The 71,024-nt window shown below is 39.9% G+C and overlaps 4 protein-coding genes across 5 annotated transcripts; 2 read left to right on the forward strand and 2 right to left on the reverse strand.

Moving 5' to 3' along the window:
- The first annotated feature begins 1,450 nt into the window (after window positions 1-1,450).
- On the forward strand, window positions 1,451-7,625 carry LOC134173957 (opsin-5-like). Its single transcript, XM_062638483.1, has 4 exons — window positions 1,451-1,799; window positions 4,850-5,143; window positions 6,053-6,384; window positions 7,139-7,625. The coding sequence occupies exons 1-4, from the start codon at window positions 1,727-1,729 to the stop codon at window positions 7,481-7,483; spliced, it is 1,044 nt and encodes a 347-aa protein (XP_062494467.1). The 5' UTR covers window positions 1,451-1,726; the 3' UTR covers window positions 7,484-7,625.
- Window positions 7,626-9,374: 1,749 nt separating this feature from the next.
- On the reverse strand, window positions 9,375-29,304 carry MMUT (methylmalonyl-CoA mutase). Its single transcript, XM_062638489.1, has 13 exons — window positions 29,234-29,304; window positions 27,491-27,902; window positions 25,309-25,676; window positions 24,503-24,660; window positions 22,943-23,114; window positions 21,317-21,565; window positions 20,786-20,897; window positions 18,821-18,936; window positions 18,072-18,187; window positions 13,617-13,748; window positions 11,351-11,498; window positions 11,072-11,239; window positions 9,375-9,811 (listed from the first exon to the last, which is right to left on the reverse strand). The coding sequence occupies exons 2-13, from the start codon at window positions 27,867-27,869 to the stop codon at window positions 9,683-9,685; spliced, it is 2,247 nt and encodes a 748-aa protein (XP_062494473.1). The 5' UTR covers window positions 27,870-27,902; window positions 29,234-29,304; the 3' UTR covers window positions 9,375-9,682.
- A 177-nt stretch (window positions 29,305-29,481) lies between these two features.
- On the forward strand, window positions 29,482-36,176 carry CENPQ (centromere protein Q). 2 transcript variants are annotated; one of them, XM_062638505.1, is made up of 9 exons: window positions 29,482-29,510; window positions 31,155-31,281; window positions 32,006-32,063; window positions 32,946-33,060; window positions 33,301-33,369; window positions 34,561-34,690; window positions 34,966-35,085; window positions 35,249-35,326; window positions 35,720-36,176. In XM_062638505.1, exons 1-9 carry the CDS (start codon window positions 29,497-29,499, stop codon window positions 35,846-35,848), a joined length of 840 nt encoding a protein of 279 aa, XP_062494489.1. In that variant the 5' UTR covers window positions 29,482-29,496; the 3' UTR covers window positions 35,849-36,176. The 2 variants fall into 2 exon arrangements, with proteins under 2 accessions (XP_062494489.1, XP_062494490.1); XM_062638506.1 differs by having other exon boundaries at window positions 29,490-29,510; window positions 32,009-32,063.
- An 11,519-nt stretch (window positions 36,177-47,695) lies between these two features.
- Window positions 47,696-62,947, reverse strand: RHAG (Rh associated glycoprotein). Its single transcript, XM_062638499.1, has 10 exons — window positions 62,743-62,947; window positions 55,715-55,898; window positions 54,385-54,535; window positions 54,042-54,189; window positions 53,105-53,271; window positions 52,027-52,164; window positions 51,105-51,226; window positions 50,395-50,480; window positions 49,709-49,782; window positions 47,696-48,000 (listed from the first exon to the last, which is right to left on the reverse strand). Exons 1-10 carry the CDS (start codon window positions 62,876-62,878, stop codon window positions 47,923-47,925), a joined length of 1,284 nt encoding a protein of 427 aa, XP_062494483.1. The 5' UTR covers window positions 62,879-62,947; the 3' UTR covers window positions 47,696-47,922.
- Between the last annotated feature and the right edge of the window lie 8,077 nt (window positions 62,948-71,024).

A 71,024-nucleotide genomic window follows, 5' to 3' on the forward strand; every position in this document is an offset into this window, starting at 1 on the left:
AACCACCACTGCCCCTGCAGTTTTGGGTTGGTTTTATTTTTTAAACTATAGCTGTTAATTGCAAAATACATTAATAACCTTTGGAGCAAGAGCTCCCTTCAGCACCATACTAGAGAGTCAGATACCACTTGGTTTTTCTCCCTCCAATCTTGTGACCTAGGTGTGGAGCAATCCAGCTTCAAGTGGAGAGGAAAGCATCTCTCTGTTATGCCATTTTTCTCGCCCCAAAGTATCTGTAACCTGCAGAATAAATGCTCTTACAGGAAGAACATATACACAAGTCTCTGAAACCAGAGGAAGGAACTAATTTCTCCATTTCATGGAGGATGGATAAGCTTTTAGGGCAAAGGAGGCCTGAGAAGGCTGCAGGTGCTGCTGAGCCCTATCCTATACGTGTTGTGCTGCATGCAGTTGGGTGCTGAATTAAACTCCTCAAAGTCTTCAGTGCAAGGATCCCTGGGGTGTAAATCCAGACAGCTTCAGCACAGGAGCACAGATACACGCAGCAAAGATGAGGTGGTAGCATATCTGTGTGTATGGTCAGTTTTGCTTTCTGGTGAAACTCAAAGCTTTTGAAGTCTCTCAGATTCTTAAGGATTCCAGAATTCAGGATGTTACTGCTATACTTAAGCACATAAATTCCACTTAAAATTGCACATGAGATCCCTATGTGCTCTTGTGGATCTTAAAATTCCCTAAGTCTGAACAGTGTCAAATAGGCCAAGCTGAGAATGATGCTAATGCAGTTTAGCATATCTAGGCACTGGAATTAAATAGTTTAGATAATTTAGAAAGATCAGCTCTTCAATGTGCTGGCTGGGTGCTGCCCAGGCTAAAAGTAAAGTTAATGGCATTGCAACTAGAGAGATGTAAATTGTGTACACTGAAATCAAGACCTGTGTATGTAAATTGATAGATGAGTCTGTAACACATTTGGAGACTGGAGCAAAACTCAGCATTGTTTATAAAGACTGAGAGACCATTATGACAATTGTAGGCTCAGATATTACAAGGAGAAGGTAAGCTTGGATGTGAAGCACTGCTCTGGTTGCTTGCCAGGTAAAAACACTGATATGTCACTGGAGTGAAATCAGAGCTTGGTTTTGCTGGGGTGCTCTGCAGACTGGACTGAACATCCTCTGGTTCTGCTCTGGAGCAGCTCTGAAAGTCAGTGGTGTGACTGACCCTTCTGAATCCCCACAGCAAACAGCTTTCCTCTAAACACTTCAGCATAGAGATCCCCCTCCCCAGCCTCGTACTTCCCAGCCATAAAGCTGAAAACCAAACATCCCATTCCCTGCCTCATCCATCAACCTGAATTAATTCCCCAAGGCTGCCGCTGGTTGAACAACAGATTTTGCTCAGCAGTAGCAGTGTGGGGGGTTTGAATTGTGAAGTTTATTGACTAGCCCAGGAGCAGAGCGCTGTGAGAAGAGGGGTGGGTGGAGAGATGCTCTGCCAGCCAGGCAGGCGGGATCCCTCTTTCAGTGGCTCAGCCTAGCTTTCACTCTGTCTCCCCAGGGAGGGAGCCTTTCTCTCACTCCAAGCTTCACCCCTGCCACACAAGAGGGAGGGAGAGAGGAGAAAGCAGAAGGGTCCCTTCACACTGACAGCACCCAACTGCCTGGCTCACATCTGCAGCAGGCAAACCATGAGGAAGAGTCTCTTTGCCCCTACAGTCACTTCACCTTTGGTTTAAAGCCTTCACCCACTTCCACAAGGAACAATGGAGGAGCAGTACATTTCCAAACTCCACCCGGTAGTGGATTATGGAGCTGGGGTCTTTCTTCTGATCATAGGTGAGTTCTGCCTTCACAGCCTGCTTGCTTGCTTGAAGCCTAGGAACAGACACACTGGAGCTGCCCTGGCTGTGCTGCAGTCAGTCAGAGGAAGCTGGAGGGAAATGATAGCACATCTGTTCCCCTGCTTAGTGCCTTCAGGTTGGTTGGATGTCAGGATTAATCTCTGCTCTCAGATTTGCAATCTTTTGTTTCCATGCTGAAGACTTGCCAGCACAAGTTTGCCTCTGTGGTATCACAAGTATTCAAACTGTCTACTGCTTATCCTAGCATCTCAGCCCCATTAACTGAGAGACGAAGCAGCTCATTTCATGAGGCTGATCAAGGGAGAATAACTTTGGTCTGACCCTTGGCAGGGGGAGAGCTGTCATTATGCTTGAAGAGCAGCTGTGTCTTGGGAGAATAAAATGGTATAAAATGACAAAAGGTTTCCAATTAGCAGTTCTAGTTTTTATAATGGCCTGTTTGCTCTGCGGAAGGCATATTAAAAATTAACTACAAGTGGGGTTACCTACCAGTGTGCTCCAGCATGGTTTTAGCTAAGTGTTTACTTCCTTGTCTGTTTGTTGCATATACCCAGGTGATTTGGTTACTGCTGTTGTAGATTTGGAGAGGAGCAGAACTGGTTTAGGCACACACTCCAACTGAATTTTGCTAAGATAGAATCACAGAATAGTTAGGGTTGGAAAGGACTTTAAGATCATGTAGTTCCAATCCCGATGCAAGTACCTGCATCCCTTCAGCTCATTTGAAAACTATGGTTGAGGTTCATTGAAGAGAGAAAAACATGTATTTTTATGTGCTTTAATAGAGAGACTTTGGGCAATGATGCTGGGCTTTAGCATTCACATCTCACCCCTGTTCCTGCACACTTTTCATTCCACTGCACTGTGCTGTCCCCTCAGTTGAGCTGACAGCAGAGAGCACAACTCAGGGTGAGAAAAATCACTATCTGCAAAACAACGAAGAGTTTATATTTAAATTCAAGTTAGGAAGCCAGCTTCTTTCTCATAGAAATGTAAATATGTAGGTGCAGATAAGGTAATGGGCAGCAACAAAGGACAGGGGGCTGGAGCTCCCCTTGTTGATACTGCTCTTGCCCCACCGTGCTACAGTCTCACAGCTGTCCTGAAGGGCTTTTAGGCACCCAGACTTCAGATATAGCTTGCAGCACTGGATCAAGAGCCTTCTGTGGCACCCAGGATCACTACTTGCATAGGGGATCTCAGGAACATCCCATATACGAAGCAGTGAGCTTAACTGGAAACCATGCTGCATTTATCTGTAGTTTTGCCACCTCACTGGGGGCTGCAGCAGGGCCTATGTGTCCTCTGAAATGTTTTCATTACAAAACCAGGCTAGGGCAGAGGCTTCAGCACTCACCACCAGCATCTCTGCTATTTGATCACTAGCCTATTCTTGAACTGTTCTGTCCCATGCCAGCCAGCAGCCTCACAAGCAATGGGATGGAAAGAAATAGCATGTCAAAGTCAGTGTGTGCCCAGATGTCTATCTCTGATGGTAAGACTAAGAGCTACTTCCTGCCTTATGCGCGGTGATTAGGGCTCTCTCAGAAGAGAGTGAATTAATTTTCCTCCTGAAGCTTGTGGATGTCCCATTTGGCAAGAGAAGGTTCTTCCCACCAAGCTACAGGTTGCTGGCTGTCATCAAGCAGTCCCATGCCAAGCCACTGTGGGCATCCTGTGTGTGCAGACATACAGCTGTTGAGAGCTCAGGGAACACTTCAAGATATCCAGGGATGCCAAGTGAACGTCTGTGATTAGGAGGTGAATGAAGGATATGGGGTCTCAGGTTTGTACCTCTGTTTTTTTCAAGGCTTTCTCTTCACATCTCTGCCTATTCTTGGATTTATGCCAATGTATTCCATTTTGTTGCATGGGCCTTTATTAATTCCTCTGTGAGCACTTTATTATGTGGTGTCTGTGAGCAAATGCAGCTTCCCTGTGTTCACAGCGACAAGGGAACGACAGAATCTTTTTCTGTTTTCCAGTTTCACTTCTGGCTTCTCAGGAAAACCTTTGATCAAAATGAAGCTCCAGCACAATATTCGCCTGAAATAGAAGAAAAAATTAGTAGTTTGCTACTTGTACTTTTCACACTGTTGACCTGAATGCTTTGAAGCCCTATGGCGTGTCTGAATAATGTATATCCAACAGGTCCTTTTACAAAGCAATCTCTGGTCTGTTGCATGCCTCTGGCTAAACCATTTCCGTGATCTGCCTCAGGGCACTCAGCCCATACGATTAGTGTGGGTGTCTAAGCTGCAGCACGTAGTGACAAGCAAGGAGCTGCCAAACCAGCATATGTTGACTGTCGAGGCAGCTCAGAGCCTGGGAGGATTGTCCTGGTGCTCCAGTGGAAGATACATTGTAAAGGGAGAAGGAAGGCTTCGGGAAGTGGAGAGCACCAGTTGGGAGGATGGAACAAGCAGGCAAGACAGTTGGAGCTCTTCAGTAGGAAGGAGAAGTAAATGAGGATATTACCAGGGAAATATGAAGATGGATACGCCTGTTTTACTTCCTAGTGTGTTGTGCAAGATACTGAAAGAGTGGAGTTTGAAGGTGTGAGATATACACATGAGAGGGGAGCCACAGGGGAATAGGTGGGATATAGTGCGTGGAGAGGGGGTGTAACATGGAAGTGAAGATTTACAGTGTGGTGATATGAAGGGGCAAGATATTCATATGAAAAAGTTTCCCTCAGTTGAGTGGATGCTGTGATGAGGATGCTGAGTTGTGTAGCAGCTCTCAGAAATGCCATCCAGGCAGTATTTCCTATCTGCTAGCTAAGAGAATGAGTTTCCTCATCATGAGCTGAAGAACAAGGTGTCATGGCAGGGAACAGCAGATACACACCAGTACTGTGCTGATACTTACAGCAGATAAGCATCAGCACAGTACTGTGCTGACTTGGGAGGCTCTGAATTCTGGCTAATCTCTTAGTCTGCTCTCTTCTGGACGTTAGGCTAACACTTCACAGCTGTGTTAACTATGTGGTATTATTGCCCTGTGCTGATGCTTCTCTTTCAGCCATCCTGACAATCCTTGGAAATTCAGCTGTCCTTGCTACAGCCGCGAAACGCTCTTCCCTCCTGAAGTCACCGGAGCTGCTTACAGTCAACTTGGCAGTAGCAGATATTGGAATGGCCATCAGCATGTACCCGCTGGCCATCGCATCTGCCTGGAACCACGCTTGGCTGGGAGGACATGCATCCTGCATATATTATGCCCTGATGGGTTTCCTTTTTGGTGTCTGCAGCATGATGACCCTCTGTGCCATGGCCGTGATTCGATTCCTTGTTACCAATTCATCCAAATCTAACAGTAAGTAATTAAGCTTCTGATAACCTTGTAGTGGAGCATTTGGGCTGTTACGTTCAGAGAGGTAGTTAGTAGAATATGGCATGGTGTATCAGTTCAGTAACCGTAGGAATAATCCTCAACTTTTAGTCCAGTATCAAATCCTAGGTTCTTAGAAGGATCTGATTAAATTCCTTATGAAGCAATGAGGATTTTCCACTTCTCAGTAATACCAAGTGAAACTACCTGAGAGTTTGGAGAGCCCAAATGTTTTGCTGGAAGCTCTTGGCTTCCTATTTGTGTGCAAGCAGACACACTGACATACTGGAATTTGAGAGGAAGGAGTGTTCTCTGGCATTCCTGGGGTGGGTGCCTGGTGCATTTGGGGTCAACTCATAGGCCTATAGGGATGCTGGGGAGGGACTCTTCATTAGGGACTGTAGTGATAGGACAAGGAGTAACGGGTTAAAACTTAAACAGGAGAAGTTTAAATTGGATATAAGGAGGAAATTCTTTCCTGTTAGGCTGGTGAGGCACTGGAATAGGTTGCCCAGGGAGGTTGTGAATGCTCCATCCCTGGCAATGCTCAAGACCAGGTTGGAGGAGGCCTTGGGTGACATGGTTTAGTGTGAGGTGTCCCTGCCCATGGCAGGGGGGCTGGAACTAGATGATCTTAAGGTCCTTTCCAGCCCTAACTATTCTTGTAAAGCTCCCTGACCTATAAAACTTCAGATCAGCACTGAGGTCTGCACTCAGGTCTCACACAATCCATGGACAGTCTCTGTTACATTCCTCAAGAAGACCAAAGGTTCAGGAACTGCAGCAGCAGCCCAAGCATGTTTGTAGCTGCCACACTTCTCTCCAAGAAGCTACAGCAAAAACCATGTGGCTGAGATGAGTTCCATACATGCTTGCTCTTCCTCTTTCTTGCAGGTAAAAAAATCACCAAGAACACTGTTCGCATCTTGATTACTTTCATCTGGCTCTACTCCTTACTCTGGGCCATTCTGCCCTTGGTAGGCTGGGGCTACTATGGCCCTGAGCCATTTGGCATCTCTTGTACAATAGCCTGGAGCAAGTTCCACAACTCCTCCAATGGCTTTTCGTTCATTTTGAGCATGTTCCTCCTGTGCACAGTCTTGCCTGCACTGACCATCGTTACCTGTTACTTGGGAATTGCCTGGAAGGTTCATAAAGCATACCAAGAGATCCAGAATATTGACAGGATCCCTAATGCAGCTAAACTGGAGAAGAAGCTGACATTGGTGAGTTGTCCCAGTGGTGAGAAGAGCCTACAGTAATCAGGAGCTTGCAGAGAACTGGCTCTGCTTACACATGGCTCATGATAACCCTTCATTTTTTCTGTCTAGTATTGACCAAAGATGGAGATGTGCTTCCAGTGTCATCCACATTGTCATTCCAGTAGCTTGATCATGATATCATAGCTACAGTGCAGCTTATTAAATCTTTAGGCAGTTGCATCCAAGATTTTCATAGACAAGCAGGTTTCCAGTCATGCTGGAAGAGCTGCTGGATTCTTTCATGATGTAGCTGGGCTGAAGGTCTTGTTCTGCATCCTAGGTATTTTTAATCAACTGAGTGGCTATTCTGAGTGAGTGCTACACAGAAATTCTGTACAGAAAGAGGACTTTTTAATATATCATTATTGCAAATAAGCACTTCAGTTGCTAATTTCTTGTGGAAAAGCAGAATTGATCCAAGCTTTCTAGAGGCCAGTCTGTTGATAGGCTACACTGACCAGTTAGGCTGTGTCTCCTGTGACATTGCAGCCAGAGTCAGGGAAGGAGATGAAAACAAGTGCCTTTTAAGAAACCACAGTGTAGATCTGCTAGGTGGGAATAAAAGCATATATGCACTGTCCAATGTTAGCTGTGCTCATGTCACAACATGTGTCATACAGTGTCAGGCATTTGAGCTGTTTCGGGCATGGTTACATCCACGCACCACATGCCTGAGTATCAGTGCCCACTGGGAACTGAATCCCTGTTTTCCTTTCAGATGGCTGTGCTCATCTCAGTTGGGTTCCTGAGCTCGTGGACACCGTATGCAGCAGCCAGCTTCTGGTCCATATTTAACCCCAGCGAATCCCTGCAGCCCGTCATTACACTGCTGCCTTGTCTGTTTGCCAAATCTTCAACAGCGTATAACCCTTTTATTTACTACATCTTCAGCAAAACTTTCCGTTGTGAACTCAAACAGCTGCAGTGCTGCTGTGGCTGGCAAGTTCATTTCTTCAGCACTGACAACTCTGCTGAAAATCCCATGTCAATGTGGAGCGGGAGAGATAACATGTGTCTCTCTGTAGCTGCAAAGGTGGAGAACCAGGGAGCTGCAGCTCGCTGAGATGCAGTGATGGTGTCATAACACAGGTCAAAACTTGGGCTCCCTCAGGAGTCCAAATGAGTAGGAATGCAGCACTGCGTATCTTATGTCAAATCCAGAGGTTTAAGTATATATTTTTAAGCTAAGCAACTCTTAAATATTATCTTTATGCTACACAGCAAAAGAACCTATTTTTTTCAAGAATATCCAATTTAGAGGAAATAGATTTATGTACTAAACATAAAAAAGATATAAGCTAAACTTATTTTCAGGAAAACAGTTTTAATTAAAAGAGAAATTATTATTGTGGGGTTTATTTCTTATACTTTAGACTTTTTAATGCAACCTATCTGCAAACTCTTGGCTCTTTCAGTAAAACAGCCATCAGAGAAAACTGTAGGTTGAACAGTTTGCTGCCAAACAAATACAGCTGAGCATGCAGTTTTCCAGCAATAGACAGAAAAACATACAGGTAGCAAGAAATACTTAATGTCAGGAGATAAAAGTGGCTGATATCAAAATGTCTGACAGGGATTTACAGTCCCTTGCTCAGTCAGAAGTATAATTTCAACTTCTCAAAACACAGTCAAAAAGGAGTTGAGCAGCCTCAGCCTGCAGAAGTTAGGTGCGAATGTGGCAGTCAGTGAAGGAAGCCTTCTGCATGTCACAAATAGCAAAATGAGAAGTGAAGGAATCCCTCAGCAAAAGGAACTGTGCCCTTGTGCTGTTGCTGGCTGAGGTATAACAGGTATAACAGATCTTCTATCATGGGAACTTTTTACACAGGCATGTTTTATAGGACAAGAGGGATTGGTTTTGAACTGAAAGAGGGCAGATCTAGACTAGATAGTGGAAAGAAATTCTTCCCTGTTGAGGGTGGTGAGACACTGGCACAGGCTGCCCAGAGAGATTGTGGATGCCCAGTCCCTGGAAGTATTCAAGGCCAGGTTAGATCAGGCTTTGAGCAACCTGGTCTAGTGGAAGGTGTCCCTGCTTGTGGCAGGGGGGTGGAACTATATGATCTTTAAGGTCCCTTCCAACTCAAACTTTTCTTTAATTCTATGAACAGGAAGTCACTAGACCTCCTTGTTTCTGAGCAGTGTGAGACTATGGGCATGTGCCTCTGTGAACAAACTTAAGTAAAGATCTGTATCAACTGCAATCTTTGAAGCGAGGATACAATGCTCTTAGTTGGATCTGAATTTCCAGCCAACTGCAGAAAATCTCAGTTTGAATGAAGTGTTATGGTGCTGAACATCTCAGAAGTATGCTACAGCCTCTTTCACCATAGAAAAAAGCACTATCCCAGGGCAGCTGTACTCTCATTTTATGATGGGATGCAATGAGCAAGAAGCCAAAACAAAGTGAAGTGGGATAGGGCCATCATGCCAGAGACTGCCCCTCCAAAGATCTGCACAGCCCGTTTGCCTCATATGGTTCCACACAGGACTTTTCACATGTATAAATCAAATTCTTTCTGGAGGGAAGACAAAAATGGTGAGAATTTAGGATCAATTTACCTGAAGAAAGTCCAAGTGCTAAATAGACAGGGACAGCAAGAACAAAAATACAGAACTACAGAAGGGAGAATGAGCACTGAAATGAACTTCATTTGAAAACCAGCGATGTATTGGGGATGGGCAGTGATGTAGACAGAGCAGAGCTGCATGCCCCTACATAGGTTACTGCCAGATAGAGGATTTGTATCTCATTAAACAAACCATGAACTTTGATAAATTATGGTTTATCTACTTGTATGTTTCTAAAGAGATTTAAGTCAGATTAGCCTTAATATCAAAGTGCTGCTGGATTGAATCACATCTCTACTGAACTTCAATGACTTATCTGAAGACTTCTAGGTCTACAATACCTGCCAAAAAATTCAAAAGAAGTCCTCTGCTTGCAAAACAGATCAAGCAAAGAGCTGGAACAGATATTTTATTTATCAGTATATATGGAAAAAAAATGCAACAAACCCAAATGATGAGTTCCCTTCATTCCCAGAAGTCATAGTTGTAGAGGTAAAATTTTCTTGTGAGTACCTGTATAAATAATCCTCAAATAGAACAAGCAGAGAATTAATTAGAACTTTCTTAGAAAGCACAAAACACCAGGGCACAGGGCAGTGGAACCAAAGGTATGTGCTGGCCATTGCTTGCTGATGATTACATTCTGTAAGCGATTAGTACAAGGCTGGTTGTGTTGTGTGACATTTCAGCATTACATAGATTGCAGCCTCTTCTCCAGGCACTTCTCAATATCATCCAAGACTTGGACAGCAGCTTTCGGAATGCGAGTCCCTGGACCAAACACATTGGTAACACCAGCTTCATACAGGAAGTCATAATCCTGTTCAGAAAGAAATTTAAGGGCTTTAGTTAAGAGTGAAACAGAAAATTGATAATTGTTTTAAAAGTTCTGTTCTGTTGTGTATGCTGGGCCTGAGAAAGTGTATGTGACAAGTCCCAGAAAGAGGCAGCACAGCAGAAAGGGAAATGGGAAAAAACTGTTAGCTCAGTGGTACAAAAACACTCCTGGGAAAGATTTGTTCAGAATCAGACTAAAGTCAGATCCTTGGAAAACATTCAAAAGTCAACTGGATGTGACCCTGAATGTCCTAATCTAAATATAATGCTAATTTTGAAAATACTGCTTTACTAAAGGCTTGGGCCAGATGACTGCCAGTCATTTCTTGTAATTTGAGTTAGTCTGATTTTATGATTGTCCTGAAATTTCAAAAAGGCCTGGGAAGCAGTTATGTATTCTCTCTCTATAGGATACATTATTTTTCAACAACAGGTTAGTAGCATCCCATTGAGAGATACTGAACAAAACACAATTTTTCTCCTAGAAAAATACTATGAGTTCTGTTTGTTCAACTTAAAAGTCTGTCACTCCTGAACACTTACCTAAATGGCTAGAAAAAGAAGAAGTCTGGGAAACGGGTGTAACAGGAGATTTATATGCAAAATCAGATTAAATCTCTCTAGACAGAAGATCACCCTAAAGGTGATTCAGGCAGGGAAATTGTGGATGAGCTAAGGCAAAACCATGGATCTGACTACAAGAGAATCCAGAAAACAGTTCAACAGTTTAGGAGAAAGCAGAAGGAATGAGAAAGAGGCAACACTGAGGCCTGATGATGGGGAACATGAAGAGAGGGTAAATGGTGAATGTGATATGTAGCCTATAGGTGATGGGACCTGTCTGGTGTCTTAGTCACTAGCTATGACTCTTCCAAACTGTTACCAGAAGTCATAAAGTCTCTTAGGAGCAAGCGTTTAACCGTAATATGCAAGGTACTCGTAATCAGAAACAACAGAGCATAAAGAACACCTCTCTCAGGCTACTGATTTCAGGACACAATATACCATCCAACGAATGCTGTAAGATAAACCAGAACATGATGTACAGAAAACCCAATCAGCAAGACCCAACAGCACTCTGCAACCACCTTGCAGATCTGTGCAGAACCTGGTGATTGTACACAGTAGCGTTCAGTTCTGTAAATCTTATTTAACACTAACAGAATATAGGAAATAGCTAAGAGCAGTGCAGACAGAAATAAAGTAGACTCTCAGTCCTGATGAAAATGATGTTGACCTGTACCTGAGGTGGGATGACACCTCCACATATGACAAGAATGTCTGGCCGGTCAAGGGCATTGAGTTCTTTGATGAGTTCAGGCACAAGAGTTTTATGACCCGCTGCAAGTGTGCTCACACCAACACAGTGCACATCTGCATCAACTGCCTGCTGGGCCACTTCTCGAGGTGTCTGTATGGAAAGGGGATGACATGAGAAGTAATAGCTTGAGCCTTGCTGCTGAACAAGCATTAGAGGGAAAAATGCTGCATTTGAAAAACACTGGACACTGCTCAGTCATACCTGGAAGAGGGGACCGATGTCCACATCAAAGCCAATGTCTGCAAATCCTGTAGCAATGACTTTAGCTCCTCTGTCATGGCCATCTTGACCCATCTTTGCAACAAGTATACGAGGCCTGCGCCCCTCACGATCCATGAACTTGTTAACTCTGATTGAATATACATATTGTATCTTCGTAAGTCACTGAAAATCATTAGAAGTATTTCCACAAATAAAAAAAGCACTGGCTTCAACTGTAGCATCATTCATATGCATCAGATAAAAAGATCTTCTAAGTCATGCTTTGTCTACATAGTCTGCACACTATGTTAATTTTTATGTTATATGATTACTAATATGATTTCTTGTATTTACTAGCCTCAATAATAAAATGTTCTTTTTTAAAGAAAACCATTCCACCACTTTTCCAGTGGACAAAATTTAATGGTTTTATGGTTTTATTTCAGATTTAATGATCTGAATGACAATTACCTAAAATACAATGCTTAGGTTTTAAGGATAATTACAACCAATTATTTCAAAAGAACTTGTATGGCACACAGGGACATAAAGATGTGTCCTAGACATCATACTGTGCATCATCATTCAACTGGTCACAAGTCTGCCCCAAAAAGGATAACTGTATCCCTCATTCTGTGCACTCATTCCAGCACCTCCCTTCTTCTGGTTAGTAGCAGTTCATATTTCTATTGTATTAAGGTGACTCCATAACCACAGCACATCTTTCATCTTGCTGCTCATTATCCATGTACCGCTACTTTGACTGGGACACTAAAACTACCACATCTCAGAAATGGCAGTTTTTATTGGTTTTGGTTCTTTTTTTATTATTCATAGAATTGTAGAATCACAGAATGGTTTGGATTCGAAAGGACCTTAAGATCATCCAGTTCCAACGTCCCTGCCACGAGCAGGGACGTCTTCCACTATACCAAGTCACCAAAGGGTCTGTCCAACCTGTTCTGAGAGGAGCTGGATGGATTTGATGTGCCTTGAAATCATATGTTGACCTGGCCAGGATGATCACCCTTTGAATCCAGTAGCTTACTCAGGGGAAAAGAATGACTCTAGATAAAGCATTTATTAGCACAGACGTGAAAAGCCTCAGGAGGTGATTCCAGGACAGAAATATGCAGCATTTAAGAAGCAAAAAAGTAAGAACTTGCATAGCTTAAAAAGGAATTATGTCAGCAGAGCCTGAAGAAACTTCTGCTTGAGGATGTACAGGAGTTGGGCCTGCCTTCTCTATTCCTAAAGACTGCTGAGAAGATCGATGAAGTAGGTATCTGAATCATAGAATCCCAGAATGGTTTGGGTTAGAAATAGCCTTAGTTATCATGCAGTGAAAAATCCACCCCCTGTGCCACAGGCGGGGACACCTTCCACTAGACAGGTTGCTCAAATCCCCAACCAACCTGTAAGCTGTAAATGTATAATTAAAAATACTTAAAATAAATATTTAAAATAAAAAATGATGGTGACATTCCCCAGCACAACTTGACTTGAAAAGTCAAGTCAGGCTAAACATCACTATTATGAAGCCATCAAGAAATTCCCTTTCAAGAGAGCCTTTAAGTCTTTAATGTGTAAGCCGCAACACAGCAGGGACTTAGAAACATTGATTCCTATTACACCACCACCCACTACAGCAATTAAGTTTCTTTACCCAAGAGGACAGCAGCAAAGACAGAAGCTAACAAAAGGCACAAATAGGCAACTGTTTTCACACATGCTACCATCTTCTGATGTTTTTCTCCCTTGTGGTATGAGTAAGTAACATGCACAGACTGGAAGTTGTATGTGGACATCCAGACAGATTTTAGCCTTATAATTTTAGGAACAGTAAGAATGAGGTTACAGCAACAACTTATGGGCAGAAGAAAACCAGGTTTTGTAACTATGAGGTACTGGAAATATTTTAGAGATTACTCTTACACAGTCTGTAAAGGAAGCAATTCAGTGTATGGGGATTTCAGGCAATGTTTTTCAGCTTCTTAATCTGTGGCTGCATAGTTTATTTGAACAAAAATCTCAAATTATAACATCACCCCAGTGGATTTTGTTTTCCAGCAAATACAAGTTCAATTAAGTTTTGACTATTTTCTTATTGCACTTAGTTTTTATTCTGCTGACAGTCATGGGAGTGCCTACTGAGGTCAGTGTCATGCAGGTTTGGGAAATGCTTTTTTAGGTCACAACGAGTAGCACATGTATCTCAAGGATTAAATGTGAGGCTGTGTTTAGCTATATAGGAAGCCATTCTCACCTCTTGATGGCATGAAGAATTTCATCACTCTCTCCAAACTCTTGGCGATAAGCTCCGCTCACCATTCGGTCACTGGCTTTATGCTCCCCAAACACCTTCTTCATTGCATCTGTTATTTCTCCAACAGTGCACCTAAGAGAGAGGAACAAAGTATTAATGCTACCAGGAGACTTATATGAAAACAGACTACAGATACACACTGGCAGTGGCCCAACAACTGCCGTGCTGCAGAACAAATTCATTTGCACTCATTTCCCCTTTAGTGCTACAACTCTGAACATCTGACTCACCCCACTGTCATCCATTAATAGAACATACAAGAGAATTTTTAAAGAAATACTGTTTTGCTGATGTGAGAAGTGACAAAGCAACAGGGACCACTGCATAGCAAAATATTTCAAGAAATTAAATTAAATTTTCTCAAATGAGAATATTTTGGGGGGCTGAGACTACAAGAGCTTGCATTTGGACTCATACTATAAATTCAAAATATAAATCAAAACATAAACACACAGAAAAGCCTGAAAAGTAACTTTTTAACTGGAATTTGTTTTCTTTTCCCTTGATGTTTAAATTTCAGTATTTATTTTTCTTCTCCTCTACTCTACTCTTGACATAGCTCCTTTATACACTGAGCTGTACAAGAACCTAGGAAATCCATTTACATGCAAGTTACATGCTGGAAACACTGTGAATGTTCAAAATCATACACATTTTGCTGCTGTAGCGCAAGTGCTAGAAGCAAATCACGTTGTCATCTACCCGAATAAATTCCACCTGTCTGTGTAAAATCCATAGTGCAGATTTTACCAAAGTAAACAATGCTGCACTCTATTTACAGTTGACCCCACAACCAAATGCTTGATGAAGGGAACCTTCTTAGAAGGGAAAAACACCTCGTGTGGAGAAAGAGCAGCTCAATCGGTAGCTCAAACACAGCAAGCTTCTTCTGGTATGAAATTAACTGGGAATCGGTACTGAGTAATGATTTTGAAGGTATGTAACTGAGCTTCTGTTGAAATCTGTCATAAAAATATTTCAGTTTATACTTGAACAGAAAAAGACTAAAGAATTTGTATATATAGAAGAAATGAATGCAACTTGCTGCAAACTTTGTCAAAGGAAAGGAAAAATACTACTCTTACAAAGCATTTTAAAAGTACGCTTACAGACACAGAAAATAAACCCCATTCAGCTACAGCTAAGCATGTTTCAAACCCCTGGAATTCACATTTTCTCCTGTCATATTGCATTTAAATGTAAGGTACTATGAGGCAAAATTAGGTTACGCATACTCTGAAGCTTTTAAATGAAATGCTCAAGGGATGTTTGGACAAGATGCAACTTTTTGTCTACATACCTTTAGAAAGGGATGGCGAAAGAATTGTACTTGGTTCTCCTTCTGCCATTTGCAGTTTCAGTAGCTATTATCTGATTCCTACCTCATGCAATCTGCCATACATCCATTGTAACAGAAGATACATTTCTGCTGTATTAACTGAATTTTTCAGTAAAATTCAGAGTTATTCTACTTCCTGTGACCCACTCTAGCTATTTGCTCTTTTGCTAGCTCATGTGTTTTTATACTCAGCAACCTTAACCATAGTTATAAACTGTAACTATGCTAATGTAGAATGGCAGAAATCCTATCATATATTCTATATGCAACATCTGTGTAATGCATATGCCTGAAGCCGATCTCCTATCTCTAGGTGTCACTCTTCACAGCTGGCCTGCTTTGTGTCATGTTGGAATACACATTTTTAACTCACACTACTGACACTGTCTTGGTCACTTTTTATCATTTCCCCTCCTCTGGCCTTTCTGGAATTACATTTTTAACATTCTCTGCTTTTATCCATTTTCTTCCTCAGAGCACTGAGTTCATATCTGGATTTATGAGGATCATAGTCCAGAAAAGCAGTTAAGGCAAAGTAATACCAAATTTATAGTTCTGTACGGCTATGTCTGAATGTGACTTATTCTGATACTCTCTTTTAACTTACCTGTTAACAATGATTCAAAAAGCATTAGTTATAAAGCAACCTGTCCATGACAGCATCAGAACCCACTGACATTGATATGCAGTACACTTTATTTTTACAGCACCTGTATGATCTCAGACAGCCAGTGTTACTTGCATTACAAGAGCTCTCAGACCTTATTGATCATCAGTTTTTGTTTGCCAGGACATCTAAATACTCATACTAATATTACTGTTCTCTGATATTACTAATAAGAAATTGAAAAGTAAAACTGTGTAAGTGCTAGATTAACTGACTTCCCCAATTCAAGAGCAAGTTTGCAGCAGACTTTGAAATAGTATCTATAAATACTGACTCCTCCTCACAGTGCTAGACATCACAGATTGCAGCCTCATATAGATCCAGCCAATGCATAAACAATGACAACTTACTCCTGTGTAAACGCTGGCAGTTTGCTGAAGGCTTTACAGTGGCATAAACCATGTCTTTTCTAGAGAAAACTATAATCTTAGATAAATCTTTCTTCTCCTCTTTTGCAGAAGCAGCATCTATGTATAACTTCAGTGCTAAATTAAAGTGCAGCACGTGTAGATGTGGTGTGTTTCTGTTCTTACCATCTGAAAGTGTAAATGCAAGTTTATGTAAGAAGCGAAAAATAAATGGTTTGGACTATCAATTTTATTGAAGAATAATCTGGTGGCTGGGATAAAGTTTTTTCTGTGTACTGCACAAAAAAATGAAATACATTTATTTCTTCTATAAATACTGCTTCTGAAATCCCTGTATTCTTTTCTTAACAGGAGAAGAAAAGCGTACTTCTAATGACAATTACACTCTTCTTTAATCAGCTAGCCACATTAGACCAGTTTGTTAAAATAAACCTCCTCCCATTTTTGTTTCTCTTTACAGCAAAACTCTGTTCTGGAGATAACTGTTTTCATCTCACTATTATAAAACTTAGGTAGCATAAGCAATAATTCTGTTAAACAGGGCACCTCTCTTAAGAAGCCTGTTCCAGTGTTTGACCACCCTTTCAGTAAAGAAATGCTTCCTAATATCCAGTCTAAACCTCCTCTGAACAGCTTTGAACTGTTCCCACATATCCTACCACTGGATACCAGAGAGAAGAGCTCAGCACCTTCCTCTTTAAGTTCCCTCCTCAGGAGGCTGCAGAAAGCAACGAGGTCATCTCTCAGGTTCCTCTTCTTGTGGCCAGACAAGCTCAAATTCCTTAACTGCTCCTCATAAGACATTCCTTCCAGCCCTTTCACCAGCTTTGTTGCCTTTCTCTAGAAGCATTCAAGGACCTTCACATCCTTCTTAAATTGCGGGGCCCACAACTGCACACAGTGCTAAAGGAGAGGCTGCAGAAATGCTGAATGCAGCGGGATAATCACCTCTTTTGACTGGCTGGTAATACATCCCAGGATGACATTTGCCTTCTTGGCTGCCCGGGCACACTGCTGACTGACACTGAGCCTGCTGCTGGCCAGCACTCCCAGACCCCTTTCTGCTGGTTGCTCTCAGTTATGTTTTCATAGCACCTTTTGTCTACCTGTTAACAGGTAATCTGCAGCCTAATCTGGGGTTTTAAGTAAAATTAAAATTTTGAAGTGGAGACCAAAAGACAGCTATATTCTCTGTTTTGTGTTTTATCAGACTATAACCCCTACAAAATGTGGCAAGGGCAGTGTATTTGTACATAAATAGTAATCTGCACTTCATGAACTTCTGCACTGCTCATAATTACTGCTGACCAACCGTGCTAAATCAGAGCCCTCAAGTGCTCAGAGATTCCCTGTGCTTCCTCAAACTTAGTTAATTGAAGAACGGACAGACAGGATCTATTCTAGACACCAACACTGAAGTAGGAAAGAAAAGTCTTAAAAGCACCTTAGGTGAAAAAAGTAAATGTTCCACTGGACTCCAAAGGATGCTTCACTGCTCTACTCAAGAGTATCTTTTACGTGTTTGCCTGACTAACCAAACTTATTTCTCCTTCACTCAAAAAACGTTTTCACACAAATTCATGGTGCAATGAAGGATAAAGCAACAGACCATGAGAAGATTCTGAATATCCATTTTCACCTCTCAGACGCTTCTTAAGCTCCCTGACCTGTGAAATAGCAGGGTGATAGAGAAACCTAGTTATGTCCTGAAACTGGTAAGAATCTGAGTTGCAAACAACACAATGTGTATGAACAAGGAATGTGTATGAACACTGTTAAGATTCTTTGTATCCATATTGTTCTTTGTAAGAAATTAAAGCATAGCCTTATGAGACTGTAAAATGTAATAGTCTATCTTACAATGTCAAACTGAAGTAATCTTTTACTTCCACCTCTGAAGAAAAACCCAAAACATCTCAAGACACCAAATGCACTGACACCATACAGAAGAACAACTAAAAGGCGAAAATGAACCAACAATTTTTAAACATCAGTTGGATATTCATCCCCACTCTCAATACCTTGAACGTGCTGCTTCCACTGCAAGGGCAAGTAAGTTGCCTTCTCCGGTTGCAGCACACTGTGTTAGAGCAGCAAGACATTGCTGGGCTGCTGCTTCATCTCTACTAGCCTTCACCTAACATGGAAGAGAGAAATATTAACTTAAACTACAAAGTGAGCTGACTTCAAATGTTCATTCTAGATGCATGCAATTGTCAATTGTCCATATATGCTACTTATTCATCAGTAAGATTCAAAGTAAAAGGGTGTCTCAGACTTTAAAATGTGTACAAGTCCATAAAATAACTCTAAAACAATTTTATCCATGTTCTTACTAATTATGAAAGTGGAAGCTGATTTCTGCTTCCATAACCCTGCCCCTTAATAGCACTTAACAAGATGCAATAGTCTGAGTGACTAAGTAATAGTAGATTTTTTAAAGCAAAACATTGCATAGCTATTTTCTATCTTATTTTCAGAAAACATAAAGTTCCTTATTTTGAAAGGTTAAACAAATTCACAAGACTATCTGAAATACAATGGTTAAAATGAAATGAATGTAACAAAACCATTTTTGTTTGGAATGAGAATACTGTGTTTCTTGGGACTTTCCATCAGCCTCCAGTGAAGCTGAACAGAAATGCAGCTTTTCTGCTAAAGACTAGGGCATATTTTCAGGAATTTGAGGGTCAAGTTTCTGGCAAGCCACCTTTATTCAAGTTCTATCTGCAATTACAAGAACTTTCATTTTTAAGAAAGTTGTTCCCACCTTATTAATCTTCTCGATCTGCTTGCTACGGACTGAAGTATTATCAATAGCCAGAACTTCCACTGCCTCCTCTTTTTCTAGCTGATGCTTGTTTACTCCAACAATTACTTCAGACCCTATTTCCAGTGGAAACACCAGAAACTCAGCATAGATTTACAAATTACTATGAAAAGACATAATATTAATAAGAAAATTTTGAGCATTATAACGCAGTGCTTTGCTTTATAACTACATACACTTCAAATACATAAGATTTTGTTCTACAGGAAAGACTATGAGAGGATGAGATGCATGAACTTGGCAAATACTGGGCCCGAAAAAAAGATGTGAACTAAACCAATATTTATCTTACAAACTGATTTTGTAATGAGTTACCAATATACATTAGCTGTTGCTCTCTTTTTCAGTTTACATGACTGAATCTTACAGAATTAAGAAGTGCTCATCTCCAGCACTTTTCTACATTTATTTTTCTGATTTACCAGACAAATAAGAAAGTAAAGTTCCTACCTAAAACTACTGCATGTAAATAAAAATTAATCTGTCACATTGAAAATCTGTGTTTCAGCTTTCAGCCAGTATGGACTAAACCATTTTTATTTGCAGTGACTGATAACATTACATTACATATATATTGTTCGGTTGATACGCTGGAGGGAAGGAATGGCATTCAGAGGGACCTTGACACGCTTGTGAGGTGGGCTGATGCCAACCTCATGAAGTTTAACCATGACAAGTGCAAGGTCCTACACCTGGGTCAGAGCAATCCCAGGCAGAGAACAGATTCAGAGCAGCCCTGTGGAGAAGGACTTGGGGGTGTTGGTTGATGAGAAAATGAACATAGGCCGGCAGTGTGTGCTTGCAGCCCAGAAAGGCACCCGCATCCTGGGCTGCATCAAAAGGAGCGTGACCAGCAGGTCGAAGGAGGTGATCCTGCCCCTCTACTCTGCTCTTGTGAGACCTCACCTGGAGTACTGTGTGCAGTTCTGGTGTCCTCAACATAAACAGGACATGGAACTGTTGGAACAAGTCCAGAGGAGGGCCACAAGGATGATCCGGGGACTGGAGCACCTCTCATATGAAGACAGGCTGAGAATGTTGGGACTGTTCAGCCTGGAGGAGAGAAGGCTGTGTGGAGACCTCATAGCAGCCTTGCAGTATCTGAAGGGGGCCTATAGGGATGCTGGGGAGGGACTCTTCATGAGGGACTGTAGTGATAGGACAATGGGTAACGGGTTAAAACTTAAACAGGGGAAGTTTAGATTGGATATTAGGAGGAAGTTCTTTACTGTAATGGTGGTGAGGCACTGGAATGGGTTGCCCAGGGAGGCTGTGAATTCTCCATCCCTGGCGGTGTTCAAGGCCAGGCTGGACAGAGCCTTGGGTGGCATGGTTTAGTGTGAGGTGTTCCTGTCCATGGCAGGGGGGGGGCGGAACTAGATGATCTTAAAAGTCCTTTCCAACCCTATTTTATGATTCTATGATCACAAAGAAAGAGCTATAATCATACTCATCTGAGATGACTGCTTTTTTTTTTTTTTCCTAGTCTTTGGGGAAAACAGGCAGTTCTCAAGCAAAACCAGGAATTTGGCCAGATACATTCAATATTGCCATCTGCTGGCACTCATGCTTTTAAATTCAGGAATCACAGTTTAAAGATACTATAAGAAATAAAAAGATTAGGTACTGAAGGCCCAAAATACTCCTTTAAAACAGTCTTTCTAGTGCTTTGTCTAATCTAGTCTTAAACAAATCAAGCAGGACTATTTTCATACTGGTACTGTATTTCATACATACGTCTATCTCTTTTCCAAGGCTTTCACTGAAACTATTATCATTTTATCTCTCAAAATCTGCTACTCCTAAACTAAGAAGAAAAAAACCCAATGAAAATGTGCATAAAAGACTTTTATACAAAGGTATTCTACTGGTAGTTTTCCTTTCTTTCATCTCTCTGCTTCCTACCAGAGTCAATCCTGGCTTGTTTTCGGGCTGCACACTCTTCAATACGAAGTTTGGGAATTCCCTCAGCAACAGCTTTAGCCATTCCACCCATTTCTTCTATCTCCTCAACAAGCTGAGAAATGAAGAGGATTGAGAAAGTGAGTAGTAGCAAGGTTCTTCAGAAAACAAGCTTTGGCACTGGTGTTATCATGCAAATTTATGTTATACCTATATATACAGTCTTGTGCTCTAAAAGTGCGCTTCCTATCTCTGCATCTCTCACTACAGATTTTGCTATAAATTAAGAGACATCTCAAACAAAAGAACATTCCTATTACCAAAACTCCATGAATTTGTTAACTTCTAATAGAAGTGTCCCTCTCTCAAAATATAGAGTATTTTTGTAAAGTTCATTTACAAAGAAATCACTGACGCTTAAGTGTAAAATAATTGTTAGAAGTTACCAACATTATCAGACAGTCCCTTAAGAGATATTTCTCAAAACTCCTATACCAATTTTCCTACAACACATAAAAGGCTATACAAACTGACCTTTAAAGCAGCTTCATAGACATCATTGGTGAGGCACTCCATAAGGTAAGATCCCCCCCAGGGGTCTGCCACTTTAGGAATACCTGACTCCTCTTGAATTATGATCTGTGTGTTCCTAGCAATGCGAGCGCTCTTCACCGTAGGCAAACCCAAGGCTTCATCATAGGAATTTGTATGCAGAGACTGTGTACCTCCAAACACTGCAGCCATTGCTTCAATTGTAGTACGGATAACATTGTTAAAGGGATCCTGGAATGAAAAGGAGAACTCTGAAGCTCAATGGTTCTGCCAGAGGGCTGAAGATTAGTCACACATGTACTATACTGCAATGAAATGAACGCAAGATTCCCCATTGAAACACTGCAATCATAGCAAAAGCTGAAAAAGAACAGTCAATAATTAGCATTCAAACTGATCTATTACTTATCAGTATCTTAGACAAGGAGATTAATCCAGAAAGCAAGCCAAAATTATCAGTGTATGAGCAAACTGGTCTGATAATACAGCAAGGCTTAACTTATATTTAGTGTTATTTCGAAGAACTTCACGAGTCCAGGTTGGAGAAGATGGAACAGGAAATCCCAATGTCCTCTATCCTCAGATCCAGAATTCTTGGAGTAGTGAATAGCACATCTGCCAGACAGGTTACTAGTCAAGATCCCTTCTGGAACTAAATGTGCTTAGTATTTGCAATAACAGCAGCTCTCTATAAAGACAGGAATTACAGCTGAAATTTGCTGGTGCTATAAAACTGAAAGATATCTGCAGGAGAACTGGGATATTAACCAAAACAAAAAGATAATCTGGAGCACAAGGTATAGAAACAGTCAGTATTAAGGAATATAATCTCAGCCTTTAGGTGAAAATTTTTATCTGTTTCTTTCAGACATTTAGAGAGTCGAGTTGGATATATGTGCCTTTAAAGTCACAGAGCAGTTATCATGATTTAGATTCAATATAAGGAAGAAATTCATTACTGTGAGGGTTGTGAGGCACTGGCACAGATTGCCCAGAGAAGCTGTGGCTGCCCCATCCCTGGCAGTGTTCAAGGCCAGGCTGGACAGGGCCTTGAGCAACCTGGTCTAGTGGAAGGTGTCCCTGCCCATGGTAGGGGAGTTAGAACTAGATGAGCTTTAAGGTTTCTTCCAACCCAAACCATTCTATGATTCTATGATCTCCAGGGGGTGACTTACATTCTGAGACAGAGTGAAGAACCACACAGTGCAGCTGCCTAATTTAATGTGATTATTAAGGGAACTTAACAGTAGCTCAGACTGCATAACTCATTCTTAACATGCTTGTTAACATACTGGAATCCTTTTGTGAATACAGTTTCAAGACTCCAGTTTCTGCCTTTCACTTGAGCACTACAAGGCAGTCCAGAATACTGAAGTATTTTGGGAAGCAGGGTTCTGGGAAGCAATGCTGCTGGAACTCAACAAGACTTATGTTTTACATAAGCAAAAAGATGTATCCAGTGCTAGTGTGTGCATTTGTCAGGATAAGACAGGCGGTTTCCTTCAGAAAGCTGCACCTTTACGAGTAAAATCAGCAGCCCCCTAAAATCAGATACATACCATGAAAACATATTTAAATGAGGAAGTTGATGACAGTCCAGTTTCTAACCTGCTCAGTGAGTGACCAGCCCGAAGTTTGACAGTGAGCTCTCAGCAGAAGAGATTTGGGATCCTTTGGCTTAAACATTTTCTCTACCAAGTAAGCCCACAGCCGCCTCCCAGCTCTCATCTTAGCTATTTCCATGTAGAAGTTCATGCCAATTCCCCAAAAGAAGGAAAGCCTGTAATAATAGTATATGATCAGCATAAAACATTAAACTATTATACTAACTCTGTTTCAGTAAAGGAGAAGCCCTACACCAAGGTCACTGTTACAGAAATAACCCAGACATATGATGATGTTCCTGGACACTGATGCCAGCTGATATAGAATATGATATACAGAATGATAATTGGACTTATTTTCCAAACAAAGTGACCGCAAGCACACTGCCAGTGACAATGCTCCATGGAACTGCCAAACTGTCCCCAAGGTCTGTTTTAGGGAAGCCCTAGGTCAAGTGGTGTTCCAGCACGTCACGGATACAGACAGTGACACCCCAGTGCCAGGTGTGCCTCGTGGTCACAATCTACTAGCGTAGTTATGCACACAAACTACTTAAAATGAGAATACATCACATATTATAAGCGTGTTTTCATCCTTTTACTGATGATTCTAATCAAAATAAAACAGTTCAATACTGGCAAGCATATCAGAGAACAGACTGACTGATCTCTCTTTGCTACTTATATCTTCTATGATATATACATTTAAACATGATAGTTAAAGCTAGTAAACCCCATTACACTAAAGATGCCTTTTTAACAGTGAATTAGCTATTGAAACAATTTGCCAAAGGCTCTTACAGATTCTCCATAACTAGAAAATCTAAAAATAAGGCTGTACCTTTTTTCTGAATGATTCACTTGGATTTTACCACAGATGCTGGAAATAGGTTAATTCAGCTGACTCCTTTAGCTTGAATGTGCAAGAGGCTGTGTGAATCATGTATTTTTTTTTTTAGACTCACTGTATAGTTAGGGAATCTGTAAATCAACCAGATCACTGAAACTGCTTCTGCTTAGTTTGGCAGCAGCTATACAAAAATACAATATCCTGCTTAAAAATTTTCTTTTTAGAAATTTGCAGCTGTAAATTGAACTACCTGAACTTCCCCTTGTTAAGCATTTTCCCCAAATGTTTCAAAATACTACTACTAAAAAACATAAATAATACTACAGCCTAAAAGAATTGCAAGAGCTCTTGCTGCATTCTGCAGTCCTAAAGCTACAACTGTATTCGATACATGAGGTTAGAGATCCTTTTCTGATCAGAGAACAGTTATTGCAACAGACCTTGACAATGCTTGGGCTTGTGAGCATGCTTTATTCAGTTTATTAGTGTAGACGTAGTCTAAATGTCTTTTGGACCAGACATATTTTCCTACCACTGAAATTGTGTAACAAAACCAAAACAAAACCTATCTGCAATGTGAGCACTGTCAATATTGTTTTAATGTGTAAAAATACTGAATTTGATATTTAACTCTTTTACATTCTCTTAAACTTTTGGTAAAACTACAAGTTTTAACAAAAGTGAGTTTCATACTTCAAAATCTTTTTATCTCACCTTGGTGCAAATTCATCAATGGTAAGGCCAGCTTTAAGTCCAGTTCTGCAATACTCCAAGCCATCTGCTATAGTATAAGCTAATTCCAGAATAGTGTCAGCTCCTGCCTCTTGCATGTGGTACCCACTGATTGAAATGGAATTAAATTTCGGCATATGCTGCAAAAATAAAAAAATATCAGGGTACAACAGCAGAAGGGGGGATCAGATAACTGTTCTATCAACATTCATGAATAATACATTCTTTGTAAACTGAATACAATCCATCTCTATTAAGTGGTGTTTGCAGATGTTTACTTCACATGCTTAAACTATCACCTGCCATGGTATCTTTCTCAGTTAAAAGCTGTGTGCCACCTGTTCAATGAAAATGCCACTAAGAAAACAACTGGTAGTACTGAACTTCCAGTCATCAGTTCAGAACTTCATCCCTTTCATTAGCTCCTTCTCATGTTTAATTTTGCAGCAGGAGTCCTTCAAGATTTCTTCCCTCTTTGCTCCTCATTACAGCTGTATTGTTAACCATGGGGCAAAGAACACCCTGTTTGCTCCTTGTCTATAAGCTTCCTGACATCCCTTCAGGTTTAGGTTCATCTTAATCTGACTTTTATTTGGACTGACTTAAAAAAACTTTAAATTTATGCTGTAAGTGACTTGGGATCTTAACTTCTCCTCCTGGCCCTTTCTACAACCACATCATTCATCACTATGACAGGTCTTTCCGTCTTCTGCTTTGTCCTCCGAAGTGCCTCACAAATAGTTAACTAGATGTAATAACAGAAGTAAATACATTTAAAGAAGAAATACCTTTGAGGTGTACTGGAAGATGTCAGCAATAATCCTCATTGATGGCTCTGGGGGGAAAATGTAGGTATTTCGGACCATGAACTCCTTCAAGATGTCATTTTGGATTGTCCCTGTCAGCTTGGCCTGAGGCACTCCCTGTTCTTCTCCAGTTACAATGAATGTTGCCAATATGGGAATGACTGCCCCGTTCATTGTCATAGAAACCGACATTTTCTCTAAAGGAATTCCATCAAAAAGGATTTTGGTGTCTTCCACTGTATCAATGGCAACTCCAGCCATCCCAACGTCTCCTCGGACTCGTGGATTGTCTGAATCATAACCACGGTGGGTGGCTAGATCAAAAGCAACAGATAATCCCTGCTGGCCAGCTGAATGAAAAAGAAAAAAAAAAAGCCAACACAGATTGATTCAGAAGTGTTGAACAGACTTGTATTAAAACTGGACCTACATTCATTAATTTTATTTTACATGATCCAGGCTTGGATGAGAAACCAATTTTTGATGTTAAACACTGTTTCCTCCCCAAACATGTCCAAGGTCTTCTAGACTTAAACTTTAAATGAAAAAGCTTTTAATTGAGAAAAAAAAAACAAAACAAACCTGTAGCCCTTCTGACTCAGTCACACAATCAGTTTACAATGCTTAGCAAACCGATTAATACAGTTTAGCCACAATTTGCAAATGTGCATAGACAGACAGTATCAGGGTTTATATACAGCAATTCCACTTAGCTGGAAACAAAAGCATGATAAACGACTTCACATTACCTTTTTTTTTATCACAAATTAAACACACGCACACAAATTGCTATCTTGCCTCCAGTGACAGATGTTGTTTATTTGTAAAGCAAAGTGATACATTACTAAATCTGCAGTAGGAGAAAATGACTCATAAAGCAGGGAACAGGATACTTAGAGCTCTTGGCAGACTTGTTGCTGCAACCTGGAAGCAGTACCCCAAACTCTGCTATTCCCGAGCATTCACCCTCTGCCCAGCACTGCTGTTCCTGAAGTAACTCTATCTACTGCATTTGCAAATTCCCTTCTCAACACCAGGAGAGCTCTGGTCAGATACCAGCCATCATCCCTGATCTGAAAAGCTAAGTGTTAGTTCTGAAGCACAATGACATAAATGTAAATGTCTGCCTAGTTTCAAGCAATAGAAATTTCAGCAATTATGAGAACTAACAACTCTTTTACAGCATTTCTCCAATTAGAGAGCTATTTTAATTGCATTATTAGAAATGCTTTACAAATAACAAGGTCAGATTCAGAATCTATGCTAAATAATTCAATATTAATACAATCGTTAACACAATAAGATAAAATTACAATATCACAATTTCAAAACTCAAATAAAGATGGCAGCAAACATACTTGAGTTACTGAGCTGTGCCAACAGCTAACCCAAGCATTAGCATTTCTGCTTCAGCAGCAGCATTCACCAGGAAAACCAAGTATATCCAGAGCAATATTTCTAGTTAAATGTTTGTTTGTAAACCTCTAATAACTTCTTAATCTACTGAGAATTTTATAAACTGAAAGAATCAATAATACTTGCAAGGATACTAAAGCAGCTAATACTGCTTCATATTAGCTAACCATGACTATCATAGGAGGTAAATACCCACAAACACCACCACCCCCCAGCCAGTTATGTTTTAAGTAGGAGGGACTGTAAAGTGGGAAATAAAAAGTGCCACAGATAAATTACTTATAAGTAATATATGTATTTATAAGTTAATTTAAAATTTATAATATTAGATGGAAACCCAAAATGTCAGAATGCACTAACACCAGAAGTTTAGCCAAGTGACGAAGTTCAACGTTGTTTTCTGCTGCTATCTTCTCTCACAATCACATAATAAGCATGAAGTGCTCCGTAATCTCTGCTGGTTGGAGCCTTGAATGCAGCCAAATTATGACTCTCTAGCTGTTAAGGCAGAACAACTGAAAATAGCATTCAGCACATTAATTTTTCTACCTGAATGGCAAAATGGAGCAAAAGCAGTTTCAGAAATGATCCAGTTTACCAGTAATAAAGAAATACAGTGCAATCGGGAAGATCCTATCAGAAATCAAAAGTCACAAGGCAGAATAATGACATTCACCATGTAACTCACCACATGAATGATCCCCACTGTTCTGCAAGGCAATGTGGTTTCCCAAAGTAGCCATCTTACCTTTAATGTTGTCTTTGTAGAACTTATTGCTCTCCTCCACTGTACTGAAGCCAGCATATTGGCGGATAGTCCATGGCCTGTATGTGTACATGGTTGGGTAGGGTCCTCTAGTGTAAGGTTTCATCCCTGGCAGCTCCTCAGGGAGGTCTTCTGTGTCCCTTTTGGAGTATAAAGGCTTGATGTCAATCCCCTCTGGGGTGCGCCAAATTAAATCCTTTGGATTCTTGCCTTTCAGCTGCTTTTCAGCAAGGGCAGCCCACTCGGGGTGCAGCGGCTGCCTGTGCAGTGAACGCCATGTGAGCCGGCAGGCTGGAAGTTGTGCCAGGTGTGTGCAGTGGTGGAGCCAGAGGCGCAATAGGGCATCTTTGGCTCTTAGCATGGCTGTCCCACTGGCTGGTTAGTATGGGGCAAGCTGAAGAAAATAAAAACATGTATTTTGCATTATCATATAAACCCAACGTGGGAGAAGTAAGCATGGAGAGGTCTAGCAGTTTGCTAAAGCCAAAACAACTACTCAAGAAAAACTAAGTATTTAATTACGCATGTGATAGATATCCTCCCCCCCCCGCCTTTCAACCAGACAATGTATAAACTGAGTTCAGGAAAAAATCCTACATTTTGTTCTTACTACAACCACATATAAAACTTATTATAGTCCCCAAGCAACACCATCACTAATCAGTCACTGAAAAAAATCAGTGTCAGGCATGAAGGTAGCATGCCCAGCTACCTGCTTACCTTCCCATCTCTCTCATCTATGAATTCCTTAATGGCAAAGAGGAACCCCCAAAGAGGCATTCTGAAGGAAGTGGACTGTCAGAAAATTGCTGACAATTGTACACTTTGGGAAAGGGGGCTTGGGCTGAATGGAAATCCGAGATATACTGAGAAAGGTGGTATGCAAGAACACAGGGATGATGCAAGCTGCAGAGCTCATCCCACCATGCATGAGACTAATATCGGGATAAGTTAAGTAACTCTGGAATGCTGTAAGTTCTTCAGCTTCTGCTCTGTGTATCCTATCACTGCACTTGCTTCACAAGCCAAAACCTTTAGTTTGGCTCCAAGGTCCTGTTAACGCCTCTCGAGCTCATATCCTTCAGAACTCCCTGGAAGCACATGCTTCCCTGACACCTTTATGAGAAAGTATGCACAAAACCGGAAAGCATCTTTATCACAGTTATGGTACTGCAGCAACATACTGCACGCAAGTGCTTTAATAATAGATATGCCACGTGTGCTTTACATGTAATTTGATAAGCACGAAGATGCACCAGAGGAGTACAGAGCTCCCCGGAGAGACGTGATCCTGCAGCAAGAATGAAGACAACCTCTGCCTCCACTGCTGCACGGGTCCCAGCGCGCTTTCCCCGGCCACGCACAACGAAGTAACCACAAAGCTTCCCTGTCACCTTCCTACAAACCTCCCCCTCCACCCCCCATACCACTGCACCCACACCAGGAGGAGGGACAGAGACTAGAAAGCACGGTTCATCCGCCCCTCTGCGCCGCGCCGCGCCTGGCCACCCCATAACCGCCCTCACAGGCCCAGCGTCTGTGCGTGCCCAGCGCCCCCCGCCGCTACAGCCTGCCCCCAACACGCCCCCATGGCGGCCTATGGGACCAGAGGTCCGGTGCGGGCGTTGCCCCAGAGGGTCGCGGCCCTGCCCGCCAGCGGGACGGAGGCAGGGGGAACGAGTTACAGAATCACGACAAACCCCAGACACAGCTACCCTCCGCTACCTGCTGTCTGCCCCTCAGCTGGCCCCCGACACCCGCGCAGCACAGCGCTTGCGCGTTGGACGGCAAGGCGCATGCGTACAGAGCACGGCTCGTGCACCGTCCTCCATGCGGGAGGCGGGAACGAGCAGTTGCGCGTGCGCCCCTTTGCGCGGGCAGATCGGTTTGATAACGGCTGGCGGTCCAGCGCGGGATCTGCGGGTGTGGTGAGGCACTGACTGAGTGTGGGGGCCTTGGGCGGGTGTCGGGGCGGTGAGATCTGGTGGATGGTGTTGTGGAGGTTCCCGCGGTGTCGTCCTGCAGCAACGGGGGGCAGGAGTTTGGGGACGGGGCCAGATGGGGGGGAGGGTTAAGACTACAACTCCCAGCATGCGTTTCGCTCGAGAGCCCTATAGCCCTGGCGGGCAGTATTGCATTCCGGGAGTTGTAGTCCGCGCTGAGGACTAGTGGTTCTGCTAACGCTGTCCCACAAAACCTGTAGCTACTGGAGGACGGGGAAGAGGCAGGGCTTGTTTATAGGACCATGGGGGAATGGCTTTAAACTGACATAGGAGAAATGTAGATTAGATAGAGGAAAGAAACTCTTCCCTGTGAGGGTGGTGAGGTGAGGCACTGGCACAGGTTGCCCAGGGAAGCTGTGGCTGCTCCAACCCTGGCAGTGTTCAAGGCCAGTTTGGATGGGGCTTGAAGCAACCTGGTCTAGTGGAAGGTGTTCCTGCCCGTGGCAGGGGGTTGGAACTGAATGTGTTTTAAGGTTCCTTCCAACCCAAACCATTGTGTGATTTAGCTGGTGTTCATTGTGACTGTCTGTCGAGCTGCGATCCTCTGTGTGAAGGGAGAAGTGGCCTGAAGGAATGCAAGAAAAACTGAATACATCTGAGTTGCTGTTGTACTTAGAAAAGAGAAAGGTAGTGTGGTGTAACAACTATTCTCTCTTGTGTGGTTCTTTTTTCCTCCATCTCTATAGCGAGTAAGAAAAGAAAGTGTAGGTTTAAACCGCAGCTGATGCGAGGGGTTAACCAATGCAAGGGAGTTAGGGTTAAGGGATGATTAATTAGAGGCTGAAGTTGCTTGCTAAACAATGTAGACTGCTGATAAGAGGAAGGAACTGTAAATTAGTTCCTGCCCTCTGGACCCCTAAGCTGGCTAAAACCACCTTTGGGGTTTAAACACCCAGGGAGCATGCCGGACAACTAGAAGTGAAAAGTTCAGGCCTGAGGCGACAAGTTCAGGCTCATTTACTTCATCTTGAGACCCTCGCCGGTAACCCTTAGGGGACACTGTGCAGGCGCAAAGGACCTTTTAGCTCATTATAATATGATACGGGGATAGGACATGAATATGTATAGGCGTATTGTGTAACCTAATAGATATATATTACTTTAGAGGATAAATGTAGAGGGAAACAACACTGGGCTGTGTATGCCTTTGGAGGAGCTATCCCCCATGTGCCTCAGTGCTGAATAAAAGCATACCTACTTTACAACCTTAACGAGTTGTGGAGTTTATCTGCATATCACAGTAAGGAACATTATAGTTAAGTGCTAGGGCAAAAAGTTCTGGTAATAAGATGACTGTACTAAACTGCATTACAAAGATAAAGAATTTCTATTGCTGGAGGCCTTTAGGAACAAATTAGACTGTTCAGTTTAGAAAGAGGTGTGAAACAGACAAAGACTCATCTAAAAGGCAAATGGAGATGCTTTTTTAGTGGTCCTGCACTTCAATAAGTATGCAAGATTTAAAAGGCTTAGGGTTAGCAAACATGCAAATGTTTGGACACATTTAGCACTGGGTGTTTCCATCTAATTTTGTTTGTTAATGTGTGGTTGTACTGTATGGGCTGTAATTGCTGGGTTTTAACTTGGGTTTTGTCCTCCTGCTTCATTTGGTTTATGGATAATGAACGTCATGTATATTGCAGTAAAATGGGGAAGACCGCTGGTGGGACATCAGTAAAGAAAACAGTTAAATCACAAAATCAACCAGGGCATTCCAGCAAGAAAAAGGGAACAGATATAGAAGGAAGAAAACAAGGTCATAAAGGAAAGGTAATCATTATTTTGTATCAAATTAGAAAAGTAACCAAAGGGGGGAGGAGGGGGGGGGAGGGAGGGAAGAGGCATTTTTGCCTATTTTTGAACTGGAATTTTTAGAGAATATTTCATTAACTAAACACAGTCCTCTTGAGGAAATGTCCAGTGTGAACAGGTCTTTTGACACCCAGTGCCTTAGCTGCTTCCTGGTTTCTAGAATTTCTAGTTGTGTGCTACTGTGCCTGTGACAAGTAGAGGGAAACATTGCCCAGTCATTAATAAAAGGGCAGGCTGGCTGTGCAATTATGAAGAGCTGCATAGTATCTGTTTGAACAGAGTGATAAACTCAGACATCATTTAGCTCTATTTGTTCAGTCCTGGAATATATTCCCTGCATGTCTCAGGATTGGCATAGGCAGCTTTTTGTTGGAGAGAGCTTGCTTAACCCCTGAATTTATGAATGACATGAATTCAAGATGTGGCTAGACAGCCAAATACCTTATGCATTTCTTATTTCATGACCTCATTCTTGGAATGGGAGGAATGAGGATGAGTGAATTGCTTTCCTCAACCTGCTTGAGATGAATTACTGTTTTTCAGTTCAAAAAGCCTTTTTTGTGGTGAGCATCAACAGACCTCTGTCAAGCATTGACGAGTTTTCACAGTCTTTTTACAGTGGATTGCTAGTAGTAGATGGTGTTTCAAAATTACCACATTTGCTGCAAGTGCTTTTCTTCAGCAGGTCACTCAGACAGTCAAAAGGAAAGCTGAGGAAGACAGCGACTATTCCCCTGCAAGTAGGATTGTATTCTTTCTTTATGTTTCCTTATGTTTGTCTAATGTAAATTCAGTGTTTTAAAAAAACAATAAAACTTGCTGTGTTGAAATCCTAGATATATGAAGCGTCACTGAAATAAGTTTCAGACTTTTCTTTCTGAATGGTAACAGTATTTGCAGTGCAGTCTTAGCTGGTGAGTATTCACAGAATCATAGAATCATAGAATATTAGGGTTGGAAAGGACCTTAAGGTCATCTAGTTCCAACCCCCTTGCCATGGGCAGGGACACCTCACACTAAACCATGTCACCCAAGGCTCTGTTCAACCAGGCCTTGAACACCGCCAGGGATGGAGCATTCGCAACTTCCTTGGGCAACCCATTCCAGTGCCTTATACTATATATGTGTTGTATATGCATGAATTAATCATATACTTTTGTTTGCAAGTAGTGTTCTTCTCTTGTAAAATCCCACCACAAGCACCCAGAACATCTCGTCACAGGTCATAGTCTTCTCTGTTAACCCTCTGTCTTAAGACTGGTGTGCTGTGTTGGATGTACAGAGATGCAGCCCCTGCTGCACCGAATTTATCTCCTAGGTATATTCTCACTCTATTTTATTTCAGTCTGGGTTTTCTTGCTTGTATTGCCAGTGACTTTGGGAAATATATCTTTAGAATGAAACTACTGTAATAAAGATACTTTTCTGGTTTGTGCTTTTTAAACAGCTTGTGACTTGAAAATAAGAAATACCACCTAATGCGGATAGATCTGACCTGATAAATTTGTGACATGGAAAAATCTTAACTGTTACGCCTTTGACTATGATCTAAATGGAGTCAAAAGCTGTCTATCCAGGTTTGACAAATCATATTTTTTTCTTTTTTGCCTTCGTATTAACAGGAGAAAAAGTTTTTTCAAAAAAAGTGAAGCTAACCAGTGCTAAAATAGGATCTTGGAAGACTCTCTCAGAGAACAGTAGGCAGTTTCTGGAAACTTTAATGGATTCAATAATACTGTAAGTGCCAGATGTCTTGGTGGTTGGAATAAAGTAAAAATCATGACGTTGCTTGAACTGGAAAAGCTTTGCATTTTTGGGCAATGTGGCTGGCTATGTATAGTTTGTCTGGTATAATATAATGCTTTATATCTGAATTTAGAAACTGTTAGCTAGAGAAGTTCTACATTCACCTAATCTGATGTACTCCCTGTACTTGCAGGCTTTGCAATGAAAATTCTGCCTTTATTTTCTTTCCAGATCTATTTTGTACCAACAAAGGGAAAGAAAAGGTGATGTTCAGGAGCACCTCAATTTACTGAAAGAAAGGTAAGAAATTATAATTAAAAAAAAAAGAGAGAAGGATTTAGTTTATCCAGTTGTTTTGTACCATGTTTACAGAATTGCTTCTGGGAGCATTTAGGAAATTTCCATTTAGGAAATCTTGGAAGGGGGACTTGGTGCAAAATCAATTGGGGAAATATCTCAACAGTTCGTTGATTGAAGTGGACAAGCAAATGTAGATGAAAGACCCACTTTAACTACTTCTATAGGAGTAACAGAACCGAGGAGGTATTCTTAAATGCTCCTTAATCAGCTTTGTACTCTTTATACAGGGTTTAACTTTGCAGGCAGTTATTTATTTTGTTACCATCTCATGAAAGTGGAGGGAGTAGTTATAGCAAAACTTTCTTAAAGGCTAGTTCATTTTCTGGCTGTCGAAGTTACTTCAAAGTGAATTGAAATTTTGTGTTGGAGCATAACTTGTAGCCTTTTTATGTCATTGTGGGAGTAGTTACGTACACTCTCTGAAAATTTTTGTCTGTGTGTGTATGTATTCTAGGCTCTTATCAGCATAGGGCCTAATCCTATATGTTGCTTTCTTTATTCTTACAGTGCTTCAGGATTCAAACATGAGGAGCTAGTTTTTCATAAGTTATTTTGTTTAAATGTTTAATTTGTAATATTTAATTTCTGAGTTGCCAAACTTCTGCAGTCTTATCTGAGATGCATGGCTGTTTGGTGTACCAATACGGAATTGGAAGGACGTTTGAGAGCAAGCTGAAACTCTTCCTCTGGTGTAAAACGATATAATGTTTCACAAAAGCACTTACAGATTTTACTAAAATGATCTTTTTTGGAAGCAGTTAAAAATGCTGCTTTTAGAACTTAGTTTTACTTTCCAAGCAGAAAGGTTAGAACTGGGAAAATATTAGTTAATGTCAGTTTGCAGTCAGGAAGTGTACAGGCCATTGGGATAGAAACCACACAATGTCAATGTAATAGCAAAGGTTAGAGTGGTCAGATTTCTTGTTTGTAGTTTCTCCCTTAGACATCTATTCCATGTGATTTTTGGAAAACAATTTAAGACAGCTTTTTATTCTGTTTGGATCCTTTCACTTCACTGGCAGTAACTGGGCTAAACTGAATTCAGTTTCTCTCAGAGAAGTCATTAGTAACTTTCTTCTTGCTTTGCAAAGAATTCCAAACAAATTATGCTCTTCTTTCTCTGTAATAAAGAGTGCTGAGATGTTTCAGGACTTTAAAGGTGCCTCCACAGAAGCTGGGCAACCTGAAGAATCTCTCGAACCTTCAGATGGCGGAGAAACAAATGCTAAAGGCAAATGAAGAGTGTTTGGTACGATTGCAGGTATGAAAAGCAAGGAAGGGAGAAAAATATCTTGCCTATCTGCTGTTGCTCATTGTGTTGTAGCTTCTTAGTAGTTGGACTGTTGTCTGTGTCTGTGGTGTTGTGAGTTGACATCCGCTATTCATCATTATCACTCACTTTCACTACAAAGCAGTGTATCTTTTCGGATGATTTTTCAGTGACTTGGCTGATGCTGATTATCAGCGTCTCATACACAAAAGACTTACCATCTCTAAGGTAAATTTTATTCTGGTTTTATGTCTATTTTGTCTTAGGAAGAAATAAATGAAGCTAAGCAATCAGCAGACCGCAGGGAAGAAAATATACAGCAACTGCAGTACAAAATCCAGGTGCTCAAGAACCAGTTAGAGGAAGATGAAAAAAAGGCCAAGAAGGTATTCCCAATAGATGCTATGGTTTAAGCTGAAACTAGGACAATGCTGTTGAAAGTTTAGTTTTCAGAAATTGGATAATGACAGCCAGTTTATTTTCCTACTTGTGTGCCTGAAGTTTGGTTTTGGTTTAATTATCTATTTTTAACTCTTTTCCCCTTTTTAGGTATTCCAGGAAAATGTCAGTGGAGCACTCCACCTTCCAAAACTCCCCAGGCGCAGTTTACAGGCACCCACTTTGCAGGTGAGCATGGAATATATTTTCAGAGATGCCTTGGCTAGAGAAGGAAGGCAAGAGTGTGCTTTTATCACTTAACCTCTGCCAAGGGGGCAATTCTGAAAATTCTGAAATATAGGTGGTTTTTTTTTCTTCCTTTTTTCATTTAGATCTATTAGATTAAATTTAAAAAAAACAGAACAAAACCCTAAACCCCCTGCCATTTAAGGGATCACATGTCTTTTCCTAGGAACCCTGTGGTCTTAGGGAACCTGTAATTTATTTTATGAAATATCTCTCTGTAACTGATGGAAGGAAGACTGTCTCATTCTGTGTACAGCTAGGCTGCATGAAAGTGAAATTTCTGTTGGACTTGATGAAAGCTGTTGTTTGTTGTCTTTTATTTTGTTTTCCTTTTAGGAAGAAATTTTGAAGATGGAAAATCAGAAAGGTCTTTTAAAGGATATGAATGCTATTCAGCAGTCAGCTGACTTGAAGAACTTGTTAACCCTCATTGAAAAGACCTATGAGAAGGTGGACTTCCTCTGAAAAACTGAAATATACATATATATATATATATCTCAAATGGAAAGAAAAATAGAATTACCTGGTTTCTATATGGAGCCTCCTTTGAAGAAGATAACCTGGGCTAGCACTCTGTGTTACTGTAGAGCAGCAGGATGCTGATCATGGAAACACTATTTTCTTCTAGTAGTTTTACAGCTGTAACTGCTGAATTTCTGTTTCTGTGAATATTGATATACAAATATGTAGAGTCATTCTGCAACTGTAGTGATTTAAGTGATCGATCCAGGTTTTGGGGTTGGGTTTCTTTTTTTGTACCTGTGATGACTTCTAATGATACTACATACTATCTTAGGATTCTTGGTCTGGGTATTTTTATAGGATGAGTAACATATTCCATTATATTTGGACATTTATTATCACATTTATAGATCAGTGCAGGTAGTATCTGTTACCAAACTAACGTTTGTTTTGGAGTTAAATCCACTTTAAATTTGAAACACAGATTTTAAAGTATGATTATCTGATGCTCAGTTGCAAATCTCCAGTTCAGCTTTCTTACTACTTTTAACTAAAAAAACCTCCATGGTAGGGAATTGAATAATTGAGTATCAAATATACATGATATTTTTACACTTTTACATTCATCACTTAAACCAGGTGGGTCGTATTATTTTTTTTAATTGGGTTTTGTTGTTTGGGATTTTTTATGGTTTTTGGTTTTGTTTTTTTGTTGTTGTTGTTGTTGTTTTTTCTTTATATGTGTATATATATGTTTTAATGCAGATGGCTGAGAATGCAGGTAAGAGCATTACAGAGCAAAGCTCTAATCTAAGAGTTGTGTACTCACCTTACATTTTATTAACTGTCAGGTCATCTTCCGCTTCAGAGGAAGAAAATAAAGTTGAAAGTATCTTTTCCTGTGCACTTTAACCTCTCCCCTATTTTTTTCATGATAGAGCTTCTCCCTTAAAAGATTAAGTGCCTTCTCCAGTCAAATTATCTACTGGAAGACAGCAGTGCTCTTTATGTCGACTTACCCCTCAGATACCTGGTGTTTTGTTTACAAGCTGCTGATACTCCTAATGAGACTTAAGATAATTATCTCTATCCTCCTATGAGAGATTAAAAGCCTCTCTGTAGCTGCTACATGTAGGGTCAGGAAAGCCAAACTAAGTACTTGTTTGGTTTATATTTATTTTGTATTGCATGAAAAAAAATATAAATATTTAGAAATAATAGGATTTTGATCAAGGACAAGGGGAATATTTACTGACATAACCACTGCTCATTGTAACTTAACACAGAGTATGAGTTCAGGATTTTACTGCATGCCAGCTATCTTAATTTTTGTTAAGCAAAGATATACTGCTTTCAGTAAGGGTGATTTACTTGCAAACAATTTACCACGTGGGTTCTGAACTTCATGAACCACATAGATACCTTTTTTTCTTTAAAAAAAAAAAAAGGTATGGAGTATTTGTTCTCAATCTGAAAGTACCTGAGGTCGTAAGAACTGTCCTTAAGTAAAAGTAGGTAAAAGTAGTTGTGTATTCAAACACATATCGAAGTTGCCTGCCTTTAGATATAGTTGCATATATGTTGATGTGCTGTGACGCAGAGGCAATTTTCCTCTTGATAACGATGAACAAATGGAGTACAAGATTCAAGAAAATTTGATAAAAGGGCAATTATAGTAAAAAGAATGAATTTACAAAGTAATTTAAGTTCTCCACCTACTGCACTTTTAGGTGGAGTTTGGTTTAATACATGTCATTTTGACCTGGACTGAAGTTAAGAGAGAGCACCATCACAAATGCTCATTGACTGCATGGAGGGAGAGTAGGAAGGAAAATAAGGTTTTACATGTCACTGGGGGACACTTCCTATCTGTGCTCAGCAGATATCCGGTGATGTATAAAGCTTTGGTTTGGGGAAAATTCTTTCTGCAGTTTCTATTCCAGAAACTTCCTATTTTCACAGTCAATAGAAGAATTAGGACAAGCAATAAATACAAATAAGGCGACCATCATTATGCTCAGTGAGGGAAAGGACCCTTGTGCACCCCATAGTAGACAGTGATGTTCATTGCACCAGTACTCTGCTGATGAGCCCTGACGTCTCTGGATGGCATCCTGAGAATGCTGGGCCTGAACCAAGAGTACCACTCAACTCCCCTGCTGCCTATGCGGAGACAACAGAGGCAGAGGCTTGAAGCACCATCAACCTAGGGCTACTTTGGCCCTCAGGCAATTCTAACTTACTTTTACTGTTGTCAGGCAGTGGGAGCCCTCTGAGAGCTGGAATTTGCAGATCGTGTTTATGCAATGTTTACTAGCAAGTCAGAAAGTTCATTACAAATGTGCCATCTATTTGCCATGCGGGCATGCTTTATTTATTGAGATAAATGTGTTTTCTTTGAGGTTAATAGCAAGAAATGCAAACATCTGATCTGCTTTTGAGTATGAGAAAGAAAAATTAGGAAATTACATATGATCACCAACTTCTAATAACTTTTCTACAGTGATTCCCTCTTTCAGACCTTGCCTTCAGTGAAACTCCATCTATTTTCATAAATGTTTTTAACATTTAAAATTCAGGGGCAGAGAATAAAGAAAATGTTTTTATTCCTGGTAAAGCTAATTAAAAAAAATCTCATGGGATTTTCCTTTCCATCAAACAACTGTGAATCCAGAAATTAAATAAAGAGATCTAGATGACAAGTTCACTACTCATTCTAAAAATTAGAATCATAAAATCATAGAATAGTTAGGGTTGGAAAGGACCTTAAGATTATTTAGTTCCAAACCCCCTGCCATGGGCAGGGACACCTCACGCTAAACCATCTCACCCAAGGCTTCGTCCAACCTGGTCTTGAACACTGACAGAGATGGACCATTCACAACGTCCTTGGGCAACCCATTCCAGTGCCTCACCAGCCAAACAGGAAATAATTTCCTCCTTATATCCAATCTAAACTTCCCCTGTTTAAGTTTTAACCCGTTACCCCTTGTCCTGTCACTACAGTCCCTAAAGAAGAGTGCCTCCCCAGCATCCCTATAGGCCCCCTTCAGATACTGCAAGGCTGCTATGAGGTCTCCACGCAGACTTCTCTCCTCCAGGTTGAACAGCCCCAACATTCTCAGCCTGTCTTCATACAGGAGGTGCTCCAGTCCCCTGATCATAATCGTGGCTCTCCTCTGGACTTGTTCCAACAGTTCCATGTCCTTTTTATGTTGAGGACACCAGAACTGCACACAATACTCCAGGTGAGGTCTCACAAGAGCAGAGTAGAGGGGCAGGATCACCTCCTTCGACCTGCTGGTCATGCTCCTTTTGATGCAGCCCAGGATACGGTTGGCTTTCTGGGCTGCGAGCGTACATTACAGGTCCTTTTTTCATTTAGACCTATTAGATTAAGTTTAAAAAAAAACAGAACAAAACCCTAAACCCCCTGCCATTTAAAGGATCACATGTCTTTTTCCTAGGAACCCTGTGGTCTTAGGGAACCTGTAATTTATTTTATGAAAGACATTCTGAGCTCCAGAGCCCCTAACCACCTCCCCCAGGGCTCTGTAGTCCTTCTTTATGTTCCCCAGGCTACTACTATCTATATCCCTAGCACCCACATGTATCACCAGGAGTGGGTTATAGTCCATGGGACTTACTAGAGCAGGCAGCCTCTCTGTCACATCCCTGATCCATGCTCCTGGTAGGCAACACACCTCCCTTGAGACGGGGTCAGGCCGACAGATGGGTGCCTCTGTGCCTTTCAGTGTAGAGTCCCCTACTACTACGACCCGCCGCTTTTTCCTGGCAGCACCAGTAGAGATCTTTACCAGGGCACCAGCCGGCTGTTTCTGGCTCGAGTGCGTTTCCTCATTAGCCCCCTGCAGGACAGCAAAGCGGTTCTGGATAGGGACAACAGATTGAGGAGGAAGCCGCTTGCTTTTAATTGTCCTCTTCCTTCTTTTTTAGTTGTGTTTTCTCTTTTTTTGTTTGTTTGGGTTTTTTTTGTCTTTTTTTTTTTTTTTTTTTTTGTCACTAATTCCCAGCTTCCCAGGTTAACGGCCTCCTTCTTTCCTTCATGAGCTAGAGGGGAAGCTCGAGGCCCCTGCACAGTTTGGGCCAGGAGCAAGCATTCCTGCTTCCTCTCAGCTTCCCTGACATCTCGCAGCCTATTAACAGCATCCCGCAGCTCAGCCCCTGCTGCAGGAGCACCTCCACCAGGGAGCACCGAGTGCAGCCCTGCCCATTGGGCACCCTCCCCTCACCAGACCAGTGCAGGCACTCTCTATACCCCGAGCTCTGCACTGCAGCCTCCCCTCTCACCGGCTCTGTCTGGGTGCCTACGCTGGCCACCGCCGGGGCAGCCAGAGCAGAGCTCCCAGACCAGGCCCTGTTCCTCAGGGGAGCGCTCACCATCCCGCTCGAACTGCCGCACAAACTCCCTCGCCGCGCTCCCTGGGGCAGGTTTTCACCCACCCAGGGCTGGTGCCGCCGCTCCTGGCTCCGCCCCGTGTGAGTCAGCTGCTGGCGTCAGCTGAGCTGCCGGCTCCTGGGCAGGTCCTGTGGAGGGCTTGAGGCTCCCTCGGTGGCTCTTGTCCCTCTGAGTTGAGGCTCCTGGACCCTGATCTCCCCCCCTCTCCGGTGTTGAAGGTGGCCTCACTCGAGCTGCTCACCTCAGCAAGTGACCCATTTATTAGAGTAGATGAATTGAAAAGGAGGGCAAATTTGGCCCTGAAAATAAAAATGCTGCAACCACTGATGTAATTTTTGGATTCTTGTATTATCTTCACTTGAGTCTTTAATCATTAGACTCTATCTAGCAGTCTACATTTGAACACTCACAGACGTTTGAAGTACCTGCATTATCTGAGACACGAACACGTGGCTTATAATGTCACAGGACCTGTCCACCACAGCCTGGCAGATGGAAGTGAAACAAAAGATCTAAGGGTATCTAAAATGGTGGTAGAGGCTTGCAGTTAAAGCAATAGAATTGTGCTCTGTATATCAACTTTAAAGTGGATTGAATTTCTTAATAATTAATTATTTACAGCTGAATGACCGGAATCTTGTTTGGGTAAGGAGATGAAGGCATGTGGAAAGTGTTGATATGAACAGGCACCACCACCACATCCCCCCGACCTAAGGGAATCGGGGCGAATGAAAGGGAATGTTCAGAGTGTCTGAAGTAGAAGGAATTAAAGTAGAAGGAATGAGTGTCTTGCTTCAACACCAACTCTCAGCAGAAACAGGGCACTATTGTCCTTCTAGTGCCAAGAAAAATAGCCAGTCTAAGACCAGCTGAGGTTTAAGGCATACCACGGAAGGTTAGCACTGACTACTGTCAGTAAACACACAAAGTGAAAACTGAACTAAGAATGTAAATGCTGAGGGTTTGTATTCTTTAGCTCATATTAGGTGATCTAGTAAATTATCTATCTAATGAGTCATGTATCAGGCCACACGTCTGGTCCATTTCTGTCCTCCCCTAATAAATAAAAAAATAAACCTTTTTTTTAGAAGTACTGGAAATCCTCGTAAGGATGTAAAGTTGGAAATTATTTTGGCCAAAGAATTAAGAAGGCAGATGTCATGAAATAGTAACTAAAATGTTTTTGAAGCAAGTTAGTGCTGCTTAGAGCTCTATGAAATTGTTAGAGAACACATTTTGTAGGGTTTGGGGATGACATTAAACGAAACAGCAGGGCTGAGATCCAGGTCTGAGACAGAACCTCCAGGGGGAGGGTGGAAGGTGAACCTCTGCAGGAGACTTGGAGAAAAGGAAGAGCTGTATTTTGGCAAGAGTCTCACCAGCTCACAATCTCTGCTCTGGAATGAAATGCAGAATGGACATAAAAGAGTCAGTGGAAGCTGCTTCTGCAATAGTTGGGAGAAATAAAAACCTCTCAGCGGCTCTTGTTGTCAGGAAGATCAGTGGGAATCCAGAACTTTTGAAATGTCATATCTTAGCTATGAATAAAGAGCACAGTAGCTCTTTAAAGTCTACAGGAATCAGGGAGAAGACACTTGGTCTTCAGAGGTGTGATAACAAAATTACCTTGTGATTTGTTTCTTTTCCTTTGTCTAAATGCTAAATCTGGGGAAAAATGTATGGAAATCCAATCTGAAATCCTGAATTCCAGTTTAATAACTGTAATAAAGTACAATATAATATTATTAGAGGAAACAACAAGGACAGAGACATAAAGCTGAAAGGGGGAAAGGAAAACAAACCAAAACCAAAACAAGCAGTGATGCACAATACAATGGCTCACCACCCGCTGACCGATTCCCAGTCCAACCCGAGCAGTGATTGGTCCTTTCTGGGTGACTCCCCCTAGAGTCACATCCTGGGCACGACATGCTGTGGTACGGAATACCCCTTTGGCTAGTTTGGATCAGGTGTCCTGTCTCTGCTTCCTCCTGGCTTCTTGTGCCCCTCCTCACTGGCAGAGAATGAAAGACTGGGAAGATCATGACCAGGGTAAATACTACTTAACAACAACTAAAACACTGGTGTGTTATCAGCATTATTCTCAGACTAAAGCAAAAACACAGCAGTGCACCAGCTACTAGGAAGAAAATAAACTCTATCTCAGGCAAAACCGGGACAAGCATAAATAAGGATAAATATTTGTTGGTTAAAAGGGATTGGAACTACAACAGAATGAGATATCTGATATCCAGCTCTGCTGGTTTCTTATATGTGTTTTGTCAAAGATAGGTTCTCTAAAGAAATATAGCCGTAATTATAAAGTCTGAAGGGAAATCGTAAATGTTTTCATATAGCTATAAAAGTTGGAATAAATGAGAAAAGATTCAGTTACCTCCTGCTATTTAACTGTTTTTGTCCAGGGTTTTGAGATGTTCTACAAAAGTGACTTATATATAATCATGGAATTCATCTCTGTTTTGGAGAAGAGTCTTGTTAGCCCTTAGGAGGAATCCAAGGTGTGGGAAGATGTACATCTACAAGAATGAAAGATGTTAGGTGGAATTTACTGGCCAGAGGTCTGAAAATACTACAGAAACAAATTAATAATAATTTTGTGCCTGTTTTGCAAATACAAAGACTTAACATTAATATTTTGTTCTTTAGAACATGAAAAAGTGACTGGATGAATTAGTGGTAGCAAATCGATCAAAGACCACTGAATACATGGAAAACTCTCAGCCCCAAATTACTATTTTGCAGATACAGAGTAGATGTCAGACTCAAACACTTGCAACTTGCCACTAAGGAGATGGAAATGTTTTCTAGCAACTTTTTTTATTGTTTTAGCCAGCTCTTCTGCTTTTTTTTTCTGTTTCAAAACTTAAAGGAACAGAAATGAGCCTGGTGTGTGACAGCATTTACATGCAAGTATCAGAAAGTATTTATTATTCATTGAGACATTTCAGTGTAGCAAAAGCATGGTAAAATTGATTTTGTATCCAGGCTCCTTGTACAGGTATACCACATAGCCTATAGCTTCTTCCTTTCCTGTGATCTGAGAATACTTTACTCCCTGGTCACTTTATGCATGTGAGCCATATTTTTGGGGAATGCTGAGCTTGCTGTTTATGCACTAGGCAGTCTGATTTTTTCAGTCCAGATTTAGCAATTTGCAAACTATAGCTTAAGTATACCTTCAGCATAAGAAGGACATGGAGCTATTGGAGCAAGTCCAGTGGCCACAAAGGTGCTCTGAGGGCTGGAGCATATGTGCTATGGAGACAGGCTGAGAGAGCTGGGCTTGTTCAGCCTGGAGAAAAGAAAGCTCCAGGAAGACATTAGAGCAGCTTTCAGTGCCTAAAGGGATGACAAGAAAGCTGGAGAGGTTTTTTTTTACAAGGTCATGGAGTGATAGGACAGGGGATAATGGCTTTAAAAAGGAAAAAGGTAGATTTAGATTAGGTCTTAGGAATTAATTCTTCACTATGAGGGTGGTGAGGCCCTGGCACAGGTTGCCCAAAGAAGCTGTGGCTACCCCATCCCTGGCAGTGTTCAGTGCCAGGTTGGACAGGGCTTTGAGCAACCTGGTCTAGTGGAAGGTGGAAGGAGCATTGGAACTGGATGGTCTTTAAGGTCCCTTCCAACCCAAACCATTCTATGATTCTGAGATTCTACACATACAGTGATACAAACTACACCTTTAAGAAATGTTAGAAATGCTGGTCTGGAGTTTTACCCTTGAAGAATTTCTGCTAGGCATTTTCACCACTATGTGCACTTACTTTACCATTTGCTGGTTACTGTTTAATGGGTCATCTCTAAATTAGTCCTGTGCATTGGCAGAGATGTCTGTGGACATAAGTCCAGTTAGAAACAGCAACTCAAACACTGCCTTGAACTTTGGGAGGAAGTGGGAGAAGAAGGATGATAGTTGCTCAGGCTTTCCCTTTTCTCTTCATGGAAGATGTTGGAGATGCCTGGTCCTGAGTTCAATGGATCTCACTAACATGAATACAGTTCTAAACTAAATTAGTTCTTAGTTCCAAATATAGGATTTCCTCTGGTATTCTTGTACATGTTTGTATAGTAGTTCTGAATCAGGACAACATCTATCATTTTCTTTGCAGTAGGTTGTACTAGTATTTGTATCTCTCTGTATGTGTCTGTATTTGTATGAATGTGTAAATAACCAAGGTCTGCTTTGGAGGTAAGGGAATAGAAAGTATAGTTGTGTTGGTATATGACCTGTGCAGTATAAGAGACCAATCCCTGGCTTGTTTGCTTGATGAGAATTTTCATAGGTGTAGGGACACATATGTCAGTGGACTGTTACTGTATTTTGTAGTAAGCTTATGCATTTCTTGTTTCAGAGTCAGAAATGAATCTGATAAAAGCTCTGGGAAGGTAGTGTAGTGTAACCTTGTAGGGCTTTGGTTGGATGGAAAAAGCAATTGAGAAGAGATCCAGGTCTGAGATGGAAACTCCTAAGGGAGAGTGAGAGGTGAACTCTGCAAGAGCCCCACCATACATACTTTGTTAAGAGCTTGATCCCAGTGAGAGTGAAAGAAGACTGTATGTCCCCAAGGAATAACAGACAAATAACAATTGATTAACTGATCATTTAATTCATGCATCTAATCAGCAACAGATTTGAATACAAATGTTAAAAGAAATTTGATAGACAAATGTTCAGTAAATGGCTTTAAAATAAATTTGCCTTTCAGGAATGAAGTACAAAAAATATTCTGAAAGAGGTAGTACTGCATATCTGTAAGACAGTCTTCAAAGTTTTGATCACCCACCAGTGTTTTCAGAAAGGGCTAAGTGTCAATAAGCTTGACATTTTGTTAGTTTAAATAAGAAATAATTGCTAAAAAGCTGAGATAAAACTTTTTATTTCTTTAAGTCCAACTTATTTGTTTTATTTAATTAAAATTTAATCCATCTGTACTTAATATCTTATAAAATAAAAAACCACTACATTAGAAACATTAAATTTGAAGTTTTCACTTAGAAAACCGCCAATCATAGTGGCTTCAGTCAGTTTGACTCTTACAAAGAAAGGTACCTCTTTTCTGGTTAGGACTGGAAATAGAAAATATGTCTTAAAGTTTGGCTTACCTAACCTCTGAAATGCTACTGATTTGAGAAGTATGAACAATCTTTTAAGGTGTCTTCTGAGAATGGCAGAAATCTAAGAAAGAGCTTTCAGAATCCTGATGGTGGAATTTAATTTCAAGTTGAAAGTTTCATGCAGTTGCTGCCATTTAACCATTATTTTTCCAGATATTTTTGTGCACAGCTTAATAAATGAATGAATTTTTACTCACTTTAAAAAAACCCAACAACTTATATCAGGGAGTTTGAACTAGATGACGTAAAAGTCCTTTCCAACCCTAACTATTCTATGATTGTATGATTCTATGTAAGCTTTTTTATATCAAAAGAAGTCACACTGAGACCAAAGATAACTCAAAAAGAGTGTTATTGGGAGAGAGTAAAACATTGGCAATGTTTATGAGAACAAAAAGAAATGCTAGTCATCATGAACCTCAAATTTAGAGTAGTTGTATTTTAACTTCTTGTTTCAGCCCCATCCTCAAAGCTTATCCTTCACCTTGTGTCTAGTTTAACTCCTTGCTCTCCTTTTCTGCCAGTGTGTGGCTCCCTCATTGATGAGCAAAATAGTTCTTAGCAAAACATTTTAAGCTGTAAGGTTGGACACCTCTCCATAGTGTCCAGTAACATATTACACAGAAGCTATGTACGAAAGAAGCTCTATGGACTCAGGGCATTCAAAGCTTTGATTAATTTAGGAACAACCAACCAAAGAAAATACCCTTAGACAGAGAACCAAATGCCACTGGAATCTGAAGTATGGAGGTGAGAAATTAGGGTACATAACCTTAGAAGAAACAAGCCATACAATTCAAGGACACAGTCATATTAAAAAGAAAGTAATGTTTAAAGCCAACAACTCTGTATTTAATTTCCTGATGACACAGCTTTGTACACTGTCTGTTGCATAGAGAGAGTCTGTTCAGAGTGAAGAACAGTCTGAAACAAGATATCCAAACTTTTCATGAAGGGTGGTCAAACTGTAAGGCCTGGATTCATCTGTCCATAGCTGAGGCACTTTTCTAAGGCTTCTAGAAAATGAATGAATTTTGGTTTGTGCGTGATCAGCATCTCTCCATCATAGCAGAGTGGAGACCACAGGAGGAAAGCAAACACATATGGATCTCAGAATCATAGAATTTCTAAAGTGTTTAAAGGAAAAATGCATCAACAGAAATGAAAATATCTGTTATGAGAGGAGCTTCTTTCCCTCTTAAATCTGTTAAGTAAGACTTGAAATAAGTTGGTAATATAAAACAGTGTTGACAGTTCATCCACTGTAGCTTGTCCTTCTGGATCAACAGTGTCTGTTTCTGATTAATGCCTAGATGCACTGTAATCCTTCTGTTAGATTTTCATCTCCCATCCACTGCCTCTCAATGGATTACCACAGGTAGGTAGGCATAGACGTGTAGCTCTGCTCCCAACTACTGGCAACTCTGAGCTCCTTTAGATATCACAGTTTTTGTCTCTCTTAGTTGAGCAGCCATTATCATCATTCCTCGGATGGAGTTAATTTATCTTAATTTAGCTACACTTTTCTTCTTTCTGCTTTTTCTTGTTTTAGGAGACAGTGACTTCAAAAGTAGTGACTCACCACACAGAAGTTCTTCACTGAGTCTTCTGTAGGTTGAATACAGTTGCTTTCTGATCAGTTCCTAAGAACTCATGTTTTTTTTCTTGGAGCTAGCGTTTAGTTCAGCTTGTATCTTTTCACATTAACAGTACTACTATCCACTTATTAATGTTGGACAAAATAAGAAGTATTATGTTGTTACCTTTTTTTTCGTAGCCTTACTCAATTCCCCTATTGTGTCTTGGAGCAATCTAAATAAATCTACACCAAGATTCAATTTTTTTCATCATTTCACTTTCTTCTCTCTTTCAATAAACATAGTAACAAAGAATCTTGATAATAATATTGCTACTTAGTATGCCTGAGTAATCACTACCTTCCGTGCTTTGGCATGGAAATTATTTCAACATTTTCTTTCTTGTCATAACCAATCTTTGAAATACAGAGCGTTTCCTCCCCCATTCAAAACCAGGACAACACACTTTCTGAAAAAGTTAATCTATGATGCTCTGGTGAAAAGCTTGTTAGATTCCAAATAAGCAATATCAATCTGTTTCTTCTTGATTACACCTATGCAGTCCCTACGCAGTCACAGCTGTAACTCAGAAATATTGCAGTTATGTATGGTATCCTGTGGTAGGCTTGAAACACAAAAGTTGTTTCAATGGCTATATTGATTCAGTGGTGACAAAAGGTAAAATATAGGTAATTTTGTAGAGCAGTTTATGGTGGGTTTTTCTGATGAACAAATATATTGGAAGGATCCCATTAATTCACCTGAATTTGGTATAATAACTATGTATTCTACAATGAAGCTTGTTTTATATTTAAAAATTATAGCTACCTACAGCTCCTTGTTGAAAACCTAGTGTGGTTAGGACAATACTTGTAAGTTGTTTTTTTAGCATTAGAAACTTGAAAGAGCATCATTAAGGCAAATATTATAGATTAATACTTTTTCTACATGGTGGCTTCAAATCTGCTGTGCTCATCATAGTTGTTGGAGTGAATTTCCTGTGGTTTCTTCTCTTCTGGAACCTGCCATGAAAATCAGAGAAGAGTTTAGTTGATGAGATATAGACTTTTGCCATATAAGGAGACCAAAGTGCACCAAGAATATCACTGTATTTGTATATATTATGTTTCTGTTTATTAACATTGATGCAGCCTGACAAGAACCACCAGTTCTGAATTCTGAGGGATGAAATAAGGATTTTCTTAATAGAAGAATTCCTTAACACTGATGTTAGCTGTGAGAGTTCAAAATTAATATCTGCAATTTTCAAAGAGTTCTAGAGGAATAAGGTGACCATCTCTAATGAAATGTAAAACAAAACTGTATGCTAACTATCAATGTCACTTCCCATTACCTGATAAATCTCACTCAGAATATTTCTGAGCACATTTAAGAACTTTAATATTCCTGACATTTTTATTAATTACATATGACAGCCTATTTCAGGTTTTGCCAAAAAACAGTGCTTTGACTTTCCCAAGATCAAATGGAGAATAACTTGCAGAGCTGTCACTAATAATTGTTTTTTTCTGATTGTCATTGCTACAGCTTATCCCCTTAGACTGCAAACTCTCTCTGACAAAAAGCCAGATTGAGTGATTGGTTCATAGTGGAGTTTAATTAATGAAAAAAACTAACAAAATATCCCTCTGGTTCGCAATATATAATGTAAAGGGAATGTATATCATGTATTTCTTCCTGAGTTTGTCCTGGCGGAAAGGATAAAATTCAGATTTCCCAAATTAAGAACCTGTCATCAGTCTATAATGAAGGGAGATGCAGAAAGCCTACAAATGGTACAGGGAATGTCTTAAGTTAGCCAAGAGGCAATATATATGTCTGAATTTCTGCTTTGCACTTGATTGTCATCCAAGTCAGAGATATATGTGTGTCTCAATTGATCAAGTCTAGGTCTGTACAGTATAGAGCTCTACATTTGAGGTAGGCAATGAAAGGTGTTTCATTATCACTGGGGATTATAGATATTTTCAGGGTTTTAATTCATGTAGCCTAACACATATCTGGAAGGATTCAGATGAAGAGCCATCTCTTCATAAAGCATAAAAGGAGCCTAACAGGGCTATTTCAGATATACTTGTTTCTCAGCCCATTGCTTGTGTCTTCATGCATAAAAAAATAGTGCCGGGGGGCTGTCTTCTTCTGATAACCTCAGTGGTCAGATTGTTCAACCAGGAAGCATAAGAGCTTCTCCTTGGCTTAAGAGAGACTCACCCTACAAATACTGAAGAAGAGCTCTACATTTCACAGAATTACAGAATAGTTAGGGTTGGAAGAGGCCTCTGGAAATCATTTAATCCAACCCCCTGCCGAGGAAGGGCCACCTAGAGCATGTTTCATTTAGTATAAAAATCCAGATCATGCTAGAAAAGCAGCACCATTTACCCAAAAATGCAAATAGAGCGTCTAGACTACAATATGGAAGATAATGCCTGTCACAGCAAGAGCTTAAAAGCCATGAAAAGCTCTACTGATGTCTCAGTTTTTTGGATGTTTCTGCTTCATATTCAAGGTTAGTCCAATGTAATGGCATGACAAGCTAGCAAGTCCAGAAAAGACCCTGAAGGTAGTCTTGATAATTTCACATCCTCAGCTAGAGAAGCATTTTTGAATGTTGACTTATATGTGCAAGCCACAAACCCTAGGAAAGCAGGACTGCAGGGTGCCACGTGTATTCCAACATAATGAAAATAAAGAAAGGTTGTATCTTACCTCCCAGAAAACAGAGTCGTCAAAGCAGTTCTGGTCAGACACTTGTCCCAAGAAAGGCAGCTTTAGAATTCCACCTGCAGAAAAACAGCATCAGAGGTTAAAAAAAAGGACAAAATGCCCAAATGTTTCTCAGATGTGACATGGGGAGTCTTCTATGTTTTCTGACTCATTTCCTAGTCTTCAGAAATTCCCAACCACCTGGTCACCTATTAGGAGAACTGATGCAGTTTTCTTCAAGTCAATATGAATAAGAGCTTGTTTTTAATTGCTCAGACCTTTCCCAGATTTCAGACTGGAATTTTATGTTTCAGCCTGGATTTTTGTTTGTAAAATATCCACAGTCACATGGAAATATGTAACGCCTAAATGAATATGCCTTCATCTCAAACTAGTTTCTGTTCAGACTTTTAAGAGAAGAATTTAATCCATGGCAATGTCTTACTATTCCTGTGTATAGAACGGAGTTTCTTTGGAGTATGTATTCGGCAAGATATCTAGGCTTCATTTGAAGTCAAAATTATTGGAAAACTGTTGTTCCATATTTAAGTTTCTGCCAGTTTGCCATCATGCGTTATTTCTATTTTTCTATTTTGTATTATTTACATGAAATTGTTCATACATTGAATTCTCCAAGGACAAAACTCTAAATTCATACATATTTCAGTTGCTACGTGTGTCATACTGACCTGTCAGTGCTCCACCCGCCAGTGCAATTCCGATTGTGCTGCCCAGGGCAGCAGCCTGCATGCCAGGAGTTAGGCGGCTATTTCGCCTGAAAAGGGCAGAAAACCAAACCATTGATAATCAAAAAGTTATTGCATTTTGAGACCGGTAGTTTGTCTTTCTTACAATATTTTACTTGCTGTCTGCTGGACAAAGTGGGTCATAGGAAAATATGAGCCATTGCTCTGTACAAGACAGAAATCATGATTTTATTTTGGTTTTGTTTTAAGACTACAGATGAAAACAAGGTTTTTGGAAAAGTTATTAGGACCTTCAAAAGGCCATTATTCTATCTTTCTGGAGTCCTTTAAGATAGTTGAAATAGCCCATTTTGCTAATTTCTGGGAAATCTTTCAGTTACCAGCAGTGTAATTGTAGAATCATGCTGAAGATTCACCTATGTTTGAATGGTTCTGTATGCTGGTTTTTATGATGTTTTAGATTTATTTATTTTTACTTGAACTTTTAATTTGGAGGAAGCTTGTCATATAAACAGTGTGCTAAAGGCAGGATATCAAGAACAGTCCTATTTAAATCGGAACACAATGTCTGACATCAAATCAAAGATGCAATTTCTGAAAAAAAAGTCATAATTAGATTCAAGGAGGGTGGAAAATTAGGATAAGCCTTTAAAAATCAATAGACTCCTTTCTCTCTTCTCTCTGTAACTCACCTATTTTCCTCATTTATTGCAGTTACTACGATGCCAGCAATACCTCCCAGTATTCCAGGTAACCCATGTAAATTATGAACTCCACAAGTGTCATGAATGTTCAACTTGGATGCCAACAAAGGCTGAAATGAGGAGGAAGATGAAGTTTATAGTAAATTTATAGTCTTCCATTATCTCTAGAATGATATGCGAAAGAAAGTAGTGCAGAAATATATGAAACAATTAATTTAGGTACACAAAGTTTAGATATAAGCCAAGTTTTCTTTCCCTTCACTGTGAAATTGTTTATATGCAGACAAACCGAAGTCTTGAGGTAGAAGGTTACAAATTTCCAAGCTACCATCGTAAATATAATGGTGCAAAACACAGGACGGTCTACTTAATCTTTTCAGCCACTGCAATGAAAGTTGAAAGAGGTGGCTAAGTAGCCCATACACTTGTTCTGAGTCTGCTTGCTGGGTAATTTCTTCCAGAATGTTTCTCCATCAGGAAATTCCAGTTTAATTCATTTTAGTCAGAATATTTTTTTCTACACTTTGAATATGAAATAATTCCATTTTGCAATTCTTAAGTACTTATGATTACAGATCTATTTAGATATTTTAAAAGACTGAATAGTCCTATTTCACTTATTCCTGGATTTGGAGGAAGATTTTTGGCAGCTCCTTGAATAGAGATACCAATTTTAGTGAACTCTAATGTCTTTGTGATCCTTCTCTGCTTCTAGGTGATAGACTGAAGTTAGCTCATAAGCATACATTTAAATCCCACTGATTTAAAAATTGCTGTTATCTAGAGTTTGCTGTCTATACTGGTGATACCAGCCAGGTTCTAAACTCCCTTTCTAGCAAACTAAAGGAGCTCCAGTAAAGCCAAATAAACAATAAATACATGAGAGCAGAGCTGGATCCTCAGTACTTACAGTCAGGAAGTGGAACCCAAGGACAGAGATGATTCCAGCAATGCTCCCAATGCACATGGCAATAAAAGGGTTTATTGACAAGTCAGCACAGGTACCCACTGCTACTCCTCCTGCCAAGGTGGCATTTTGGATGAGAACCTGCAAAGAGTATACAGAGACAGAGTTGATATATGTGGAACAGAGGCTTGTTTTAGAGATGAGTGACTAAAGGCTTTTTTGCATAAGGAAGTTTTCCTTTTCTTCAGGTGAGATTTTTTTCAATGAAGAATGAACAGGAATTTAAAACAGGATTCTCTGTTGCATGATCAGGGTGTTGGTTTGATGCTGCTCTCCTCCAGTTTAACTGGGACCGGTTTAATGAAGACCAATTTTTGCAAAGTCACCAAAATTCATCTGACCTCTCAAAAAGCCAGGCTGAGCCAGAGAGAACTGCTCCTACAACAGCAGCAAATTCTGCAAGCTCATTGAACCATGCCTGCTCACTCTGAGCTTAGAGATACACTTCTTCCAGCAACTTCTGGAAATTGCACTTCCAGCAACTGCTGGAATGAAGTGTGTGAAAACATAGGGGCTGAATTTTAGGATAAGGAGATGAACGGTTGGCAGTCTGGCAGCCTCAGCGTAGTTTGGTTTGCCTGTTGTGCAGCTGCACTGTGAGATTGCCACAGAACAGATCATTGCTTTGAGAGACCTGTTCTGTCTACGGCAATGCAGTAACTCACATAGGATCTTTAGAATAAGACCCAAAAGTCCACCTGAATGTTGGACTAGTGTCCCTGTGGTCCAGCAGGTTCCATGGATAAGAGAGAACAAGGGAGCAGGACCATCACTGTAATGTCTAAGAGCTTTTCACTCTCCAGATGCAGTGATCCCACTGAGGAATCACCACATACCTGAAGTAGGGTGGGTTGCCACAGGACCCAATCTTACATTATAGTTTTTAGACATATAATAGCTCTAATTTTGCCCACAGCATGAGCAAAGGCTCCAGATAGTTCATGGATATTGTAAATCTGCCTAATGATCCTTATTATAGAGGAGTGACTTGATTTATCAGAGGTTGCAATGTGATTCTTACCATACTGAATTTGCCTCTTTGATCCAGCAGGCTGGAGAGGGCGAATGTTACAACAGTACATGCGGCCAAGGAATAGTAGGTGTTGACAATTGCTTTAATATAGAAAATGTTTTCAGATGCAGTGGCAGAGTTAAAACTGGGCCAAAAAAGCCAAAGGAACAAGGTACCTGGATGAATAGAAGTCAAAATGAAATAAAGACTGTTCAGTCACAAGGGTATTTCAGTGTGAAAAATCCAAAAGAACAGAACTAGCTGCAAGAAATGAGGAAGATGATCAATAAGAAACATGAAGTTGCCAAAATGCTCGAAGAAATAATAGATTATGCGGAAGCTTTTGACATTGGCATTTGTGGTTTGGACACGTGGTATTAATCAAATCCTACTGGAAGACTTTGATGCATTGTGATTCCCTTGTCATGCCCCATTCACTTTAAAAAGCTCACCACCACTGTGAAAACCATACCAGCATAGGGTGCATTAGCAAGACAGTTTACATGCAAATACTTTATCCCCTATTGATATAATTGATAGTTTTAACTGGTAAATTGATCTATGAAGAGATCTCACAGACAGGTGTAGAATAGGTCTCACAGACAGGTAAGTGTGTGGTTTCTAACGTTCTTTAGTGAGACAGGCACAGTTCAATAATTTTAATTATGGCCAGCTTCTATGAAATACTGCTTGTAACAGAAGATTTAACAAAACTTGAGTCACCACAAATGCACAGTAGAAATGCATCTTTAATTTGATTTTTCCTACAGGAAAAACTCTAAAATTATGTGTCACTGGAAACCCTATGCATGCATCAGACAAAACCAGATATGCATCTAGGAATGTACTTAAGAAAATAGATGCAGTGTAATAATAAGCAATCATTAAATTGTAGAAATGAAGGAGGGATGAAGAACTGATCAGCATTCACTATTACATCGCTTACCAATCATGGCAGATATGTCCGACTGATAGGTAGATTCTTCATTTTCATGTTTTTTTTTCAAACCAGGACGACACAAGACCAGGGTTACGGCTAAACCAAAATAAGCTCCAAAAGCATGGATGGTCATTGAGGCTCCAACATCTGTAGCCTGTATTAAGAACCCAAAATAATGCACAGATTTTCTACAGCATAAAGATGAGGATTCAATGAAGGAAACGTCAGGATGACCTTAATAGTTTATTTTCTATGATAGAAACTAAAACCTAGAGTATTAAAACTGGAAGTATTGCAAAGTGAAAGCATTTTTTACAAACAGAAAATAATTATTTCTAAAAAATTGTACCTGAAATATTTCTGTAACTAGGTGTTCGTTGCATGCAAAGATTGTAATCTCCAGAATTGTCAATATCAGCATCTGAAGAGGACTTGTTTTCCCCAGGACTGCTCCAAATGAAATCAAAGCAGTTGCTGTACTGAAGTCTGAATTTATCATGCTGAAGTTAATAGAAAACAAAAAACCAAATCAGTTTAAAGAGACCTGAAAGAAGGCTGTAATATCAAACCTGCCGTATCATTAAAATGATAGAATTTTATGTCTTCAGATATACAATTATTAAGATCATCTTTGGGAACAAAAATTAAGCCAAACCTTTCCAGATGGGTTTTGTAGAGATCTTTTCAGCGACTGAGGAAGAAGTTTGGGAATGTTATCTCCTGTTTATACTATATATATTCTTAGCTGGTTGAAATAACAGTGAAAAGTCAGATGAGATATGTATTTCAGATGTGCAGAAATATTTTCAGCTCTGTCACTGGAACTCCAAAGAGGATAGGGAGCTTACAGCTTTGGTCAGATGGTCTATCTAATTTCAAAAGCCTTGCATGACTTTCTATCACTGTGCATAATGTTTGCATTAGCTGTCAGGAAGGACTGGTGTTACCTGGTCATGGGGAATGGCAAAGATAAAGCCACAAACTGGTCAAAACCTTGCAGCACGGAAGGGCATTAATTTACGGATCCCTCTACAAATGCAGATCTGTAAGCATTAAGATACTATTTATTTCTGCTTGTCCCTCAGTAATGTTTGGATGTTGTTCCTTTCAAAATGATCTACAAGTTGTCTCAGAAAAAAAGAACTGCAGATGTGGAAAACACCTTGGCAGAAGCAAGACAGATGAATGGAAGGGGTAAAAGTGTCTAGGGACATTGCTCATGAGGTCTCTTATTCCATGACTGGGGTCCAAAACCTACTGCAGTATGGTACTCATGCAAATCATTCCTTGAGAAGTAGGAGAAAATCTTATGAGTGGATAGATGTACTATTCCAGCCACATTCCAGACACTCTTCCATGTGTTGTGGAAGGGCAGATCCTTTCATGCCTGCTGGCTGCAGGAGATGCTGTGTTACTGCAGGAATTCTTCCAGCTTCCACAGCTCCAGAGATTGAGAGTAGTCTCTACATGTAATTTCATCCCACACTTTGGTTCCCTTGGCCCGGTGCACCACGTGTTGCCCCTTTAGAGGTGAAGGTCAGATGAATGTCAAAAGGTGGACAGTAAGGCTCAAACAAATTTCAGTGAACTTACAGTTTGATCCCATAGGTATTGTAGTTTAGGGCTTCCCCTGTTATCTTTACAGATAGAATTGTCAGTTTTGGTAAATTCACATGTACCTCTTACTGCCAACATGAATTTTCCCTTCTTGCATGTGCCAAAATCCTTGCACGAGGGTTCCCCACTGGAGACCAAAGGCAGCAAGGAGCATGCTGATACCAACACTGCTGAATCCATATTTCTTCAGAAAGGTCATCAGGAAACCAAACCCAACAAATATCATCACATGGACATCCTGAAAGACTGAAGGGAAAACATGACTGTGTAGTGACTATGAAGAGCAAAGGGAATCAAGCTAGGGAAAAATGAGGATTTAACAGAAAATAAAAGAGTTCCAACTCATGTCATCAGTGTGATCTGTACTTTCCTTCTTCATAACCAGTCTAATAGTTGAAGATTGAGTGTCTGGAAAATGCAAGACCCAGTTACAGATTTTATTCTTTGCTATGTCATTGTGGATAGAACACTAGGTCTCTATACTAGAAAACTTGGTATATTTGGAGTTGTTCTCTGTGTATGAAGCTACCTGTAATATCACAGCTTCATGTCCTTACAGAGTTCTCTTCCCTCTCAAACAAAGCTTGTCACATTCAACATGTTCTGGCTAACTCCAAAATTGACATGAGATTTGCTTGGTAGGGTGCTACTTGACTCAGTGAAAGATATGTTTCTGATCCCTAAAAATTACTGTCCAAGAGATTGATTTCTTTCCATGTGTAAAAGAAGAAGGCATTTGAGGTAACGTCTAAACTAGCAAATTAATATTGCTAATCGGCATATACTTAGCCCTCCTTCAAATATGCTTTTTCCTTCCAAATATGGATTTCATCTAGGTAGTTGTTTTTGCATTATTTTAAAAGCCTTTTATTTTTTTAATTTGCTTTATTAGGCTTTTTAATACAAACTGAGTTTATCACCACAACATGAGTATTTTATATTTTAAAATATATCTGTCACTCTGAACTGTTGTTTTGTGTGACTTAATGGACGCTACCAAACATGCTTGAGTTTTGTAATTGAATCTTTCTCTGATGTTATTGTTAGTAAGAACCTCAGTATACAGAAACTGTTTCATTTCATTTCTATTTCATTGCCTCTTACATGGAAATACACAGGAAAAACGTGGGACATTGGGTTTGTTAGTATAATATTTGGCTTGAAGTTACATTTCCTAGTTACCTATAGTTTTGCTATATGCATTACCAAGTTTAGCCAAAAGAGGGCCCAGAAGTATAATAAGTTACTGAAGATTCCTAATAAACTCAATTATATTTGAGTTAGCACTGTCATATTCCAGCCCTGACCTAGCAAGGAAATACATACATGCTTAAAGTAAGATCCTTCACACATCTAAGGAACAGCATAGAAATGCAGTAGGTTTGCAGACATCCCCGACCCTTTTTCTTCCTCTTTAGGCTGGACATTTTCACATTTATTTCCTGACTTCAATAATAGCCAGTGATGGGATTCTTGAGGCCCTTGTAGTCCTTTGAAAGCTTCCTATTTTCCTCCATGTTACTCCATTTCCAGACCCACCATCCAAACTCTTATGTTGTGCTTATTACTTATTTTAAAAGATGCACAATTAACTTATCCTCCCCATTTAGGCTTCTGCTTTTGATATACTTGTATATTTTGTATTGAAATGCTGTGTCAAGTTAATTGTCTTGGTTAGAGCTCAACGTATTTCCTTACTTCAGAGGACCTGGCAAGAGATGAAAAAATACGGCTGGGGACAATCCAAACCATGCTAATACAACCTTCCTCATCCTATCAGCAGCAAAGTCTTTAGTAGCTTAGGGGATGAAGAATCCAAAACACAGCTTAATCTTCCCATATTCCTGTGTCAGGGGGAGTGGTGGTGGTGATGGGGGAGGGGGGGTGGTGTTTAGGAAAAGGATATTAAAGTACAAGATAATTTGACGGGTACATCTGTCTGTGCACCCTCCCAGCTTGCAACAGCCTGTGTCACAGGAACACAGAACTCTCTTCCTGCCTGACTTGACTATGGTGGTGGACTGCACATCTAGAGCACCTCTCCTTCAAATGTCTTAGAAGACATGCAGCAGTGGTTAGTGCTGGTAGATCTGAGTGGATAGCCTTCCTATACCACCATCATGATGATTTCAGGTATAGGTAATTACCCAGGTTTTGTTTTTAAGTGGGACAAAAATATCTTAACAGGTCACATGAGAGATCTCTTTTCAAATAAAGGAGGGCATAACCCAAGATTGATTTCCCTCTTTTTTGAGGATAAGTGGAAACTGGATGATGAACAAGCTTTTTTTATTATGTTTAAAATAACTTTCTATGAGTAACTGTTCACCTAGTAGCCTGTAGGATCAGCACCTTTGTATTTGACAAGTGGCCCTGTTTATTTGTCTGACTTTTGTAAAACTACTTTATTAAGAGCTTGTTAATGTTACAAAAAAAAAAATACCGAGCTAGAGGGCAAACCCATAGAAGCTACACAGCGATATCTACAAAAGTAGCCTTTTTGTTTGACTTTGGCAGAAGAAAATGGAAGTCAAAGTGGTACACAACTTCAGCAGTGTTCACTTTATATTACGCTTGAGTTTCATGCACAAAATGAGGGGCACGTTTGAAAATTACCTACTCCTTTCTTTTTATTATTTCATCAGCCTATGCCATGAAATTTCCTGTATAGTTTTAGTTTTGCCCATTCAGGGTAGTCAGCTTCGGCTAAGAAAATTTTTCCAATCTCCTAGAGAGTATTATTGTTTGTTAGCTTATTACTTGCTCTTGTTTGCAATCTCCTGGTTACAATTATTAACATTAATGTTAACAGCTAGCCATTAACAATTTACTTGCATTGCAGACAAAGCAAGTAAATTTTTCTCACTGAAACATTCCCACTCATGTATACCACGTCTTAGTAAATCACGTCCAGATTAGTAAAAAGATGCTTTAATGTTTAAGTAACCTGAGTCTACATGTGAGCAAAAGAATAGGTTTCAAAAGCACACTGCACATGATTCTTCAAAGCTGCCCATGACCAGTGTATTGATTCCACTGCAGGGTTCCCACATGTTTTTCTGTCTCAATGCAAAGATGCTTGTGGCATCTGGGTTTATACTAAATACATGATTTTGCTCTGCCTAAAATAAGTAGACTGTGGAACCCCGAACAAGAGGGGTGCATAAGTTTTCCTATGCCATGAGTGATGGATCAATCACAGGACGTTACGTACAGGACACCAGTACTAAAGACATCCTCTTAAGAGTGCTTGCTTGTCAGATGCCCTTGTCCTGCCATTCTAGCGGCACAGCACACCTGAAGTTGTCCATCCGTATGCTATGCTTTCTGCATTCACCAGAAATAGATATAATGCAAAGTTATGCTTTGGGAATGATCTCAGCTCAGCCCTCCTTACCTGAGTGCAAAACTGTGGTGATCTTCAATTATTATTTTCATCTTCCTTCAGTCCAAAAATGCTGAAACAGCTTTGGTTCATGGTGCTGAGGTATTTAAGACATATAAAAGGAAGCCCTGCACTACAGTTCTGAGAATATAAATTGGCCTCTGGTCAAACCAACTAAACCTATGAGGTACAGATGGGTTAACATCTCTGGGAATAGAATGGGAAGCAGTTTGAATCCATTGTTTTGTGAATTCAGGGGAAGTCCTGGCACAGGGTATGTCCTAATACATCTATAAAACCATAGCACTAACTTTTTGCTGGGTCCTCAGACAAACTGTGCTCTTGGTTGCATTTTCTAGGCAGGGAATTTTGAGAGGCAGAGGGCCTAAAAGTGAAAACATGGGTGTAAGGATATCTTGCTTTTATTCCGGTCCCTGTGAATGAGATCCATCAGCTCTTTTAAATCAGCATCAAAAACTCCAACACTAAATCTGTGGTGTTTGCTCAGTTTATGTCTCTATTGGTGACCTGAACAGCCTGCCCAAAGGGCAAATGGCATATTAGGCAAATTACACCTGTACAGATACATGCTCTTCTCTCCCAAAACACTGTTCCCACCTGTACCATTTATTGAGAATAGTCCCTTAACCTGTGCTATGTCTAAAGCCGTACCTAAGAGGAGATCAAGGTGCTTGTTTGACCCAGCAACTTGCAACTAAGTACCTCTCACTCACATCCCCTGCCTAATAGGGGAGGAGAATTTTAAAGAAGGTAAACCCCATGGATTGAGATAAGTTTAATAATTAAATAATTAAATAATTAATAATTAAAATAAGGTAAGACATAATACTCATATTACTACTACTAATAATAATGAAAAGGGAAATATCAAAACAAGAGAGAAAGAATAAAAAAACAACAAACAGTATAAAACACAATACAATTGCTCACCACCCACTGATGGATGCCCAGCCCATCCTCAAGAAGCAACCAGCACCTCCTGCCAACTCCCCCTGCTTTATATACTGGGCATGAAATGCTGTGGTATGGAATACCCCTTTGGTTAGTCTGGGTCACGTGTCCTGTCTCTGCTCCCTCCTGGCTTCTTGTGCCCCTTGTCACTGGCAGAGTATGAGAGACTGAAAAGTCCTTGATCTGGGCAAGCATTACGTAGCAATAACTAAAACCATCAGTGTGTTACCAGCATTGTTCTCAGACTAAAGACAAAACACAGCACTCTACCTGCTGCTAAGAAGAAAATTAACTCCATCCCAGTTGAAATCAGCACAATAAACCAAAACCATGCCAGGAGCTTGCTAGTAGTTCAGCAGTGTAGATGGCTGGGGGAGAGTGTGCAGATCATACACCGCCTTCATAGGAAGGCATGGGAGCCAGCAGGTAATTTCTCCCAAATATTTTAGACTCTCATATTAGGGAAGGAATAACTGTGGGTGATCCCTAACTGGGTAGATTACTGTACTGCAATGTTGGGATCTGGTGAGAAGAATTCTTTCCTCTGTGATGTTGATGAGGCTTCTGCCCTCTCTCTGATGTATTTTCAAAAAGAAGATATTAAATATAAAAAAAAAGCAGGGCTGGGGGAGAGTTTTGTTAAGTGTGAGAACAGACTATCCCAGGAGCTCCCAGGGATCACAATACCCATGGTAATGCATGTGGCATAGACAATCTTCATCCAGAAGACTCGATGTTTACTAAGAAATGCACTACATGTTTTAAAGGACCACTGAAGACTTAAATTACTGGCATGAGGATCCTATGTACCTTTCTTCATTTTCCTTAGCAAGGAAGACTCCATAAAAATGCAGGTCATTTTTGTACCAGAGCTAGTGCACATGACATTCAAACGAGAAAAGATAATTTTCTCTGTTCTTGTGGTGTGAAAAGACCGTAATCTGAGTCTTAAGGACCCATTTCCTAGATAGCATCCTTCAGGTTTACCAAATTTTACAGAGATGCCCAAAAAGCTATTGTTCTCTGGCTGTATTGGTTGTTGTTGTGTTGTTTTGGGGTAAAATCAGAAAAGAGGTAGGTGGACAAGGGTATTAGGCAATAGCTATATTAATAAAATGACAGTGCCTGAATAGAATTATCTATGATGTCCAGTTATTAGTGTGGTTTCTGGCACAGTTTTTGCCTAGGCTTACTATCACCTCCTAGGTCACAGTGGACCAAGGATCATTCCCAATATACTGTCTATATATTGGATGACCTAATTTAGGGGCTGCGATAGTTCGATATCATAGAATCATAGAATCATAGAATAGTTAGGGTTGGTAAGGACCTTAAGATCATCTAGTTCAACCCCCCCTGCCATGGGCAGGGACACCTCACACTAAACCATCTCACCCAAGGCTCTGTCCAACCTGGCCTTGAACACTGCCAGGGATGGAGCATTCACAACTTCCCTGGGCAACCCATTCCAGCGCCTCACCACCCTTACAGTAAGAACTTCGTCCTTATATCCAATCCAAACTTCCCCTGTTTAAGTTTGGACTTAATCATGGACATGGCTAAGCTGCGTCTCAGAAAGAAAATGGGCTTTAACATAACCTAAGTTACTATTTCTTGGAGATACTGCTGGATTTTAGTGGAGTTAACCCAAACATGATTAATTAGCCCCATCAGCTGACTTGCATCTGGAGTGGAATAATTTCATGCATTCACTGTCCTCTCCTGTAGACATTTCTCTGTTTGAGAATAGACAGCCCAGGACTGCTAGGGGGTGAAGTGACCATGAGATTACATTCCTCTGTAACAGTCACTGAAAAGACAGTTGGAAAGATAAAAAGAGGGATACATTCAAAATTACATCAATACTACATGCAGGCAAGGAAGTCAATGTTATGATCCTCACTAAGAAGGCTGCAATCAGACTACAAGTTGTTAAACCTTCAATCCTACCAGCAAGACACAGGCTACTCCTCTGTATACTTATTTTTCTGTTTATTTACAGTCTGATCTTTGTGTGAGGAGGAATAGGGTGTAAGAAGTCAGCAACTATTTCTGAGGCCAAAACTTTTCCGCTGAACTTGATCAAGCATTTGCAGAGCAACACATCAACAGAAATGTTTACAGGCTGAACCATTACTGTCTACAGTTGAGCCTGTGCTTTGAAAGATAGGACGGGCTTATCCACCTTGTGACAAAAACTGTTGCCCTTTGTGTAGTCTGCAAATGTATTTTATAATGATGATGAATATTTTGAATATGTTGACCAATTTCCATGTTTTCATAAGAAAACCTTTTGAAGTCTGGATGACAGAAATAAAATATTTTGTTCATTTTCATAATCAAGATAGAAGATCAGGCAAGAAACATTACCACCGATCTCAGGAAAGTGCTAGAATTGTTCAAAACAATCAATATTTCTCCAAGTTTTAACCTGCTATGCAAACAGTAGAACTATTTTCAGGATTCTTTTTTTGTCCCAAAAGAGGTGATTGTAGCAGTTAGGTCAATTTAGTACCTTTCAGAATCCAAAATACTTTCAGAATTTTATATGTGCTCAACTTGAATTTGCCTTTGAAGCTTGCTGCTTTCACACTTCAGAAAAAGTTTGTTTGCCCCAAAGCATGCCTTTCTTTTCTAGATATATTGGTAGGCCTAGTAGGTTAGTCAGAAATCTTATTTAGGATTAGTTTAAAGAAATTATAACTTCTATAAATGCTAGACAGCAACACTTACTTGGATATAAAATTTCAGGGTTATTATCTTCTCGATATTCCACAAATATCCCAAACAAAACAATGATGATCACTTCCAGAAGAAGAGCCACAGCTGAAAACTTGAACCTCATGTTGATGTCAGGAGCTGAAGGCATTGCAGGGGAGTAGTTGGTTGTGAGAGCCTGATAAAAGGCACTTGCTTTAAGTGGGTACTACTTCAGTGGATCTGGGCGTTATAGCAAGAAAAAAAAAAGAAAAACCCAAGCACACCGTCACACCCACTATGGGAGGGAAACAGTATGGGTCAATATAGTGTTTTCTATTTCCCAGGCTATTTCTGTGCATGAAATGCTGGTTTACATTTAGTTTTTCAACTGGTAATTCACACAAGCTCATTTAGCCACAGATATGCTTCTCACTGTCTTGTAAGTATTTTAAAAAGGAAACAGCCTATAAGAAAATCTCACAGAGACTGGTTTGCTGCATGTAGTAAGGAGCACAGCTTCAATCAATTGTGTTTCTGGTAGCAAATAATTCCTTCAAGTTGTAGATTTCATTTTAAGAGGTAAATAGTTTTTCATCTTCTATGAAATATGGATAATATCCTATCTCTTCATATGGGATATGATAAAGAGAATTTCTTTCAGCAGGGTGTGGAAGTTCTTATTTCACAGTGAATGAAGTACTCAGAGCACATGTTCTTACTGTGAATTCTAATTAAATAAAAGTAATTAGACATCAGGAGAAAAAAGAATACTCCTAGTTGTAAAAAAATAAAGTTGAAGATTATTAAAAAGAGGAATTAGAAAAAAGAGCTCAGATTTTCAATTTTAATTTTTGTGTTTTTTTTGCGTTTTCCTTAGCTCTTATTATTCCTTAGACAATGAAAATAGTTCAAAGACCAAATCTAAATGGTTTTAAAAAAGTCAGTTTGTAAACTTTCTCATGAATGAACAAATTATATTTCACTTAGATTTCTGTTGAGTGATCACTTGTTCTTGAGATTCACATTGCTTGTCAAAATTTGCCTTGACCCTTTGAAAGTTTTTATTTTATTTATGTGATACTAACTTGTCCTCTGTTAATCCAGTATTCAGAAGAGAGGCCAAAATTGTACCATATGAGCCTTTATTTAATGAAAATTTTATGTGTTAAAAAAATGGATGATGCTGCAGTAGTACATTACTTGGTCATGAAGTAGTAGTGCTAAGATACTGCAATAAAATTGCATGTCAATCCTTAAGTGCAAAAATCAGCATAATCTGCCAACGCTGGGAGTTGGTGCTAAATTTAGCTGCTGTCCTGTTGAGACTACTGTTGGAAAACTACTCACATGCTACGAGATTTAAAAAACTCATTTAAGGTACATCTATACTGGTGTACTGAGCAGTGCCAGGACCTTTTCTCTGGTCCTGAGGCCAATTTTATCAATATTTATCAATCTAATTTGCCAAGCAGGTTGGCAAGGCACCTTTCAGGAATGTTGCCCTGTTCGTGGTAACTCCTGGACTAAGCCTGCTTGACACAGCTCTTGTAATCTTAAGAGTGGACAAAAGTAAGAGGAACGTTATCAGTCTAGCACAGAATCAAACTTGCAAGTGGCAAAGCTAAAATAAGCATAAGTGTATTTTATGTTTCTAGTGATTCTATTTCATTTGAACAGCTCAAAGAGCGGAAGCAGAGCTTTGTTAAAAAGCTATTGCTCATCCTTGCTGTACCACAGGATAAGGCAATGTTTGATTGTAAGGTCCTGTGAGTCCCTTCATTTTTACAGGAAGTGAGAAAAAAAGAACAAAATCATGAGCAAAGTTCATTGTTTTTTACCCATAGCTCAGCCATGAATATCTTGCATTATTCATTATATATTGTTTTGCTCAGTGAATATCTCACATGATATGTGTGCAATCCTTATATAAAGTCCTTTCAGGGATGCAGAAAAGGCTCTCTGTTGAATTCTCACTGGGGAAAGTGACTTTTAATAAATTTTTAAATTTTAAAATGGGTCAAGTTCCTTCAATTAGGTCTTTCTCTGAGATTATTACTTTATATATTAAATTTCATGCAGGTACAAAATGACACACACACAGACACACAATCTATATTGAAAGAGTATTCATGCACGTCTGTTGGTCATGTTATGCTGCCTTTGTAGTTAGTGGAAAATTATGTACATTTAAACAAAAGGATTGATCTTAATTCTCTTGAACAGTTGTCTTAGAAAAATATATATAATTCTCATTTCCCTTCATTGATTATTATACAAGCTTTTGATAAAGAGTTCAGATTTAAGCATCCAAACTCTAGAAACTTGACTCAGGACCAAGCTTTTCAAACAAGATTTTCAAGGACTTGCCAAATGTGCTCTTTTTCTCTGCTGTAATATATATGGCCTGTGAAGTGCACAAGATGGGGGTCTGTTACCTAAGAGTACAAATAAAAGCTGTTCTTCAGCATTTACATGCCAGAAAGCTGATGTACCAGTGTAAGTGGAATACACAGTTCTTAAGAATTACATTTAACAAACCTCATATTGCCTTCTGAACAGCTTGCCCACTGCCCAGCTTTCCTTCCTCCTGCCTCCACTCCTTTTTCTTTTCTCTTTTTTTATTTGGCCAGAAAGAGCAACTTAGCTATTTTCCCAGCAGCCGAGACATATACATGTACAAGTGATTTATATGCTATTAGGGACTCAGAAGAAATTGTATTCCAATATTTATGTATTCCAATATTTGTTCTTCTAACTAAATGAAACACGTATCTCTCACCATTAATGAGGCTTATTCTGTCAACAGTTAACTTCAGGTATTACTAACTTTAAGCAAAAAGGACTGACAACTCTAGCTGCAGGAGAATTACCAGAGAATTACATCCAGTTAAGCTGTGTTTGGCTAAAGCATACCTTGTTGAAGAGGAGTGTGGTGGACTGTTTGCAAGAGATAACAGGGTTCGTTCTCCCTGACACAAGGGCTAGTTTGTACTGCTCTTGTGATAAAAAAGGGACTATTGCAGGGAAGACGGATGTTTTACATACGCCTTAAAGCCCTACCTATCTATCATCCTGGAAAAGCAATAAGAAGTGTTATGAAAATGAGATGAATGTTTTAACTGTCAGATGCTACCTGCAAAAGATTTTAGTGACAAATCATGTATGTCTATTGTCCTTCCTTGTGATAAGTGTTTCTTTCTTGCTCCCCATCAGCCCTATGTGCTTAATTGTATCTGGTCACTTGAGGTGGCTCTTACAGAGATGTTCCTGCCGGTGTGAAGTCTCTTACTTAAGTCTTGCTCTAAAGGAAAGCAGGTATTAAGCTTCTGAATGGAAGTCAAGGAAATGACTTCAGACATGGCAATGTATCATCTCAGTTGACTGAGGTCTGTCTCCAGGTTTCAAAATCCAGCCTAGAGCCTGTATTTGTGTTCACTCTACTCTTTGCATCTTTCCAGAAGAGCACTAGGAAAGGGCACTTGTCAGGGAAATTAAAAAGTGTTTTTCTCCTTGCATGATATAGACCTTTCATGATATAGCTTTCGTTACTGGCATTTGCAAACGCAAGTGCATATCAAGAGATATCTTCAGGTTTCTCTTGGGTTGCAAATATTCTACAATATCACTTTATTTAGATTTGTTGCCTTCAATGTGTTCTTGTTACATTCATGTTAATAAAACCAAAAATTTCTCAAAACAAGATTTAAATGGAAACTAGCTATAGAGTTATTTGCAGCATAGAGTGTGAAGGGTTGTTTTCCATTGTCAAGGAAGTTATGTATTCTCCTGAATTACCTTTTACCTGAGGATCACATTATGTGCAAAGGAGTCTTCAGTTTCTAGCACTCCCCTCTATGCTCCTCTGCCAGTTGTGATAAAATTTCAGTGAACTCTCACCTCTGGGTGAAAGCCCTGATAGTCTGTGAATCTGCACAGATGGTGCAACATGCTGATTTCCCTTATTAGTTTCACTCTTTGTAACAAGTAATATGATCTTTCTGTACCAATTCTTTTCTTTCCCCAACAGTTCCATTTATATAGTGTTTTTGTTTTGTTTTGTTTTTCCTCTCTTTCTTCCAAATGCCACCTTGTCGAAAATCTTGTCTAGACATATACAAGATGTTTTTCTGGTCTTATGTGCAGATCACACATACCACTTTAATAATTTAAACAATAATTTAGGTGCCTTAGTTTGCACTAAGGTGAGGATCCATTTCCTTGTGAGGAATAATGGTAAAAAAAGTGCTTTTGAGAGACAATGACTCTAGAGTATGACAACATTAGGTGATATAACTGCAATGGTAAGTGCATTCTCATCTTTTCCTTGTCTGTGTCAAGTTGATTTGCAATCCCTGGCTTGTGGCTCAAGAACTTTTGTTCCTCATACCAAGTTTTTTACCAGTTTTCTATGTTTTTCAGTTTTAAAGTATGCATCAAATTATCTGTAAATATTGTGGTTTACATTTTCCTGTTTGCTGAAAACTAGATAAATCCCTTTCAGCTTTAAAAATCCTCCTTTTTTTTTTTGCCTCCAATAGTCTTTACAGTTACAATTTTGCTCAGTACAGTTCTGTGCTATTCCTATAAATGTTCTGTGCAGTTCATTTACTGTAAGGAAAGCCACATCACCAGAGTGATGACTGCAGAAAATTTGACATGCTTTCTTTTTCAGCAAGAGGACCTGTTCCCATTTATTCCACCTCATTGTGCCCTCCTATTGAGAAGGTTAAGCACTTCTCTCTCCACTAAATCTTGCAGATTACGCAAATGGCACAAAAATCTTAAATAAGCTACATAATACTAAGTTTGATGCAATAATTGCAATGCATGCATGGAGAGTCAAAGGGGGTGGTTAGGGAATATTCCTCAATGAAAAGATGTGTTAGCTTCAATCTCTTTAGCTAATCTAGCTCCTAATGCTACTTTTGTACAATCCAGCCATAGCAGCCAGATCAGAGAGGATGTCTATAGGATGTAGGAAATAGGCTCCAGGGAGCTGATCCCAGAAGACCTCCTGCAATGTGTGACACTTTCATCATTTATATAAACATCAGCCTCTCGGAGGCCAAGCTCTGATGTTCTAGTGGCACAGCAGAAAAGTGCCATTTAGTGGCAATGCATTAAATAATTGGTCTGACCTAGATGAGGATTAGGACAGAGAGACAGTATATCTGATTTTGATAACTCAATGAGTGATGCAAACTCTGAGCCACACCACAAGTTAAAACCCAATGTAAACTGTGCTTTTTGTACACTGATCTACAAGTTCTAATCAGTATGACCTTGACACAAGTGGCAAATATAGGTAGAACAGCCAGTACATAAAAAATTCCTACCAGAAATTTCTTCATTGCTTGTTTTTCCAATGTACAAATAACACCTCCTTCGGTTGTCTGAGTATCAGGCAAGTAGGGACTTCTTTGTTTGTAGCTTGAATGCTGACCAAACGCAAGACATGATTTGTGACCTTCATAATTAATTTACATAACTGTTTTTTAGTTACCAGGAAGTAGGTACTAAATCATTGCATACCCAGAAGTAGTCCTGTGCTATTGAACTGACAAGATGAATTTATGATTTCCTTTCAATGAGCCAAACAGAAATTCAATTAACAACTGAAACCCAGCCTACTATCTAAAACACAACACCCCTTCCAGGACAAGCCAGTACTGGAGGTACTACAATGAATTGAGAACATATAAATATGGGTATATAAGGAAAAATAATTTCAAAGAGAAGTCCAGTCTTTGAAGTGTTGATACCAACCTGCATAAGATACAAATTTTCATGCCATAGCTCATTAGATTCTACCTTCTTCTTAAACATTTTCCAGGTACTTCTAAAACATATGCTTCCCAGCATTAAATAACTCATGTGGCGCTGGGTAAAAATCCTTTCTCTACTGGTTTGTTCAGCTGATCTGTTTAGCTAGATCTGCAGTGACTGTTAATATGAGGCTACTGGAGTAATCTAAGGTCAAAACATTTAAGCTTGTTTCATGACCTATTGTGATCAATATTGTGTCAAACTGGTCTGGACTGTTGTTGTACTTCAAAAGCACCCATTCTTAGGTTTACTGATTACATAAAGTATGATACAAGGCCACCAAGAAGGCAGGGCAAAAAGCAAGACTATTGACAGGTACCCTGAAATGAGACAGGCTAAGCCAAAATGGGCTCCTGGGGCCATGGGCAGGTGGTAGGAGAGGGTTCAGCGAAGGCTGGTCAGGGACATTGAAGCCTATGAATACTCTCAGTGCCCTAAAGACTCCTTGATGCCCATTATTAAATACTAGGCTTGGATGGTCATTCACGGTGATTTTTGTCTGTCCAGCAAACTGTATACGTTTTTTGGATGGCCTCGCCCAGGCTTTTCTCCCTGCCTTTACATTCTACTGCTTGCTTTCATTTCACTTTTCCCTCCTGGTTCTTCATACATTTCTTTTCCTTTTTTTTTTGTTTGTTTTCCCTTCTCATTGTCTCCTTTATCCTTTCCCATTTATAAACTCATTTCCCTCATGAACACACTTCTGCTACAATCTGTGGAAGAATCATGCTGGCTGCTTCCAACACATCATTTATGTTGATTAAAATTTTTTATCTGCCTCTTCAATCACCCAGCATTTGTCTGTTTAGGAACACAGATAAATTTTTAGGTCATTGAAGACTTTTCCTGGAATTGTAGGTAGATTATCACATAATCCCTTCCATAAATGTTTTTCTCTCTATTTGTAAAGCTTTTGTATCTTTCTTCACTCATTTGGAAAGCTGCTGTTGACCTTTACCAGTTTTAATGCTTAGAAACTGTTTTCTTCACTGTATTTATTAATGCAGTATATATATGTCTTACTCTTATGATAAAAATATCTGTTGGCTCAAGCAGTCCTTATGTTTTGGGATTTTTTTTTTTACTTTTTTAGTATTTGTAGAGACCAATCATATTCCCTTTTAGATTTTCCTTTTTCCAATCAAGTGGGGTCTTTGGTTTTCTCAGATATCGCAGACTTTCTGTTTTTCTGAATATCTTCTTTTGAGGCTTAATTTCAGCTCACTTAATGACAAATGACTGGAGCTGTAAACAGAATTTAAAATAAATATTCACCAATATAATGTAAGATAGTATTAGTTCTTCTGTTTTTTTTGGAAATGCATGCTACATCCTAAGGTGACATTTGTTTATAACTTCACTTTTATAGTTAACACTCATCCTGCAATTAATATATCTATTAATATATAACCTGCAACAATAGTATTCCAGACAGTCACGAAACCACAGAATTCCAGGAAAGCCTGACAGATAACCACCAAATTGCAACAATAACGCCTGTGTTAGAAAAAATAGCAGGGAGGAGACTAAAATCCTGATTTTGAACTGGAAAGGCTTGAAAGTAAAATGAGTCCAGATTTACCAGACTTTTAGACATGACAGGTTTGTCTCATTTCCTGCCATTATCTCAGATACCCAAATTTTACCTCAAACCAAGAGAAAGGATGCTGTTCATACACTTTTAGAAGAGTTAGAACATATGCAAACTAGGTCTTCCTAGATCTTCACCTGAATCTTGCTAGGTATTAACTGACTTGCTGTGACATATGCTGTTGTCACAAGCAATTAGTAGGCTTTTCTAATTACTGGAAGTATTTATGGCTAGAATTTTTTATTATTACATTTTAATTGCCTTATGGATTAAGAAGGTGAAAGCAGAACTTTACGTTAGTCTGCACGTAAATGAGAAGTCTCTATTTGCATACCAATGGAGCATCGTGCCAGCTTCTTCCTAGGTGGATACCTAGCTTTCAGTAGCAAATTAGCTTTTTTTGTTAACATTTCCAATATTAAAAAAGAATCTTCAGCTTCAGCCAGCACAGAGATGCTGGAAGGTGAGGATTCTTCACACCTCTGAGTTGAGAAAAATATTCCCATAACCATTCTAACAGTCAGACTCTGCTTGAACAGTGCTCCTCATCAGGCAGAGGAAATGAGTGTTGTCAAGCATAGGAGTGAAAAAAATTTGAAGGGGACTTGCCTGTAAGCCACAAATTGGGGATAAATGCTGCAAAGTACAAGTTAGAACTTGTGGTTGAAATAAGTGATTAAACTGTTCCATGTGATGGATTTTCCAGGATATTTCATGTTCATCAGAAAGATCAATTCTCTTTCAGACGTACTCAATTTTACTCAGAGTTTTTCATTACTAATGCATTACCCCTGCACAATACAAAAGGAAAGTAAAAAAGAACAGGTTTGTCACTTAAGGTAACCAATATGTTAAAAAACATCTCCTGACATAAGAAGTAATGACACCTGCACAGGAG

The sequence above is a fragment of the Pezoporus occidentalis genome, unplaced genomic scaffold (assembly GCF_034315485.1).
Source record: "Pezoporus occidentalis ecotype Australia unplaced genomic scaffold, CSIRO_AGI_Poc_V1 ctg57, whole genome shotgun sequence".
In the NCBI taxonomy this organism is placed as follows: Eukaryota; Metazoa; Chordata; class Aves; order Psittaciformes; family Psittacidae; genus Pezoporus; species Pezoporus occidentalis.

Bases quoted from the DNA above. Each gene is read 5' to 3' on its own strand.
- LOC134173957 (XM_062638483.1), top strand. From the start codon at position 1,727: ATGGAGGAGCAGTACATTTCCAAACTCCACCCGGTAGTGGATTATGGA. The intron at 1,800-4,849 runs GTGAGTTCTGCC...CTTCTCTTTCAG, and splicing joins GGTCTTTCTTCTGATCATAG to CCATCCTGACAATCCTTGGA. The intron at 5,144-6,052 runs GTAAGTAATTAA...TCTTTCTTGCAG, and splicing joins CAATTCATCCAAATCTAACA to GTAAAAAAATCACCAAGAAC.
- MMUT (XM_062638489.1), bottom strand. From the start codon at position 27,869: ATGCTAAGAGCCAAAGATGCCCTATTGCGCCTCTGGCTCCACCACTGC. The intron at 21,566-22,942 runs GTTAGAAACTGG...TTTTCATTCCAG, and splicing joins GCTGGTCACTCACTGAGCAG to GATCCCTTTAACAATGTTAT. The intron at 18,937-20,785 runs GTAGGAAGCAGA...CACTGGAAATAG, and splicing joins ACAAGCCAGGATTGACTCTG to GGTCTGAAGTAATTGTTGGA.
- CENPQ (XM_062638505.1), top strand. The intron at 32,064-32,945 runs GTAGGATTGTAT...TCGTATTAACAG, and splicing joins CAGCGACTATTCCCCTGCAA to GAGAAAAAGTTTTTTCAAAA. The intron at 35,086-35,248 runs GTATTCCCAATA...TCCCCTTTTTAG, and splicing joins ATGAAAAAAAGGCCAAGAAG to GTATTCCAGGAAAATGTCAG.
- RHAG (XM_062638499.1), bottom strand. From the start codon at position 62,878: ATGCCTTCAGCTCCTGACATCAACATGAGGTTCAAGTTTTCAGCTGTG. The intron at 53,272-54,041 runs GTAAGCGATGTA...CTATTCATCCAG, and splicing joins GGACATATCTGCCATGATTG to GTACCTTGTTCCTTTGGCTT. The intron at 49,783-50,394 runs GTCAGTATGACA...GTTTTTCTGCAG, and splicing joins GGCGGGTGGAGCACTGACAG to GTGGAATTCTAAAGCTGCCT.